The 69,373-nt window shown below is 41.8% G+C and overlaps 2 protein-coding genes across 4 annotated transcripts; one reads left to right on the forward strand and one right to left on the reverse strand.

The window, feature by feature from the left end:
- Positions 1-28,518: 28,518 nt before the first annotated feature.
- Positions 28,519-52,183, reverse strand: LOC309969923 (uncharacterized protein C2orf42 homolog). Of its 3 annotated transcripts, XM_082851996.1 has the most exons (9): positions 52,074-52,183; positions 50,456-51,290; positions 49,633-49,743; positions 47,568-47,672; positions 44,835-44,939; positions 41,783-41,890; positions 38,101-38,201; positions 36,605-36,767; positions 28,519-28,871 (listed from the first exon to the last, which is right to left on the reverse strand). In XM_082851996.1, exons 2-9 carry the CDS (start codon positions 51,276-51,278, stop codon positions 28,663-28,665), a joined length of 1,725 nt encoding a protein of 574 aa, XP_082708122.1. In that variant the 5' UTR covers positions 51,279-51,290; positions 52,074-52,183; the 3' UTR covers positions 28,519-28,662. The 3 variants fall into 3 exon arrangements, with proteins under 3 accessions (XP_082708122.1, XP_082708120.1, XP_082708121.1); XM_082851994.1 differs by lacking the exon at positions 47,568-47,672; XM_082851995.1 differs by lacking the exons at positions 41,783-41,890; positions 47,568-47,672.
- Positions 52,184-54,939: 2,756 nt separating this feature from the next.
- On the forward strand, positions 54,940-55,374 carry LOC309969505 (small ubiquitin-related modifier 1-like; the record flags this gene model as incomplete). The annotated part of the gene is made up of 2 exons (XM_082851337.1): positions 54,940-55,102; positions 55,164-55,374. The coding sequence occupies 2 exons, from the start codon at positions 54,940-54,942 to the stop codon at positions 55,232-55,234; spliced, it is 234 nt and encodes a 77-aa protein (XP_082707463.1). The 3' UTR covers positions 55,235-55,374.
- Between the last annotated feature and the right edge of the window lie 13,999 nt (positions 55,375-69,373).

Here is a 69,373-nt window from a genome sequence, read left to right on the forward strand (position 1 = left end):
TGGGGGACGTTATAGAGGCTTTTAGAGAAAAACGACTAAAAGTCAGGTCTTCAAGGATGATTAGGATCTGGATATTTAGAATAAGAAGAGGGCTTTCTAGGGGCACAGTGAGAGGGAAAGGAAAGTGTGGCTGATTGCGGAAAGGACCGGCACAGGGAGTGGAAGATGGGGTGGGGATGGAGGAATGGAATGGTAATTGTAGCCTCACAGAGGCTAGAGCCAGAAAGGCCTTGGAGCTCATCTGGTGAGCAAATCAGAGATGGGGAGGAATTTGCTGAAGGCAGTAACAGGCAAGGAAAGGGCAGGGTCTCGCTTCTACCCTGGTCTCTGGTCACCCAGGCCAGTGCTCCTTCCATGCAAGAGACGTTTATCAATCTCCAGAAACTAAGGGGTCATTTCCATGGCATAGTCTTTGCGATGGATCAACGGCCCGCAGCAGGATGAGGGAACACAGCACCAGAGCTCGGGAGGAGATGGCCAGGAGGCTACTGCAGTGGCCTGGCAGGGTGACAGATGAGGTCCGAAGGAGGAGTTAGAGGAACAAAGAGGAGGGATCAGAGAAATAAATATTGCAAAGGTCACGCTGCCAGGACCCAGCACCTAATCTGGTAAGGGAGGCAATCCAGAGCAAGGGACTAGACCTGAGTTTCCAGCCCCTCAGAGAAGGAAGCTTCGGTGGTGTGAGGAGACCAGAAGCGGAGAGGGGGTGAGAAGTCAGGTGAGAAGCCAGAGAGAAGAGGTAGACTGCCAAGAAATCCTGCAGCACTGTCGAGCAGTCTGCGCCTCTGGCTACTGTTTGTGAAAGATAGATATGTTGCTATAATTCTTCTGGAAAAATACGCAAGGAAGTGGTATCACTCGGGGCCTTGGGAGAAAAATGGGTGGTTAACAGACAGGGGTCTGTAGTCTGTCCCTTTTAGATTATACCGTGGACAATGAGCCATGGGCATGTAATATCTAACAGCAAAATAAATTAGAAAAAGGTTTTCAAGTTGTGTAGAAAATGGAAGGAAAGAAGTAGGACGATAACACAAAGGAGTAACAGCTTCTTTTTTCCGAAGGAAAGGGAGACTCGAGCACCTTTGGAAGATGAAATTGAAAATGGGAGGGGGAGGGGGGGGAGGTGAACAAGGGCCCGGGAGTGGAGTGGGGGGAGAGAGCTCCGAGGCCCAGGAGGAAGTCAGTCTTGCCAGGGAGGAGAAAAGACCTTCAGGAGGAGCAGGGTGGAAGGGAGGGAAATGGAAGGAACGTTGCCGGCGGATTCCATCTCAGAAAGCAGGCGTGATGAGGTGACACTGACACCCGGCGGGCCGGCAAAACGTTCATGGGCCTGGGGAGAACGACCTCTCAGACCTCACTGGTGAAAACGGGAATTGCTCCGGCTCTGGGGGCTGGATATTCAAGACAGCACCGTTTATGGTGGTAAAACACAGGAAACAAAGGGAAGAGCATAAACAACAGAATTATTAAGCAAACCGAGGTGCTTTCATACCGTGGGTTAAAATTCAGCCATTATTAGAGTGAATCCCAACTGGGATTTGGGGTTTCCATGAGGTACTAGAAAAGCAAGACGCAGAGTAGTGTAGATTATATGAAGCCATTTTGGAAAACAAAAGGAAGTAGAGTGTGTGTGTGTGTGTGTGTGTGTGTGTGTGTGTGTGTGTGCGCGCGCGCGCGCGTGCGTGTGTCTGATTTTACGTGGTCATGGGGAAAAATCACGTAAGTATATAGGTTAAAATTGGGATAGTGGAAGATGAGGAGGGGAGAGGGGGAAAATCCTTCCAACTTACACAGTAAAAGAAGCAAGTGCAAAACAAAAGCAGAAACTACCGAGGACCCGAGATCGGCGATAAAGACCCTGAGGCCAAGGGTCGGGGCGCAGTCAGAGGAGCACCAGAGCAGTGGAAGCGCCCGGCAGCGTCGTTTCCAATTCGTGGGCGGCTGTGCCGGCTTCCTCCCTGCTCTTTGTTAAGGAGGACGTGAAGAGGGGAGGGCGTGCCGCGCCGCCAGCGCCCGGGGAAGGGCAGGGGAGGGTGCGCGGGCGGAGTCCGGGACCCTGCCGGGCCTCGCCCCGCTGTCCGTCGGCCGGGCCCTGTGCCCGGTTTAGCGTTTCCCCGCGGGCGGCGGTCCCCTGCCTGGGCCGCCCCGCGCCCTGCCGCCGCCGGGCAGCTGCCGCCTCCTGCTCAGACAAAGATGCCTGCGCCGGGCGCGGAGCCCCGGGGCCCCGCATGCACCCCCGCCGGCCCTCTGTCCCCCTCTTCCTGCCGCCGCCCGCCGCCCCGCTTCCCTCCGACCGGCCCTTTGCTCCGCACCCCCTTTTTAAAAATCTCTCCCCCCCCTTTTTTTAATCTCTCCCTTCCGCCCCTCAGCTCCCGGTAACCTCTTATCTACTCTCTCCATCTCTACAAATTTGCCCGTTCTAGGTATCTCCTGTAAGGAATCGCACAATATTTCGCCTTTTGCGTCAGATTTATTTTGCTTAGCATAATGTTTTCAAGATTCACTCATATTGTAACGTATATGAGGATTTCATTCCTTTTATTTTTATTTTTTAAAATTTATTTATTTAATGTATTTATTTTTGGCTGTGTTGGGTCTTCGTTGCTGTGCCAGGGCTTTCTCTAGTTGCAGCGAGCAGGGACTACTCTTCCATATGGTGCGCGGGTTTTTCATTGCGGTGGCTTCTCTCGTGGAGCACGCACTCTAGGCGCACAGTCTTAAATAGTTGCGGCGTGCAGGCTCAGTAGTTGTGGCACGCGGGCTTAGTTGCTCCGTGCCATGTGGGATCTTCCCAGACCAGGGCTCGAACCCGTATACCCAGCATTGGCAGGCGGTCTTAACCACTGCGCCACCAGGGAAGCCCCTCATTCCTTTTATTTTTTATTTTATTTTATTTTTTGCAGTAGAATGTACAGGACCTGAAATTTACCATTTTAACGAAATTTAAGTGTACGGTTCAGTGACACTAAGTACATTCACATGGATGCGCAACCGTCGCCACTGTCCATCTCCAGTACTCTTCCATCATCCCAAACTGAAACTATGTACCCATTAAACAGTAAGTCCTCCAACCCCTGGCAACCACCATTCTAATTAGTCTCTGTGAATTTATGGCATCCATCACCTTCGTGGGGTATCTGCAATTGCCCGTGTTCCCTCTTTGGGGGTTTGAGGGGGACAAAGCCATACACTGGAGAATATCCAGATGTGGATAACGAGGATGAAAAACCGGATGAAAAACCTGGTCATAGGAGAAAGCATATATAAGAAAGAGTAGAGGAAACTAAGAATATTCAAGAAAGTGAGGTCCTAGGATGATCTTAATTCATGTTTTAAAAATAAATAAATAAAAGGATGGCAGACATTAAAAAAAAACCCTCAAAACCCTGGAGGTTTTACATTAACAACAAATTTTTTAAAAGCCAACAACAGGCTCCCTTTCCTTCACCTGAGGACATAGCAAGAAGATGGTTCGCCATCTGCAAGCCAGGAAGAGGGTTGTCACTAGACAGTAAATTTGCTAGCACCTTGATCTTGGATTTCTCAGTCTCCAAAACTGAGAAATAAAAGTTTGTTGTTTACACCATCAAAAGAAAAAAGCCAACAGTGTGATGTGACTGGAAAAGACTCAAGGGACCACCAAGACTCTTCACCCAAGTGAAGGATGGCAGTGGAGGAAAATGGTTAGAACTGTCCTGTCAATAAAAATATAAAGTGATTCATATTTAAAATTTTCTAAAAATAAAAAAAAGAGGAAAACAATAAAATAGGGAATTCCCTGGAAGTCCAGTGGTTAGGACTCTGTGCTATCGCTGCCGAGGGCACGGATTCGATCCCTGGTCAGGGAACTAAGATCCTGCAAGCCATGTGGCGTGGCCAAAAAAAATAAATATAAAATAAAATAAAATTTTCTAGTAGCCACATCAAAAAATTTTTTTAAGCAGTAAAACATTTTACTTAGCCCAATGTATTAAAAATTATTATTTCAGCATATAATCGATTTAAAAATTAATCATGAGATCTCTCCCATTCTTTCATACTTGAGCTTCAAAATTAGGCTGGCCACATTTCAAGTGTTCAGTAGCCACATATGGCTACTGTACTGGACAGGGCACGGCTGGAACCTGGGATGGGTGTCAGACAGATATCAAGACCCATATTCCACCCCTTACTAAGGTTGTGTAATCACAAATTACTTGTTTTCTCTTAGCTGTTTCTTCATCTATAAAATGGAACTAACAACAGTACCCACCCTATAGGGTAATTATGAGGATTAATGGCACATGAAGCACTTAGTATGTGCTCAGTAAATGTTGATTATTATTAGTGGGAAATTAGGTGATTATTAATTTGAATTAATGAGATTTTGGTATTACTGTTAGTGTGACCTCATTCATTCCCATCAGATGCTGTGCTTTGGAGACAGTCCAGAGGGACAAAGTTAAAAGAAATGGACAAACTGGGAAAACTTATTTGCAACATATATGATAAGCAATATGTTATTTTCGATATGTAGGAAGTGCTTGCAAATAAAATGAGGAATATGACCGGGGAATTCAAAGAAAGGACACAGGGCTTCCCTGGTGGTACAGTGGTTGAGAGTCCGCCTGCCGATGCAGGGGACACGGGTTCGTGTCCCAGTCCGGGAAGATCCCAAATGCCGCAGAGCGGCTTGGGCCCGTGAGCCATGGCCGCTGAGCTTGCGCGTCCAGAGCCTGTGCTCCGCAGCGGGAGAGGCCCCAACAGTGAGAGGCCCGCGTACCGCAAACAAAACAAAACATACACACACAAAAAAACAAAAAAGGACACAAACATCTGAAGTTATTTTGTTTTTGTTTTTTAAAGGAAGACACATTTGAAGTTAAGTTCAACTATCCTAGGGACTGGATGAAAATAAACACATAATACCATTGTTCAGTAACAAATGGCAACAACCAGAATCTGGTGGCACCTAATATTGAAGACGGTGTGAGGAGATCAACTCTCTATTCAAATCAAGATTTTCTGAAGTTTCCATCCTCAGATCTGATCCTAGATTGCCAGGGTAAACAAGCTGAGTTCTGGCTTCAAGGGGGCGCTAGCCAGACACCCTTTTCTACCCACATTTCCCCTCTTCCAGGTGAAACTGAACAGCCGCAAACACAAGCAAGCTTGATTTATGTTTCTTTATCACATGTGCAGTCACTTCATATTTGCTTCGCTAATAGTCCTTTACCACTGTTGTTGACATTTCACGTGGCTTGAAATAGCCCCAACATTATTCCAAATTGGGGCAGGGCTAACTGACATTCCTACTTAAGCCACAAAACCCCCAGAATATTCTTAGGCTTCGGCTAACTCCTTCAGGAATGCTTTATCTGCCAGCAGGTTCAGCTACATATTTGCGGGGCCCAGTGTGAAATGAAAATGTGGGACCCCTTCTTCATAAAAGAAGGAAACAATGCTTTTCCCTTTCTTCTGCAGTCTCTCTCTCAACCTGTCATAACAGGTTTTTATTTTGCTATTTTTTGCTATTTTGTGTTTTTTATTTGCTCTTTTTTTTGTGGCACTCTCAGGCATGGGAATACTCAGGGGGCAAGTGCAGACCCTCACAGGTGCCTGGGGCCCTGCATTCTCAGTCTGGGAAAACTTGATCTTCTGGTAGGGGAAGAAACGAACTCAGACTGATCTAAGTCGGTCTTCTGCTCTCTGCATTCTGCTCTACAGCCGTACATTGAGGTGAAAGGTGCCTCATGGTGCAGTCATCTCAAAGGGAGGGAGGGTTACAGGGTAACAGGAAACAGAGAAAAAAATATGTCGGTTAGGAGGTCAAAATATTATCCCTGCACATCCATCAGTGTCTGAGAGTTGGGTTAATGAGTCAGCCCCCAGAGAGCTGATCCACTCTTCGCGTGTTAATAAATCAGGTCTTGAGCCAGGCAAGGCTGAGGGCCAGTCAGACTAAGCTCTGAGGTGAGTTGACACCACGGGGAATCTCTGTGGATGGCCGGCCAGTCTTTACAGTGGTGACCCCATTCTGCCTCCCTTCACACACTTCTAGGAAGTTCCTAGACTGTTCAGGGGCTCAAATAGGAGAGAGGACAGTTAGCTAAAATCCTGTTTTATTGCATCACAAGAGGCCTCTCTTCAGGCACTTCCAGGCCCCTACTTTGGAGGGAAAAGCCTTCTGTACATTCAGTAAAAGATAGTTATGTAGGAAGCCAGGGCGGAGGATGCCTTCAGTTACAGTTCAGTGGGACACGTTGGTCCCACTTCCTGTAAAGCCAGTTTCTACACATGTGTGTTCCCTGCCTCCCCCACTCCCTGGAAGTCCAGCATTAAAAGAAACCAATGCAGGTCTCTCACGTTAGTCAGCCAAAGGATAAGAAATGATTCTTTCCTGACTCAGAGGGATGGGCCTAACACCCCAACACTGGCAACTACATGAACCAGAGAGGAAGCCGGCGGCGGGGGGGGGGGGGGGGGGGGCGGGAAAGCACGAAGCTGACCTCATTTGGTGTCCTTTCTGACAACTCCCCCGACCCCTGCAGTGTCCTTAGGGTTCAACTCTTCCCTGGAAGAGCTCCCTCCTGTCTGGTCGTTATGGTGACCCTCTGCCCCACCTGGACCATGTTCCTGTGACCACTTGAGCTTTGAGAAAAAGAGTGAGAAAGTTGAGGGCTGCTTATTAGTCAACATCACTCTTTTCCTGTTGGCAGCATTTATATTATTAACCATCTTCTGAAAAGCCTTTTTCCTCTTTTTCAGGGGGTGAGGATATATTATCTGTATTCTGGTTCATTCATTTGTTTATTCACTCAATCGTGCCTGTTGTATGCCAGGCATAGTAATGGATATGGGGACAAAAGGTAAGACTCCTGGTGTCTGTCTTCAGGTTCATCACTCACAAAGGATCTCCCCTTTCCCTGGCTACTTTTCCACCTCCCCACTTCCTCCTCTTCCTCCTCTCAGTGCTTAAAGATGACATCTCCTGAGGCTTTTTCCTTTGGTCCTCTTCTTTTCTCCTGCGTGCCTTCCTTCACTCCCATAAGTCCAATGCCACCACAGTGCAAAAGTCTCTGAAATCCTACCCCCAGTTTAAAACTCTCTCCTGGCTTACATAATTGATTTTCCAACAACTGACCAGTTATCCTGGATGTCCCACAGTAACTCAATTAATATGGTCCAAGAAAACAATTCTCTAACTTTCCATCACTCCCACCCCATCCTGCCTCATGCCTCCTGACCACCTTATCCTCCTGACTTGAATGCTTATGTGAGCATAAACACTCTTTCCCAGGATAAAAAGTATGGTTTGTTTGACTCATTACCCATGGCCCTGCCTTTCCATAGCCAATCAGTGGTCAGCTTCTATAGATTCTACAGCCAGGCTGTGTCCCACAGATGTCTCTTTATTTTCATTCCCACCTCCACCCTGGCTGAGTCTCTCCTGGACTGCTAAAAGGCCTTCTATCTGGTTTCCATGCTTCTGGCGTTTCCTCTTTTTAATGCAGAGCTCCCAGCACGCCTTTTTCTTATCTGTAAAGTCTTCAGGGGTTCACCACTATCACCAGAATAAAATGCAGAATCCCAAACCTGACATCCAAGGCCTCATCAAAACAGCCCTGTCCTTTCCCACATATCCTACTTTTCCTCAACACAGGCCCTGAGCTTCAGCCAAAATGAACCACTATTTTCTCTTTTTTGGCTCATACTGTTTGTTCCACTTAACATGCTTTCCTAACTCCTATTTCTCCCAGTCTAAATCAAAGCCCAACTCAGATCCTTCCTATTCCATGAAGACTTTCTTTTCTCCCAAATAGTTGAATTGTTTTTTCTTCTCTAAAGAATCACAGCCCTCAATGTGTACCTGAGCCACTCATCTTGTTTTGTCTTACCTCTCCTAATGAAGCAGAATCTTGAGGCAAGAAGAGTTGATTTCCCATGGCTGCATCTTCCAGGGCCTAGCACAGAGCCTTATATAGAGTAGCAAAAAAAATGAAGTAGAAAGAGCAGGAGCTTAGAATGAGAAGGCCTGGTTACTAACCGTTAAACTTAGGTCACGTCACCTAATCTTTCTCAGCCTGTTTCCTTATCTGCTATTTCCTACCTCATGGGGTTTACTGTATATCAAGTAGATATATATGTGAAAGGCTTTCTAGATAGCAAAAATAACCTACATGAATTTATTTAGTCAATAATATCAATATTTATTTCATTGAAAGGGAAAAGGTTAAGGGAACATGGGAAGATAATTCAGGAATAAGAAAGCACAGTGGTAAGCATTATCATAGAGGGCTTCTACTAAGTTGCCTAAAGATTCTCCCCTCCGATTGCACCTGGTCACACGGTGGAGACAAAGTCATCAGGCCCACTCCTAGCATGTGTGGGGCTTGGGACAAGCATGTAAATGGAGGCCCATATAGCATATGCCACATACCTTCATGACAACAAAGTTGCAAAATATGAGTGAAACTATGGTTTTATACAATTGAAAGTCTCACCAAAGTCGACTGAATTTAATTACTTTTACATATATTGGAGTATACTTTGATAGACTGGTAATATAAAGTAATAAACAGAAACTTAGTTCTTAAATTATCATACGTTCCATAAAATTATTTTTCTTGTACTCATTTTGGCAAAACCTCTAAAGATGTGTTATAAGTGTAAAATATACACATGGATTTTGAAGACTCATTTACAAAAAAAAAAAGCAAAATATCGCATTGATAATTTTTGTATTGTTTACATATTGAAATGATAATATTTTGGATACACTGGGTTAAATAAAATATATTATTAAAATTAATTTCACCTATATCTTTTACTTTTTAAGATGTGCTACAGAAAATTTAAAGTTATGTTTTTAGCTTGTGTTATATTTCTGTTGCATAGTGCTGACCTAAGGATTAAAAATTAAAATGTATTTGAAGTGTATAAAATTTGAATAATTCATAAAATTTTAAACTAATGTAAAATATTAAAAATTATTTTTCATGTTTTCACAAATATTTCTTCTAAGATATTGAAAAATATTAAAATTAAAAGGAAAAATATAAATTATAATTAATGAATATCAAACACTGAAGTCAAAATTATTTAAATGAATTCAAAATTTTATTTAATTTTTTAAAAGTTTAAACATAATGACATATTTCTATAAAACCAGAACTATTTATAATTCTAGGAATATATATATATTGACTTACAAAGAATTATGCATGTTACAAATACATTTATGTAAATTTAAGAGTAATATGAGTCTTTTAATATTGCAAAAGTTCATTTCCTAAGGTGTCATATGCAATGCTGTGAATATTTGGTAAGTCATGACTATGTCTGTAACCATGAACTAGAACACAAAGAAAGAAAATTGATAATCTGCACTACTGGGAAACCGTACTTTATTTTGCAAGAATCTGTTGTATCTCTGCTATGGTGTGTTGATGGTAGAGAAGGCCTTATCCTAATCCCCAGAATTTGTGAAGATGTTGTCTTTTATGGCAAGAGAAACTTCACAAGTGTGGCTAAGGTAAGGATCCTGAGTGGGGGGATCATCTTTGTGGGCCCAATGTAATCACAAGGGTCCTTATGAGGGGAAGGCAGGAAGGTCAGAGAGAGAAAGATAGATTGGAAGATTATACATCACTGGCTTTGAATATGGAGGATGGGGCCATAAGCCAAGAAATACAAGTGGCCTTTAGAAGCTAGAAAAGGCAAGGAAACAGATTCTCCTCTAGAGCTTCCAGAAGGAACCGAGACCAGCTGACACCTCAGTTTTAGGACTTCTGATCTCCAGAACTGTAGGATAATAAACTTGTGTTGTTTTAAGCCATTAAATTTGCGGTAATTTGTTACAGCCGCAATAGGAAACTAATACTCCTGCTAGCTGAGAAGGATCCAACAATTAATTTGTTTTTTCTCATAATAAAGTGGTCTGTTCCTCATATCTTCCCTGAACCCCAAAGCAATCTTCCAACACAGAGGCACACAACCCACAACCTTCAGAGCATCTGGATGCAATCCCCTTTCGTGTTGAGGACACAGGTTAACAGGTGGAGAAGAGTGTTTCCAAAGGCCTGAATACAGTTAGTCATAAGAGTAGGTGTTTAGGGTTATGAGAGGGACTGGACTGGAACTGAATACAGGATCCTGAGTGACAGAGATTCCTGTGAGTTCTTTAAATAATTTATTATTTTATGTGTTTGTGATACATGGGGTCCTCTAAAGTATAGGTTACAGAGTAGGCACTTCTTGCTTTAGTCTAAGCTCTAAAAGTAACAATTTGTTACAATTCAGTAACAAAGCAGGAAAGAGTGAATTAGTTGGGTTTTGTTTGTTTGTTTGTTTAGCACTGGTCTAATTAATTTCAAATCTAGAAGCAAAGGCATTGACAGAAGACCTCTTTTTTTATGCCTGAAAGATCATAGAATTGTCTTGTAAAAGTTTGCAAACCAATAGTTTGATGATACTCAATGGAGTAATTCTAGAGTTATTCCTTTAAAGGCTAGAACAAGGAAAGAATGCTCACTATTTTAAAACACTGTTCTAGAAATTCTAGCCACTGCAGTAAGAAAAAGAAATAAGATATTTGAAAGAAGACAGAAGTGTCAATATTTTCAGATGATATGCTACTTTACCTGAAAATATTAGAAAAATTTCTGAAAAACCACTAGCATTAATAGGCAAATTCTTGATTATGTATATCCCAATTACAAAATATCTACAAAATAAACATACACAAGTGATAGATTTTCTATATGCCAATAATATAGTTAGAAAATATAATGGTAAAAAAAAACCCAAAACCCTCAGAAACATGCAGAGCCTATGTGAAGAAAACTATCAAACATTACCTAAAGACTTAAAAGAATAACTAGAGAAACATTCTGATTTGCATGGAAAAACTAAATATTATTCCAATGTGTGTGTTTCCAATACCACCAAATACTTCTCTAATTCTTAGTGGACACTGACTACAATTTAACTCAATTCTGACACTATCTTCCTGGAGGTGGTATCAGATCCCTCAGGTTAAGGGCTCAGTCCCACAAGACTGCTCCCACTTCAGACACCAGTTGCAAGTCCAGGTTGCTACCTGTGCTTCTGAGTGACCAGCTATAAATTGGGAGGCTCTCATGACCTCCTCCTTGGGTTCAATTAGTTTGCTACAGTGGGTCACAGAATGCAGGAAAACAATTCACTTACTAGATTACTAGTTTATTACGAAGGATATTAAAGGATAGGAATGAACAGTCAGATGAAGAGATGCATGGGGCAAGGTTTGGAAGGGTCCAGAACACAGAAACTTCTGTGCCCGTGGAGTTTGGCATATGCCACCCTCCTGGCAAATAGACACATTCTGATTAAGCAAATTGGAAGCTCTCTAAATCTCATCCTTTTGGACTTTTTATGGAGGTTTCATTACATAGGTATGACTGATTAAATCATTGGCCATTGGTGATTGACTTAACCTCCAGCCCCTCTCCCCTTCCTGGTGGGTGGGACTGAAAGTTCCAACCTTCTAATAACTTGGTTGGTTCCCCTGGCAACCAGCCCTCATCCTTAGATGCTTTCCAAAAGTCACCTCATTAACATAAACTCCAGGGGACTTCCCTAGTAGTCCAGTGGTTAAGACTTCTCCTTCCAATGCAGGGGGTGTGGGTTCGATCCCCTGTCGGGGAGCTAAGATCCCGCATGCCTCACAGCCAAAAAAAACAAACAAACCAACCGAAACATAAAACAGAAGCAATATTGTAACAAACTCAATAAAGACTTTAAAAATGGTCTACATCAAAAAAATCTTAAAAAAAAAAAAACAAATACACATAAACTCCAGTGTGGTTCAAAGGGGATTGTTATGAATAACAAGACACTTTTTTGCTCTTATCATTTAGAAAAAAATTCCAAGCATTTTAGAAATGGGATGAAGACAAATATATTTTTTTATTATAAATCACAATAACCCAATTACAAAGATGTCAATTTTTCTCTGTGGTAAACTGAGAAATGGTGCCCTCAAAGGATATACACGTCCTAATCTCTGGAACTTGTAAATGTTACCTTATTTGGAAAAACAGTCCTTGCAGATGTGATTAAATTAAGGATTTTGAGATGAGGGGACTGTCCTGGATTATCCAAGTGAGCCCCAAATGCCATCGCAGGTGCCCTTATGACATAGAGGCAGAGGGAGATTTGACACACACTGAGGAGGGGATGATGTGACCACGGAGATCAGGGTGATGCAGAATTTTATGTTATATGTACATCTGGTTAGAGAAATAACTTGAAAGACAGATCAAAAGTTAGCAGTAATTTTTTGCAGTGGGACGAGTATGGGCTATCTATATTTTCTTCTTTTTACTTACCTGGATTTTTTTAAAAACAATAAACATGCATTGGTTCTAAAAAAAAGTATTTAAATGTATGTGATTATTCTATTTAATTAGGAGCAATCAAAGTATCTTCAAAGTCAAGGAAGGCCAGTAGCCACCAGAAACAAGAGGCAATGAATGGGCTGATTCTCCTCTACAGCCTCCAGATGGAGTGTGGTATTGTTGACACCTTCAGTTCTACCCAGTGACACTGATTTCAGACTTCTGGCCTCCAGAACGATGAGAATTAATTTCTCATCGCTGTTGTTAAGCCATAAAGTCTGTGGTAATGGTAATTTGTTATAGCAGCCATAGGAAACAAATACATCCTCAAATGGATGTATAAATTAAATATAATGCAATTTTTCATCCAATTCCATTTTTCTGGAATCTGGAAAAATTATTCTAACATTCTGAGAGAATAAGAAAATCAAAATGGCCAATACATTCTTGAAAAAAGAACTGTAATGAAGAAGGACTTATACCAGTAGATATTTAAGCGTACGTTAATGAAATTGTGATTACTACATGAGAATAGAGAAGCCAATCCGCAGAACAGAATAAAGTCTAAAGTCAAATCCATCTATACATATATAAGGATTCAGAATATGATTAAGACAGCATTTCAAACTGGTGGGGTAAGTGTGGCTTGTTCAGTAAAGGATGTGATGTTGGGCAATTTGCTAACTACCCATTTGTAAAAAAATAATAATAATTTAGATTACTTACCTCATACCATGTATCACCATTAATTCCAGAAAGACTAAATATTTACGTGTAAAAATATCTACCCAGACAGAATTTTAAGTAAATTATTGTAAATCCAAAGGATGACATACTAGGCAGTCATTTAAAACAATGAGAAAAATATTTTATGACACGGAGCGATGATTGCAACAAAAAAGCATGTACAGTACCATTCCATTCAGAATTGTATATTATATGCACATTTGGTTAGAGGAATAACTTGAAAGACAGATCAAAAGCTAGTAGTAATTTTTTTCAGTGGTACAATTATAGGCTATCTATATTTTCTTCTTTTTACTCATCTGGATTTTTTTTAAACAATAAACGTGCATTGGTTCTGAAAAACAGTATTTAAATTTATGTGATTATTTAATTAGGAACAATCAAAGTATCTTCTTTTTCAAGATTAAATTCTAATATGCCCAGTTGTATATTTTTTCACTGAGCACCTACTATCTCTCAAGTTCTTTGTATATTATTTAATCTTTCACAATAATGTTATGGGACAGGTAATAAAAATATAAAATAATCCCCATTTTATGGATGAGGCACTGAAGGCCTAAAATCAAGCATCAGACTAGGATTTGAAGGCACATCTGTTTTTTTTGCTTTTAAAAAATTAATTAATTAATTTTTGCCTGCGTTGGGTCTTCGTTGCTGCTCACGGGCTTTCTCTAGTTGCGGTGAGCAGGGGCTACTCTTTGTTGCGGTGCGCAGCTTCTTATTGTGGTGGCTTCTCTTGTAGCGGAGCACAGGCTCTAGGTGTGCAGGCTTCAGTAGTTGTGGCACGCGAGCTCAGTAGTTGTGTCTCGTGGGCTCTAGAGCGCAGGCCCAGTAGTTGTGGCGCACGGGCTTAGTTGCTCCGCAGCATGTGGGATCTTCCCGGACTAGGGCTCAAACCCGTTTCCCCTGAATTGGCAGGCTGATTCTTAACCACTGTGCCACCAGGGAAGCCCGGTACATCTGTTTTTAAGGTCCATGCCGTCATTTGTAATACCAAAAGACTGGAAATAACCTAACTGTCCATCAGGTGAACCAGTTAAATTACAGTACATTCATACAATGTAAAACTCTGCAGCCGTAGAAATAAAAATGAGAATGCTCTCTATACACTTATAAGGAAATGTTTCCAAGACATAAGTGTTAAGTCAGGGGAAAACCCAGCAAGGTGCAGGAGGTGTGCACAGCATGGCACCATTTATGTTAGAATGGAGTAAAGAAGAGTATATGCCTGTTTTAGATTGTATATGCATAAAAACATCATTAGAGGGATCAACAAAAACCTAGTAACAGAGTTATCTATTTGGGATGGGGGAAATGGACAGATGGGGCACAGGAACAGGAGAGAGACTTTTCACTATTCACCTTTTTATACTATTTTAGTTTTGAGCCATGTATATGAATTACCAATCCAAAAAAGTAAATACATATAAGCATTTTAAAAGCAGAATAAAATTAAAAAAAACTCCTGTCCTTTCTGCTCTTCCACACGCCTTAGACATCTTTGGAAGGCAGTCTGCATCCGCTTTTCAATGGGACACGCAGGGCAGCAGGCCTCTGCACTCCTCCGGTGGCTGGAACAACAGCGTCAGCACACAGACCAGGAAGACCGCCTGGCCAGCACACTGCGCCAAGCCAAGCACAACCTCTTTCCTTATCCCTGACTTAGAAAAACAAAACCAATACACAAATCCTCTCATCAGCATTTCTGTAGCCAGCTGTTAACCAATCCTCTTCCTGCCCTTTACTCTTTCTTTTCTTCCTTTTTCCAGAAAAACCTGGAAAGCTCTGCAAAACTTTGTAAAAGGACTTACTAGCTCTGGCTGCCTTGTTGTTTTCCTTCTCTCCTTTGGCCTGTGTCATCCTCTCAGGCAAGGGCTGCAGTCTGACTTCCTGCCAGTTCGCCTGCTGGGTTCATTTCAGTGTCTTAAAAAAAAAACAAACCCCAAAAAAACCCAACTATATTTTCCTGAACCTACAAACCTCAAGTTAGAGGTCATTTTGTCCAACTTCATCCAAAGTAGAACATCCCAGTTGTAAAATTTAGCAGAGTAAATGTATTTGGTTTTAAAAACACAATCCCTTGGTTCCACTTTGTCTATCCAATCAACTCGGAGCGACAGCTCTCATAAAATATCTGCTCTTGCTAAGAATCCCACGGGGCAGGTCTATTTGTGTGTGGAGTTTAGCAGAGCAGAGGGCCCCAGTAAATTTCCATTTAGTAATTCAGTGACTGTCAATCGACACCTAATGTGTATCCATGGCTGTCCGAGGCCCTGGGCTGGGGACAAAAACAAACATGACACTCAGCTCCAGCCCTCAATCTCTAATAACCCTGTTAGGGCACCTTCAGTTCATTAATGTGTCTGGACTCGTTCGTTTTGTTCTTTAAATCCATTTGCAAGGTAACAAGTATACCACTAAGTTGTGGACATTTTCATGGTTAGCTGTGTGTCAGAAATATGATGTACAAGAATGGCTTTCTCCAGCCTCTCCCTTTTTTAAGATTTTGGGGAAACAGCTTTTACATTACAAAGATCAGAGTCAGAGTTCAAGCTCTAGGTAATGTACTCCACACAAGATTCTCTAACCTTTTAGGGTGTTAATTAGTTCTAACAGTGTCAGAGCGTTCAGCTTTCATTAGCTACAATTCCTTGGCTCATATGCAGGAAATTTGAGACATATGTCAGGTGCATTCAATGAAAGGTTCTGCTCAAATCAAATGTGAGTCTAAAAGCAAGTCATTCTCAGTGACACTGAGCTTGGCAAGGAGTCAGGTGTCTAGAACCATACCATATACTTCCCCTGAGGGTGCTGGGCCAGAACACTGCCATCGAGCGAGTGATACTAAATTTGCTGGGAACACGGGGCAGAAGGCCCTACGGAGACTGCAGGACCGCTCCCTATTACACGGTGTACAGCATCACCACGAATGCTACCATGAGATTCATTCTGTGCTGGCTTATTCTCAGAGGAAAACCCCAACCAGATTGAGAATAAGGAACGCCACAGACTGAAAGCAGCAGCCAGAAGCTACTGTACCACTGTGGCTTCCACACATACATACAAAACACACTGGCAGGAAGGAGTGTTGTGTTTCTCAGGTTTCCTGTCAGGACATCCTGGCTTGAAACACAGTTTGTCACTGAAAAATATAAGCTAATCGACAGATGGGAAACTGCCAGATTGTGTCCTTGAGAATCTCAGAAATCTGTCAGCTTGCAAAAGACAGCTCAAAAGCGCGTATGAAAATCACCCATTTCCATTAATAACAGGTAGATTTTCTTCCAGGTAAAGAAGAACGTGGGAACATGGGGCTATGAATCGATTCAAGGAATATGGCTTGGGGAAGGCTCCATGTATGGATCCTGAGCAGCAGGGCCCTGTCGGTTTTTTTTTTTTTGGCTGTGCCTCAAGGCTTCTGGGATCTTAGTTCCCCGACCAGGGATCGAACCTGCGTCCCCTGCAGTGGAAGCACAGAGTCCCAACTACTGAACCACCAGGGAATTCCCAGGGCCCTGACTTAAACAGCCTTGGACCAAAATTACAATAATATTTGACAAACTCAGGGACTTCCCTGGTGGTCCAGTGGTAAAGAATCCGCCTTCCAATGCAGGGGACGTGGGTTTGATCCTTGGTTGGGGAAATAAGATCCCACATGCTGCGGGGAAACCAAGCCCAAGCGCCACAACTACTGAGCCCACACGTCCTGAAGCCCACATGCCACAACTAGAGAGAAGCCTGTGTACCACAACAAAAGATCCCACACGCCTCAACAAAGATCCTGTGTGCTGCAACTAAGACCGGACGCAGTCAAAAAGGTAAAAAGAAAAAAAGAAAAGAAATTGTTAAAAAATAAAAAAGATTTGACAAACTCAGGGTACAAGCATTACAGCATAAGGTGGTAGGCCCCATTTTGCTTGTGATTCTGAAGATCACCTGTGAATTCCCCATTGCCCCATGGACTTTGCTACCCGCATAACAGTTCAGCATAACAGTATAAGGCTATATACTGAACACTATAAGCCATCTCCCTGGAAGAACTGCAAGATAAAAAAGGATCCATTAAAAGGAGAGCGTAGGCCAGGGCCCTGTACTCCAGGTTTGTCAAGCTCCGGATTACACAGGGCACTCATACGTTAATTAATTTATTCAGTTACTCATTCAACAAACATTTATAGAACACCTCTGAGGTTGCAAGCACTATGCTAGGTACTGGGAATGCAAAGGTGCATAAGACCCAGATCCCTGTCTTTGAGAAGTTTACGGTTAAATGGTGGAGAGCCAAGAACACCAACACTTAACAGTAAGGCAGTATGTGGATGTTTGCACAGAGTGTGCCTGCCCTGTTCCAAACGTGGTGGCACAAAGAGAGTTAGGAAAGAGTGATCAGAGACTGTGATGCTCGAGCAGAAAACCTGAAGAGTAAATACGAGCCAGCCATGGGAAGCAAGGGAAGGAAAGAATGTTCAGGCAGTGAGACCAACATGTGCAAAGGTAGAAGAGAGAGAGTAGACATGGCTGTGTGCATGGAGAATAGAGGGTGGGGTGGAAGAGACGAGGGTGGATGAGGAAATTAGAACCAGGTGACCAAGGCTCTTGCTGTCATGCTTAGGCAGAGGCTGGGTCTCACGTTTGTTTTGTCCCCCATATGGGGCTCAGAGACACTGGTAGATACATATTAGTTGCCAATAAATATCTGAAGACAATGAGGGGCCGCTGATGGGTTTTAAGCAGGGGAGTAACATGACCAGGTCTGCATAGGAGACAGGCATCTCCGGGGAAGACCTGAAGAGGCTTACAGTGGAGGCAGGAAGACCATGGACGCACCTGCAGTGACTGAGGTAAGAGACGAAAATGGGCTGAACTAAGGTAGTACCAGTGGGAGTGGAAAGAAATGGGTGGACACAGGATGGGTACATCATACAGGAGAAAGGGGGCTGCCGTTTTTAGATCAAAGAGTATGGATATATGTATCATGTCTCATGGGCACTGCCAGACCACATGCAGAAATCATTGGTCAACCTGAAGATTCTTCAAAACCAGAGACTGAGACTATAAAGTTGGTGGTGTCCACTGCCCATTATTGTGTCTGGGTGAGATGCCACTTCTCAGGTCCCCACAGAACTTCTCTTGTGCTTATACCCACTGCCTCTTCTGTGCAGAGGAAGCAAAAAGGGAAAACACTGTTCAGAAAAGAAGGACACCTAATTATCTTTAAGTGACCAACCTCTGTCCACATGAAGAGGTTGGGTTATAAATGAAGAGGCCTCCATCTCTTTACAGAATGTCTAAGGGAACAACAGGGATCAATTCAAGTCCTTCTCGCACAGAAGAGGAAGCCAGAACTCCAAGAGGGAGAGAGACTTGCCCAAGGCCAGAGCTAGAGAGGAACAGAGATAGCCAAGAACACAAGTGTCATCCCCATTCCCCCCCCCCCCAACAGAGGAAGTCCTTTAACTTTCCCCCAACCTTATCATTAACAGAGGGGGGAAGAGGAGGGGAGAGGTGAAGCCAGGAACGTAAGCTGAGCCAAGTTCAGTTACGGGCCACACCCACTTCCCCAGCTTCAAAGAGAACAGAGATGACTACGGACTTTGACACTTGCAGGTCGGTGCAGACTTTTGAGGCCCTGTTGTACATCCCTCAGCCTTGTTCCAGTGGGTACTGTCTGTTAACACTCGTAGTCACACTATCCACCTTTGAGCTCTCCCTCCTCAACCACAAGCTTCTACTGCCTTGACTATTCTGTCTTATCATGCTCATCAAAACATTTTCAGAATGCCAATATTTTCGTCCCAATTTCACATGTGGCACCAGGAAGGAGGATGATAAACTTTATAGCTCTGAAAGCCTTGGTCGGAAAACAGTGCTGTGACACACAAGGTGGGCAGGCTGAGATCCCTCCTCAACTTCGTATCTCCAGCCTCACAGCCCCATCTGTGAACAAGGAACCTCCTGAGGAAACACACGTGGTCTCTGCAGATTCCACCGCCACCCTGTCTCAAGACCTGACTTCCCCCCCTCCCCTCCCCCAACCCCCAAGCAGGAAAAAGAGCAGAGAAGGTGCCTCTTTAGCTCTTTCCTCTTCCCCGCTTAGCTCTATCACATCTCACGAGGTCAACACCTATTTTCTTAGAACCATATTTAGAGGTTCAGGGTACAATTCTGTTTTCCTCTATCATTGCATCTGGTTTTTCTGCCTTTCAGAAGAAGTGTTCCATTCACAGATCGTGGCTTATTTTTCTGCAGGCGGTGGGTCATATTCACAGACAAATTTTATCTCCTCGGTCACAACTTGGTCAGCTCCCCCAACTCACAGAAAATGATCAAAGACTATGTGTACTTTTACTTTTATATTAGCTTGCACATAATTCATTAAAAATTTAGAAGAAAAACACCTCAGCACATCCTCCAACCTCCCCACCCCTTGCTTTAATTTTCTCCACAGCACATCTGACATACTGTATAGCCCTTCATCTAACCCTCCTTCTTTCCCTCCCTCCTTCCTTCTCTTCTTTCCTTCCTTCCTTTCATAGTCTTTCTTTCTCCTCACTAGAATGTAAACTTTTTGAAGGTAGGGCTTTTGTCTGTTTTGTTCATTTCTATATCCCTAGGACACAGCTCAGCGCCTGGCACGTAGTAGAAACTCGATGAATGTTAAACGAACAAACTGTTGAATGAACAGTTGATTTTCCTTCCTTTTCTCTGGAGCCTACCACTCCCTCTTCTGCCACAACAGTGTTTTTTATCTAACAGCTAAGAGATCAGATGACCATGTATTTTATATCAGCTCTAGAGGGGAACTTCACTGAAACGGCAGTGGGTATTTCTTCTCCACCTCCAACATCTCCACCTATTGAAATCGTATCCATTTGTCAAGTCCTACCGAACTCTTCTGTAGCACCATCCTTTCACCTCCTACAGTAATCTCCCCTACCTCTGAAACCACAGCACTCAATGCCTGCATCATTCATCTAGAATTTAGCACCTTCTGCCTTATGCTGATAATATAATTTTCCTGAATGTGACTGCAACAGGAAGGTCAACAATAAGACAAGGGTAGTATTTCCTTGGCAAAGCTGGCTTCCTGTCCCTGCTCCCCTTCCTTCTACCCTCTTTCCCACAGATCCCCACTTAGCAGTGCTTATCTTGCTGAATTGAACAAGGACCCAGATCTGGGCCTTACACTTTCAGGCTGTCCCATGTGAAGGGACCACCTCTCAAATACCTATTAACCAAGTTCACACAGAGGTCGCAGGGCATATAAACCAAATGCCAGTGTACTGATGCATACCAAGGAACAGTGGACATTCTATGGACTAGAATGCTTGAATTAGCCTGACTAGCTGATCTTTTCCTCATGGGCTAAAGAGTGCTTGGTTAACAGGGACTCAGAACAAAAGTAACCGACCTAAAGTCACCTCTCTCCTTTACGGCAGGGCCCCCCTTCCCTGCTACAGGAGCAGTCTGACCAAGGCAATCACAGCGCTCAAGTCCCCTTAGTCAAGACCTGCCCTTCCTCAGGCAGTACCAGGCCCACTTCTTTACTTCAGAGGATGGCCAAGTCCTTTCTGCTCAGTTCTCCAAACTGCTTTATAACTTAACCTAAATTACAACCACTTTCCAGCCCTTCTTTCCTGAGATTGCTCCCAGACACCTGATTAGTGTTCAGAGTGTCCTCAAACATTTGGGCAACAAATTTACAGACACGTTCTAGGTTTACTTTCATGGAGAGCTAATCATCCATTGCATGTGGGTTTTACTGGTCTGAAAGCAGACTTATTTCCTTTCACTTAGGTATACAAGCTACATTGACAAAATAGAAGACACTTCTCCAAATAAGCACCTGAGGGCCCATGCCTTATAGATTTCAGTAAGTTCCTGTGACAGTATAGAAAGGACTGCTTTGGCAGCAAAGAGGAAGAAAAAAAACACCCTCCATTTAAAGTGGCCCAGGGTGAACTAACAAGGCGCATCTGCTTTTTTTTTACAATTAATTAATTAATTAATTAATTAATGGCTATGTTGGGTCTTCGTTTCTGTACAAGGGCTTTCTCTAGTTGTGGCAAGCGGGGACCACCCTTCATCACTGTGCACGGGCCTCTCACTATCGCGGCCTCTGTTGTTGCGGAGCACAGGCTCCAGCCGCGCAGGCTCAGTAATTGTGGCTCACGGGCCCAGTTGCTCCGCAGCATGTGGGATCTTCCCAGACCAGGGCTCGAACCCGTGTCCGCTGCATTGGCAGGCAGATTCTCAGCCACTGCGCCACCAGGGAAGCCCCCATCTGCTCTCTTGATCTAAAACACAAAAGCTATCTGCCTTGCTCAAAACCAAAGAGTATTTACCTACAAAGCGCTGGGTTTTGAGGAATGACTCCAAAATACCTGGGCCCTTATTAGTTTACCTTATCTTGGGAATTTCTCTATCTTTTGCTCTAGCCAAGTTCAAGAATTTACAAAAAGAAAGAAAAGAAAAGAAAATGGAAAGGGGACTTCCGCGTTTGTTGTCTTTCTTTTGTCTCTTGCAGTTCCACATACAACTTAGCAGTGAGTATGGGCTGCCATTCTCAGGACATAACACAGAGAACACAGACCCCCCTGGAGGTAACAGTGAATCTAACTTACACAGGCACCACATTTCTGCCTTTCGCACCATCGACTGGCAAATGAGCAATGGTTTGTAGATAGAGCAGGTGCAGGAGAGGTGGCTCCTGCCAGATGGTGCTAAAAAAAGGCCCAAGTCTGATACACAAGAGTCCTTCCATTAACCCATCCATGACCAAGGCAAAGTGTGTGGGTGGGGTTGGTCTTTCTCTGACTTTTGGGGCTTCTAGAGTCTCAAAGGGTACCTTAAGTGTGCCATCGCTTTACCTGGTTTTGCCTTGATACAAATGGCAGGGGTGGCCAAGAGACAGGGGATAGAGAGGGGAAGCCTTTAGTGTAATATGCCTTCACTCATACCTTCTAGATGGTCCTGAGCTTCTCATACCCCAGAAAAAGGCTGACTAGGTACTGCCGCTTTCCTGCCGGAGTCCTGCAGTGGAACTTTAGTATGGCCTCTGAGAGCACTTCGTCTACCATATTCTTGCTGTAAGATGTGATGCACGCCATTTACCCTGCTGAACCTCCTCTATATAAAGGGATAATTCCACCTAGCTCACACGACCAGCTGTGGGAATCTAATGAGATAACTTGTGTGAAAAGGCAAATACAGTCTCCGATACATGCTAAATAAGCACTCCAGGATACATTAGTTTTCTTCTTTCCAGGAGATAGTCTTGCGTTCTGTTCACTCAGACCAACTTCCTATCAACTACTGGAGGCTAGCTTGTCCCCAGGGCTCGGGCCATTCCAGGAAAGATGTCTTGACCATAGCAGTGTAACACGAGATGAAAAATTCCAGGAAGGGGCAGCTAGAGGAGAAAGACAACTGAAGGGTGCCACAAGGCAGAGTGTGCCCTAGACAGGGCTCCCAGCAGGAAATCCTGCGGCTTCTCACTTCAGCAGTATCACAGATGCTTGGGCCCAGAGAAAATCCCCCCAACCACCCTTCCCTAAATTCTGACCAGACCCCAGGTTCAACTCATCAGATCATGGATGAACCCTCTGCCTTTTCCTCCAAACGCACTGGGCAGGCTGTGGAGCTCATGCTAGGAAAAGGGAAGCTTCTCTCCATTAAAAATCAGTACAGGGAACCACACAAAGCCTTTTGTTTTAAGGACTACCCTGGGATTAATGCCCCTGAAAAGTGGCTCTAAGGACCCGGTGAGAAAAAGTGGAAAAGCAATTTTTATATTTTGACTGACCGACTACCACGTGCTGGACCAGACTAGTGAGTCTGTGGAGTGGATATTTTGCAAAGGAGAAAATCGACAGAGATATGAACGACTCGCTCAGGGCAAACAGGCTGGCTAGAGCCCACGCTCCCTCTCGTTCCCCACCTGGCAAGACAGCCAGGGTGAGGCTCGGCCAATACCGGGAAAACGGGAGGGGCCCGGGTCCCCGGGCGCAGCTGCTCGTTCCCCGCAGAGCCGCGCGGTCTGCAGCTCAGGGTGCGGCCCGGCCCCACGTGCCCCGCCGCCCCGGCGGACCCGTGGGCAGGAGTCCAGGATCGGCCCCGCCCGCGCGAGGGTGCCAGGAAGTCGGTGCCCGACCTCAGAGCTGATCTGAAGGCACCTGGGGCACGCCTGGGGGCCCGGCCGCCTAACGACCTCGGGAAGGCCTCGCGCCGGACCGCCGGCACCCCTCCCCTCCCAGCTCGCCTCGTCAGCACCTTTCCCGCAGCCCGGCCCACCCCAGCCCCACAGTGGGTCACGAGGCAGCGCCTGAGCTTCGTCGCCGGGTGCGGCCCGGTCAGTCCCGGCCGGGCCAGCGCTCGGCGCCAACCCCCGCCCCCGCCGCCGCCCGGCGCGCGCCACGTCCCCGGCCCCGCCCCCGCGAGCCACGCGGGGAACCCCGGTGACGTCACCGTCCTCCAGCTCTCGCCTTCCCGCGCTCTCCAGAAAAGACGCGAAGGTGGTGACGTGTCCTGGGGTTTAATGCGGCTGCGCAAGAGACGTCCGCAACAGAACGTCCTGCGGCGCCGCCTGGTGGAAGAAAAGCACCAAACCCGCCGGAAAAGGCGGAGCGGGCGAGAGGAGAACGTGACTGACATCAGCTCGCGGAGCCGAGGGGGCGGCTGCCGCGTGACCAGCCCCCGCCCTCGGCGCCGGGAGCCTTTCTCTTCCTCTTTTTTTTTAGTACAGTGTGGAAGCTTGATTATTATGCCCCTTCTTTTAAGGTTAAAACCTCGCCTTTTCTCAAACTTATCAACATAAGTTATATTGCTATAGAAAATTTGGGGGGGAAAAATAAAGGAAAAGATATGAAGATAAGGAATAGCAGTACCCCTTTTCATATTTACTTCCAGACTTTCTTTTACTTTAATCTTGCTGTATGTCAGTGTAAGTACAAAAGCTCTTAAGGAGGGACAAAAAGCAGCAAAGCCAAGTTAGAAAAACACGGTAGAGACTTCCCTGGTGGGGGCAGTGGTTAAGAATCCACCTGCCAATGCAGGGGACACGGGTTCGAGCCCTGATCCGGGAAGATCCCACATGCTGCGGAGCAACTAAGCCTGTGCGCCACAACTAAGCCTGCCAGCCAGAACTACTGAGCCTGCCTTACCTACAGTCTGTGCTTTGCAACAAGAGAAGCTACTGCAGTGAGAAGCCCGCGCACGGCTACAGAGTAGCGCCCGCTCACCACAGCTAGAAAAAACCTGCGCACAGCAATGGAGACCCAACGCAGCCAAAAGTAAATAAATAAGAAAACACGGTAGAAGAGAGAAGTGCAGAACAGGTGAGACGAAAGGGTAATAGTATTTAATAAGCGTTTAACAGACTATCTTATTTACTCTGCACATCATCCAGACGAGGAAACTGGGGCTCAGAGAGTTAAATAATTTGCCCAAGCTTGCACTGTTAATAAGCGGGTAGCAGAGTGGGAGTTTGAACCCAGGGGTTAAAATCTGAACCTTAAGATGGTGGTCTAGGGAGAAGGGCGAAAAACGGCAGGGAACATATATGGTAGCAGACTGGCTTTGTACTTCTGTAACTGTCGATGGGAACTAGTTCCTAGGAACATGGCTACTGCCTCCATCAGTTGGATCAGGTTTGCAGGAGTGTGCCATAAAGCAGCCCAGACTAATATGCTGCCTTGAAACACCTGGTTATATGCAAGGGCCACTAGTTGCAGAGTGTCACCGACCTCCAGCACTGCCAATGAAAGGTGGGGGTCAGCACCTGCTCAGGTATTAGGTCCTGCAACTCAAAGTGAGGCTTGCAGTCCAGCAGTGTTTCTTCAGTCCATCAACTTTCTTTATTCAGCTTGATGTTACACATGCGGAGTCTTGGACCCTACCCTGGAACTTCTGAATGAGAATATGCTTTCTAACTAGATCCCTGGGTGATTCCTATGCACACTAAAGAACTGTTGTTATCATGTCACCCTGCTCCCTTGGTGATACAGGTGGGATGGTAGAAAGATGTGAAGGGAGCTTGTGGCGCTGGATGGTGGGAGGGCTGGGATAGGGAGGAGGTTTTGGTTTTCTGTTTTGGCTGTGCCACGTGCCCTGTGGGATCTCAGTTCCCCGACCAGGGATTGAACCCAAGGCACGGCAGTGAAAACCTGGAATCCTAACCACCAGGGAACTCCCTGTAAGGAGGTCTAAAAAGAGGATCAAATACGGAGTATCAGCAAATATCACAAGATGTGAAGGAAGAAAACTAGGAAATCAGAATCTGGGAGATTAAAAAACAAAAAAGAGTATGTTGAGGGGGGGAAGCAGGTCCATCTTGGGAAAATTCACCAAAAAAATAGACACAAGGGCTGTTCTCTGTGACTGACTTTTCTGTGTTGTCTGTGACTTTTGCCTGAGAGGGTCCATTCACTCGAAGGGCTGGAGGAGGGCAGTCCCTGCCCATTCCCTCACCTTCAGCACATAGAGTGGGATTTCTCTGAATTCTAGTGGAGGGCAAATTTTGGCCTGTTTCTGACATGGGACACCAGGCAGTGACAGCAGAGTGCTTCTTGGATGACATATACAGGTTGCACTCTGTAAGTGGCCAGGCCTGGGGGCTGGTGTGGGTGCATGTGTATGCACATGTGGGCTGGAGGGAAGGGAAGTAATTGGCAGATCAGACATGACAAGAATCAGTGAAAGATGGGGTGGACATATGCGACTGGAAATTGCTAGGGCCAGAAAGTCACAGAGCTGATGACATCTGGTACCTTGAGAGAGCCAGGTGGCAGGCCTACAGAACTCCACTTGGGTGCTTCTTGGAGTCAGATTTTCTGGAGGCCTCTGAGTGGCCTATCGCTCCTCTAAATAGTAAGTAGCAAGCTGTTGAGATGATAGCAGTTCTGGTAGAGGCAGGTGTGAACCAAAGTGTTCTGGGTGTAGGAATAGCAAGCTGTTCTCATGACGCCCATCATGTTAGGGCCCCCCGCCATGTTGCCTGGAGGAGGAGTTAAGATGCCATCCATCTCAGACCCATCAATACACTCAGTCTGAGGATGGTCCGTCTGTCTGTGCAGTAGACAGGAGGCTGTGTGGACCTGGAGGGTCTTGCGCTGCTCACTCCAGAACACAAATAGTGGCTGCAGCATGGGAAAGCAGCAGGCGGGCAGCCCTCAGAGCTGGGAGATTCCAACGCCTAATGGAGGTGTGCAGTGGATGGTACAGATGGGAGTAGGTATGGGTGGGTGCAGGGTTTGAAGAACACTGGACTGTTGGGAGTAGCTAGGACCACTCTACTCTTCTGGCATGGGGCAAGTCTGAAATGAGGTCAATACTGATGGTGTCCCAAAGGTGTCTGGATGCTGGGAGTGGGTGTAGCGACCCTACTGGTACTCCTAGGACCATGCTTGACCTGGTAGAGAGGGTATCAATGTAGAAAAGGTCAATGTAACTCTGAACCCCGTTTCAGATTTTGATGAACTGTGTTGGTGGGCTGGGGTGGTCCTGGGTGGAAGATCTTGGCGCTCGAGCGGGGGCCTCTTTTGGTGAATTATTTGCCCCAGGCATGTGTCTTATGGCTCCTGTGGTTCTTCTGGCCCCTGTGGTTGGAGTCAAGTACTGCTAGACCCGGCCAGGATTTGCCTGTCACTCACAGGTTTGGCTTGATCAAAAAGCTGTAACTGATGTCCTCAAAGTACTGAGGTTGAAAGACTTCTCAGAATAGGCCAACCACTGTGTTTCCTCGGGTGTTTTTGCTTTTAAAGCACTCTGCCGCACCTAGTTTTAATTTCTCCTCTTCTCTATACCTATCCAAGCCCTTCCTCTCCTTTATTTTATTTTATTTTGTCCGTGTGGCACGGTTTGTGGGATCTTAGTTCCCCGACCAGGGATCAAACCCATGCCCCCTGCAATGGAAGCGTGGAGTCCTAACCACTGGACTGCCAGAGAATCCCCACCTTGCTCTCCTTTAAAGCCCAGCACAGGTCTAATTCTCCATGGACCTCTGGACTCTCCTCAAGGATTTTCCCCATTGTCAGAAGCACTTGGGAGCTCTCCACACAAGCTAGCTCCTCAATCGTAGATAGACAACCCTTAATTTGCCTACCCATCCCCCTCTTGTAGGGGCACAGCTCCCCTTTCACCAAAAATGATCACAGACTCCCCCACCCCCACCCCAGTTAGGCCCAGCAGAGCCTTTCTTTTGGGGATTTTGGACTTTGGATCAGGGAGAGTAGAGCAGTCAGTCCTGCTCTAGTGTGGAAGTGAAAGCCATACTTTCAGGTGCATTAGGAGCCAGAATTCCTACCAGAAGGAGATGCTCTGTGCTGAGAGTGAAGCCTCAGGAGAGGTGGAGATGGGTCAGATGGACCCTGGCTGCAGGGGTTCTGAGGCCTAGCCACACCCCAGCTCCACCCCAGGATGGTTGTCCAGCCCTATTTTAATGTCCATGAACCAGTCATTCGTTCGCATTTTGCCTGAGCTGGTTAGAGTTGGGTTTTTGTTATGTGCAATCAAAACAAAAAGCCTACCTAAGGACTTTTCTTGTCTTCCCAAGGACAGTGAATTATAAGGAATTTATATTATAAGGCAACATGACACAGTGGAAAGAACATGCACTTTGGAATAAAATGAAACATTTTTAATGCTGTTTCCAGCAAGATACTTAATCTCAAAGAGACTGTTTAAATTTATAAAAGAAGGGGTGATGGCTAAACTCAAAGAATGATGAGGACTAAATGAGAAAAATGATCAAATGAGAATCTAAATGAAAATGCCTGGGATGTAGTAGGCAAACAGGAAATGTTCATTCCCTTCTTTTCTCCTTAAAGGCAGGCTTTCATTCTGTGTCTTTCAGTTTATCTCCATTCTGTGATCAATGAATTAAAAAATAGGAATTGAATTTTACCACCTGTTAAACTTTTTGGAGAGTAAAGAAGGAAAGAAATATCAAGAAAACAAGCAATTACAAGCATTAGTTTGAAATGTCAAATACTGCCTTGACACCTGGATCTCTTTTTCCTGTTTTACTATCACCTGAATCTCCCGAAAGGTTTATAATTTTATAATTAGGCCAACATGAGATATAATTTGGAAAAACTAGTGACACTGTGCTTTGAGAAGAGAATAAAAGGGCATGACTGGAATTCTGCCAGGATGATCATCAACATTCTGCCCTAACCAGGGTATTATTAACTTTCCAACACTGTTGGTGTAAGGCAAGTGCTGCTAACTTCTTAGAGAATTAGGAAAAGGTTGAAACAAACTCTAAAGGTGAGTCCTTCGAGAAGGTATGTGGGCTGGTTTTCTTTTTGTTCCTTCAAAAACTAGCCAGGAATACCACCCAATTTATAATGAAGACTCTACACAGCAGCACCAAAAGGGCTATATGTACAAGAAGAGTTTTTCTTCAACAGAATCCACTTGAATGTGTTGAGAAACTGCATCTTAGCTAAGAGTAGTTCACTAAGGAACAGAGCCATCTAAGTGCCTAACTAGTATTTAAAGTTGTCAAAGGGTGGGGATGTGCAAATTTAGCAGCGAAAGACTCTTTTGTTTTGCCTCAAGGGAAAGTGATGGTGGTCAGAGGGGCCAGTTCCAAGGGCTGGTCCAGGGGGGGCCGCTGTTCTTGGTACTCCGCCACATGCCCATTGCGGTGGTGACCATACTCAAACTTGATCCGCAGCTCGCCAATCTTGGATTGGGGAAGAATATCTGGAATCCACTCAATGATGAAAGGTGTTGGCTCCTTTTGATCTGGGGAAGTGTTACCTGAAGAAAAAAAAGAAAAGAAAAGAAAAAAGACTGATTAGTACAATTCCAAAATAAATTTGAGTCTGGACAGGACTTCCCTGGTGGCACAATGGTTAAGAATCTGCCTGCCAATGCAGGGGACATGGGTTTGAGCCCTGGTCCGGGAAGGTCCCACATGCCGTGGAGCAACTAAGCCCGTGTGCCACAACTACTTAAGCCCACGTGCCACAACTACTGAAGCCCGTGTGCCTAGAGCCCGTGTTCCGCCACAAGAGAAGCCACCACAACGAGAAGCCCGCGCACTGCAACGAAGAGTAGCCCCCGCTCGCCGCAACTACAGAAAGCCCGCGCGCAGCAACAAAGACCCAATGCAGCCAAAAATAAATAAATAAAATTTTAAAAAAAATTGAGTCTGGACAGATCTTACCCTGTTCACAAATTTTAAAAGGAAATGAAAAAGAAGTTAAAAAAAAAAAAAACTATATGAGGAAAAAAAAGGCGCGGGGGGCCAACAAGAAGACTCAAGGGAAGGGAAAAGTGACTTCTGCTGTACCTATCCAAAACAAAGTTTCAGGGAACTGTCTGGCATCCTCAAATAAAATAAGACCCAGCTTTTATGAAAATAGGGCCAAAAGAATCACAAGGAGAGCCCAGCCAGACTAAGAGGAAAAGACAGCTGGATGAGGTTAAAAAGGGAGACTATCAAGAAAAGGTCAAAAAACTAACACACCATTGTAAAGCAATTATACCTCAATAAAGATGTTAAAAAAAAAAAAAAAAGAAAAGGTCAAGGTTTCAAGGAAACTAGAAAGAAACAGACTTAAAATCTACATGGTTCTAAAACATATTACAAATCCATAGTAACAAAAGAGTGTGGGGCTTTCCTGGTGGCGCAGTGGTTGCGAGTCCGCCTGCCGATGCAGGGGACACGGGTTCGTGCCCCGATTCGGGAAGATCCCACATGCTGCGGAGCGGCTAGGCCCGTGAGCCATGGCCGCTGAGTCTGCCCGTCTGGAGCCTGTGCTCCGCAGCGGGAGAGGCCACAACAGTGAGAGGCCCGCGTACCGCTAAAAAAAAAAAAAAAAAAAGTATGGTACTGGCATATGTCTACACAGATTAACAAAACAAAACAGAAAGATCCAAAATGGATACAAAAAGAACAGGAATTTAAAATAAGGTAAAAATGGCATTTTCAATTAGTACAAGAAATATAAGTGTTTCTTTTTTTTTTTTTTTTGCGGTACGCGGGACTCTCACTGCCGTGGCCTCTCTCGCCGCGGAGCACAGGCTCCGGACGCGCAAGCTCAGCAGCCATGGCTCAACGGGCCCAGCCGCTCCGCGGCATGTGGGATCCTCCCGGACCGGGGCATGAACCCGCGTCCCCTGCATCGGCAGGCGGACCCTCAACCACTGCGCCACCAGGGAATCCCACGAGTGTTTCTTATAACAAATGGTGTGCATCAACTACATAATTATCTGGAAGAAAATAAAAGGCAGAATCTTACCTCATAACTTACATCAAGATAAAGTCCAGAAGATCAAAGATTTAAATGTGAAAAACTCAGGTTAAAGAATGCTTTTGAAAAAATGTAAAATACTAGCAGAATTAAAAATAAGCATATGGTATCACCTTCAAAACTATGGAGACAATTAAGCATAGAAAACATAGTCCATTTAGCAAAAAACAGAAGAACAAAACAAGGAGACAGAAGACCAACTCTATCAATTATAATAAAGGGGATAAACTATTGAAATTGGAGAAAAATCAAAACCAACAATATAATATTGATAAGAGATTCAATAAGAACAAAGTGTCACAAAAAATTTAAAAGGATGGCAAACATCAGAAAAATGTAAAACAAAAGAAAGCTGGTGTCACTGTTGTAATATTGAACAAAGATGAATTTAGGGCAAATGTTAGTTAGTTTTACATTGATAAAGTATTGCTATATACTGAATCTACATTCTCCCAAAATTTCTCCCAAATTTTGTATCCTCCCAAGATTCATAAATTGAAAACCTAATCCCTGATGTGATAGTACTTGGAGGTGGGGGCTTTGAGAGGTGATTAGGTCATGAGGGCAGATGAATGAGATGAGTGCCCTTCTTTTAGACCCCAGAGACATCCTTGCCCTTTCTGTAATGTGAGGACACAAAGTGAAGACTGCTGATGGCCGTCTTTGAGCTGGGAAGCAGGCCCTCACCAGACATCGAATCTGTTGGTGCCTTGATCTTGGATTTCCCACCCCGCAGAACTGTGAGAAATAAATTTCTGTTGTTTGTAAGCCACCCAGTTTATGGTATTCTGTTATAGCAGCCCAAATGGACTAGACAATATATTTACATTGACATCCGTCAATAACTCTGATGTACCAGAAACATTGCATTACAATACTCAAAGGCTTTTTGCAATATCAGAAGACATTTAGAGAAACATAACTGTAGTAGGAAATTGTCTCACAACTCTGCTAAGTTGTATAAGTCTTAAAGCTATACAAGACTTTACATTGGAGAAATAATAACATCTTTGCTAGCACAAATTAATATCATACATTAGGTTAGTGAGAAAATATTTTTAAATCCCTAAAATAAATAGAAATTGAAAAGGCACATCTTCTGACCTCAAAATAATAAAAGTAGTAATTGATAGCTAAGAATATAAAAATCAAACCAACTCAACCAACTGGAAATTTTAAATACAAAGTGTTGAGGACACAGAGAAACTAAACTATGATTAGAGACTATTTAGATATTAATAATAAGAAGAACCTTAAATGTTATTATCAAATATGAATTTTAAAAATTAACTGATAATTTCAGAAGGTATAAAAATTTAAAAATTCCAAGAAAGTGTTAGAAAAAAATTTTAAAGAGTTAGGAGAAATTTTTACAGACAAAAGCATAAAATAGTTCAAAACAGACATTCAGATAAATACAAGAGCCAGTTCCTTGAAAAAGACAAAAAATTCTTGGAGTATGTAACTATAGACCTAGGTTTTAAAAGTTATGTGATTATCCTCTATACCAAAAATTATAAAAATGTACACAATTTAAATTTTGGATGAAAACAGGAGAATTTTGGGGGAAAAAAACAATTAAAATTGACTAAAGAAGAGGTGGAGACCGTGAGTACAAATATAAATCAGAAGAAATTAAACAAGTTTTTAGAGAACTGCCTGCAAGTAAAGTTTAGGTCCAAGAGAATAAATTCTTTCAAACATTCAAGGAACAGATATTTCCTAAGCTATTTTTTTAAATTAATTTTTATTGGAGTATAGTTGATTTACAATGTTGTGTTAGTTTCTGCTGTACGGCAAAGTGAATCAGTTATACATATACACATATCCACTCTTTTTTAGGTTCTTTTCCCATATAGGTCATTACAGAGAATTGAGTAGAGTTCCCCGTGCTATACAGTAGGTTCTTATTCGTTATCTATTTTATATATAGTAGTGTGTATATGTCAATCCCCAAATCCCAATTTACCCTTCCCCCCAAGATATTTAATTTGGTCCAAAGCTTTCTAAAATCATTTTCTATATAACTATTACAAAACCCCAAAAAAGATAGCCTCCAAAAAAGAAACTGTAGGCAGTTAATACTTATGAATCAATAATAAAAAATCCTAAATAAAGTATTAGCAAATAGACTCTACATAATACATATCAAAATAAAAAAGACCACACAGGATTTATTCCAGAAAGGCAAGATTACTTCAATATTAGACATTTATTCATAAAACTCACATTGTAAATCAATTATACTTAAATAAAATAAATAAATTTCATTGCACTTGGGTCAAAACAGTTCATCTTTTGAGGTTTCTCAAAAGACGGTAAAAAGGTATTTCAAGGGACTTCCCTGGTGGTCCAGTGGTTAAGACTCCCCCTTCCAATGCAGGGATACAGGTTTGATCCCTGGTCGGGGAACTAAGTTCCCACGTGCTGTGGGGTGTGGCCAAAAATTTAAAAAAAAAAAAGGTATTTCAAAAAATTAAATTCTAGGGAGTTCCCTGGTGGTCTAGTGGTTAGGATTCGGTGCTTTCACTGCTGTGGCCCAGGTTTAATCTCTGGTTGGGGAACTCCCGCAAGCCATGTGGTGAGGCCAAAAAATAATACATAAATAAATAAAAATAATTTAAAAAACAACTACATTAAAAAAAATCAATTCTATTTCCTAATAAAAATACTTAATAAACCAAGAATATGATATGCTGTTATAATAAAAAATTTTATCTGAAATCAATAACCAATAGTTCATTATTTAATAGTGAAACACAGAGCAGCTTTTCCCAGAAAAATTCTATGAAATGCTAATGGTATTCCCCTGAAAAGTGTTGACCGGTCAAATAAACCGGGGAAAACTTAAGTTAAATAAAGTTCAACAGGTATTTTAATTTCAGGATCTTTTTAATATGCAAATTTATAGGATGAGTTACTAAGAGGGATACATTATATTCTAAGACACTACTCCCTACTGCCTCCCTACTCCAGTTGTAACATTATCTGCGATCTGAGTATATCATACAACCAGGGAAGTTCTCATGTGGCAAAGTTTCTTTTCCCAGCAAAAAAGTTATTACAAAATTGACTGAACAAGCGTTCAGGGAGTCTTAGAATCAAGGGTCTTAGAAGCAAAGAAATACAGTATGTAGCATTTCTCAAACTTATCAGATCATGGAACACTTTTTTCACAGCATACTTATCACTATCTCTTCTTCAAGACAGAGTTGGAAAATGCTATGCTGGAGGAGTTTTTACTATAGTAAAAATGATAGTTTTACTATAGTAAAATGAAAATCTCAGCTGCTAGCTTTACTATTATTCATTGTTGCTCTTGAAGTTGTAGCTAATTTAACAAGAAAAAAACAATGAGATATAAACATTTGATAGGAAACAAAATTATCATTATTTTTCAAGTGATATAATTGATTTCCCAGAAACAACAGGTAAACAACTATCATCGCTACTAGGAACTCATTAAGGAGGGCAATTTGATAGTAATTATATCAAAATCAAGAGCTTTCCATACATTGGCAGTAACAAGTTAAACACATGATAAATATCTTATTCCCAAGAGCAGCCAAAAATATATTTCACAAGAATTTGACAAAATAATTTTAAATTCTAAATTTCTTGGTGACACAGTTCACTGCCCTGACAGTGCTTATAGCCTAGTCAGTGGAAAGACAGGTAAAGAACTAAAAATAACAGCTGGCACAGAGTAGGTGCTCATTAAGTGCTACTTGTTATAGTTGTCATTATTAAATTATTATACCCAAGTTAAAAATAGACAAAAGCAATTCATCAAATACAAATGACTAATATGAAAATTTACTCTCATTAACATTTGAGGGTAATGCAAATTAAAAGAATGATAGAACATTTTTTGGCTATCAAATCAATAAAGATTAAAAAAAGAAACTCTTGGGGACTTCCCTGGTGATGCAGTGGTTAAGAATCCGCCTGCCGATGCAAGGGACATGGGTTCGATCCCTGGTCCGGGAAGATCCCACATGCCACGGAGCAACCAAGCCCGTGCACCACAACTACTGAGCCCACATGCCACAACTACTGAAGCCCGCGCACCTAGAGCCCATGCTCCACAACAAGAGAAGTCACCGCAATGATAAGCCCATGCACCGCAATGAAGGGTAGCCCCCTGCAATGAAGAATAGCCCCCTGCTTGCCACAACTAGAGAAAGCACATGGGCAGCAATGAAGACCCAACACAGACAAAAGTAGAAAATAAAAAAATAAAAAAGAGAAACTCTTTCATGCATGGCTAGCAGGAGTAAACTGCAGAAATATTACAATCTTTCTGGAGGGCAGTGTGACAAAAACAATCAAAAGTCCTAAAAATGTACATAATCTTTGACCCTCCAGTTTAACTTTTAAGAATTTACCCCAAAGAATATCCTAAATAAATTAGGAAATAATTAAGGCTATAAAGGTTTGTCTAAAAGGAAGTTAATTATAAAAGGAAGCATTGTTCATAATAGCAGAAAGTTTGAAACAACTTAAATTCAGGATTGACTAGAGTGAGATAACTTAATGAATGAATTTTATGAAGCTGTTTAAAAATGTTGTATTCACAATAGCCAAAAGGTTGAAGCAATCCAAGTATCCAAACAGATGAATGGATACACAAAATGTAGTAGATACATATAATGAAATATTGTTCAGCCTTAGAAAGGAAAGAAAATTTGTCACATGCTACAACGTGGATGAACCTTGAAGAGATTATGCTAAGTGAAATAAGCCAGTCACAAAAGGACAAAGATTGTATGATTCTAATTTGAGTCGTCAAATTCATACAGACAGAAAGTAGAATGGCAACCAGGTCTGGGGGGAGGCAGGAATGCAGAGTTAGTATTTGATGGGTAGTTTCAGTTGAGAAAGATGAAAAAGTTCTGGAGATGGATGGTGGTGATGGTTGCACAACAATGCAAAAGTACTTAATGCCAGAAAACCTTATGCTTAAAAATGGTTAAAATGTTAAGTTTTATATTACATGTTTTATAATAATAAATAAGTTTAAAAAATAATGTTGAAGACAGACATGGAAAGCTGTTCATGATATATTTTTAAGTGAAAAAAGCTGCTAAGATATGATCCCATGTTTTAGAAACTCTTTTTCTTTTCTTTTCTTTTTTAAATGTATTTATTTGTTTGTTTTTAGTTTTGGCTGCGTTGGGTCTTTGTTGCTGTGCGCAGGCTTTCTCTAGTTGCGGTGAGTGGGGGCTACTCTTCGTTGCGGTGCGCAGGCTTCTCATTGCAGTAGCTTCTCTTGTTGCAGAGCACGGGCTCTAGGCACGCAGGCTTCAGCAGTTGTGGCACGCGGGCTCAGCAGTTGTGGCTTGCGGGCTCTAGAGTGCAGGCTCAGTAGTTGTGGTGCAGGGGCTCAGTTGCTCTGCGGCATGTGGGATCTTCCCGGGCCAGGGCTCAATCCCGTGTCCCTTGCATTGGCAGGCAGATTCTTAATCACTGTGCCACCAGGACAGCCCCTAGAAACCCTTTTCATGCACAGAAAAAAAAGTCTGAAAGGGTATACACCAAAATCTTAATGATGATGTCATCTATAGTGGGTGGGATTACAGGTGGTTTTTATTTTTCTTCTCCTTTATGCTCTATAATGAAATCTATGATTTCTGTATAATGAACAGGTATTACTTCTCTAATTTTATTTTTTTAAAAATAAATTTATTTATTTTTGGCTGTGTTGGGTCTTCGTTGCTGTGCACGGGCTTTCTCTAGTTGCGGCGAGCGGGGGCTACTCTTCATTGCTGCGCGTGGGCTTCCTCTAGTTGCGGCGAGCTGGGGCTACTCTTCGTTGCGGTGCGTGGGCTTCTCATAGCGGTGGCTTCTCTTGTTGCGGAGCACGGGCTCTAGGTGTGCAGGCTTCAGTAGTTGTGGCACATGGCCTCAATAGTTGTGGTTTGCGGGTTCTAGAGCTCAGGCTCAGTAGTTGTGGTGCATGGGCTTAGCTGCTCTGTGGCATGTGGCATCTTCCAGGCCAGGGCTTGAACCCATGTCCCTTGCATTGGCAGGCAGATTCTTAACCACTGTGCCACCAGGGAAGCCCTCTAATTTTATTTTTAAAGTACTGGCTCAGATGAAACATGACTGCCTTTACAAAATGTGTGAATGTGTCTTCTTTGTTCAAGGTCAAGCCCCAAAGTTGAGGACAGCGTAATACACACAGGTGACCCTCAAAGGAAGGTGTGCTATTGAAACCACCAATTTACTTACCAACTTTTAGAAAAGTTTTTAGTTCCAAGGGTCGCAGCACTGGTTGCTTTTCTATACGACCATAGGTTTCTGCTATGCTCTCTACTTCTACTTTAGGGCATTTAAACAGCTCATAAGTCCCATCCCGGTTCTGGATAAAACTCCGGGTGATTTCCAAAGGCATCTGCATATGGAGACAATACCAAGAAAGGTGAGAAAGGAAAAACTTTCAAAGTAGACAAACATTGGATGACAACAGATTTTATTCATTCTTTTCTAAGTACACTCAAATTAACTAAAATTTCCCCTTGTATTTTCAAGTAAATTTTTTCAACAGTTCTGCCTTTCCTTTTCTCTCTGTAACTTTCATTTGAACCCTTACCAAACCATACTGAACTGAACGCCTAATACCTTCATGGCTACCTGACTGCTACTGGCACAGACCTGCTCTAAAATCAGTTTTATTCCCTCCCCTACTGCTCTGCTAGCAGCAATCTTCTCCTAAAAACCCTACCAACAGCACCTGTAGCTGACCTCACACCCTGTGTGCTTCCACCATCCTTGAGACTAAGCCAGAGCTTGAACTGAATTTTGCCTTTGCCACTAAACAGCAGGCTGAGCTTCTCATAGCCTGTTTCTCATCTGCAAAATACTGTTAATACCAGTGCATGGTTGTAAGATTGAATGGGGTGATACAGGTAAGTAACGTGCAACACAGAAGCTCCACGACTTGACTTTGCTCTGGGGCTGCTGCAGTGCCTCCCTGAACCCTGCCCTTTTCAGGCTAGAAGCTGTTTCTGCGACATCCTCCATTTAAAGAAGTTCCTCAGGTGTCTTTAGTGCGAACATAGGCCTTTCCTAAAGTTCCCATGTAAGTTCTATAGTTACCAAACAATTTATTTTTCTGAACATAACAGTGCCTTGCAATTCAGCTAATCTTAATGCATTAAATCACATGATGCTGAGTTTTCCACACTATTCCGTTATCATAGGAAGGGAAAATTCTCACATTTTTAGGATCTGCTTGAAAAAAATGTCTAATATTGCCCCTGTGAGAAAGGACACAAACTACTTAAGAATCATTTCTCTAGTGAGAGCTAAATTGCAGTTTGGAGAGGAACACTGAATTGTGCTGGAACCACGGACTTCACAAACAGTATATCATCTCAAATTATATATATACTTTCTAGCTGCTTGCCAGTTAACCTAGGGCTCACCATGGCTAGTAGGGGATCATTATTTAATTTACAAGAAAGAGCATCCCTGTTTTCTGATCCCAAAGGCAAAGAAAAAAGGATACTCCAATTTAAGATACATCCTCAAGCTACAGGGAATACCTATTAAAATCAGAGTTGGAACAATAAAGCCATGAATATTTCTGAATAATCTCTTAGTATGAAAAAAAGGAATTCTCTTTGGTGTCCATGACTCAAGGAGCTGGTGCAAACATACTTCCCGCACTTGCTTCCCTCTCTTCCCCTCTCTGCCCTCCCACTATTGTAGAAATAAACTCTTACCTCTGGGGTATCTAAGATTTGCTTAACTTGCAGGATATTCGTGATATGCCAGGTATACTTGGAAAAGGTTCCCAGTGGCAAAGCATCTTTGCGAACAAAAGCTTCAAGGTAAAAAGGGGGTAAAATTAGACTATCGAAAAATAACACGCTTTTTCACTGAATTTGTTATCCAGTTTCTGGAGAGTTCAGTGAAGTGATATTCCTGCCTTATAGAATCTCAGTCCTCTAAAAAAGGTATTTTATACACACACACACACACACACACACACACACACACACACACACACACAAGTTTTGGGTTGGCCAAAAGGTTTGTTCGTTTTTTTCCATAAGATGGCTCTAGTATTGCTTAGTGGTCTTTTTTTTGCGGTACACGGGCCTCTCACTGCTGCAGCCTCTCCCTTTGTGGAGCACAGGCTCCGGACGCGCAGGCTCAGCAGCCATGGCCCACGGGCCCAGCCGCTTTGCGGCACGTGGGATCCTCCCGGACTGGGGCATGAACCCGCGTCCCCTGCATTGGCAGGCGGACTCTCAACCACTGCGCCACCAGGGAAGCCCTGCTTAGTGGTCTTTAACTTCATTTGAAACAATCTTGTTAGATTGTATTGTGACAACTGTCATATCAGTTGCATTTAAAAACAACTTATCAAAATTGGTGAATTTCTGTGTATCTATTTTAATATTGAAGATGGAAGAAAAAAAGCAACATTTTCCTTATATTATGCTTTATTATTTCAAGAAAGGTAAACATGCAACTGAAACACAAGAAAAGATTTGTGCAGTGTATGGAGAAGGTGCTGTGACTGATTGAATGTGTCAGGAGTGATTTGTGGAGTTCTGTGCCGGAGATTTCTTGCTGGACGATGCTCCACAGTTGGGTAGACCAGTTGAAGTTGATAGCAATCAAATCGAGACATTAATTGAGAACAATCAACATTATACCACGCGGGAGATAGTCGACATACTCAAAATATCTAAATGAAGCGTTGAAAATCATTTGCAACAGCTTGGTTATGTTAATCGCTTTGATGTTTGGGTTCCACATAAGTTAAGTGAAAAAAACCTTCTTGACTGTATTTCCTCATGCAATTCTCTACTGAAACGTAATGAAACTGTTCTGTTTTTAAAACAAATTGTGATGGGTGATGAGAAGTGGGTAGTGTACAATAATGTGGAACGGAAGAGATCATGGGGCAAGTGAAATGAACCACCGCCAACGACACCAAAGGCCGGTCTTCATCCAAAGAAGGTGACGTTGTGTATGTGATGGAATTGGAAGGGAGTCCTCTATTATGAACTCCTTCTGGAAAACCAGACGATTAATTCCAACAAGTACTGCTCCCAATTAGACCAACTGAAAGCAGCACTCAGTGAAAAGTGTCTGGAATTAGTCAACAGAAAACACTTCATCTTCCATCAGGATAACGCAAGACCGCATGTTTCTTTGATGACCAGGCAAAAACTGTTAGAACTTGGCTGGGAAGTTCTGACTCATCTGCCGTATTCACCAGACATTGCACCTTCGGATTTCCATTTATTTCGATCTTTACAGAATTCTCTTAATGGAAAAAATTTCAATTCCCTGGAAGACTGTAAAAGACACCTAGAACAGTTCTTTGCTCAAAAAGATAAAAAGTTTTGGGAAGATGTGGGATTATGAAGTTGCCTGAAAAATGGCAGAAGGTAGTGGAACAAAAGGGTGAATATATTGTTCAATAAAGTTCTTGGTGAAAATGAAAAATGTGTCTTTTATTTTTATTTTAAAAACGAAGGAACTTTTTGGTCAACCCAATATATATATTTTTGGGCCATGCCGCGCAGCTTGAGGGATCTTAGTTACCCCACCAGGGATCGAATCTAGCCCCGGTAGTGAAAGTGCTGAGTCCTAACCACTGGACCGCCAGGGAATTCCCTAAAAAAGGAATTCTAGAAGCAAATCTATAATAGAGTTTTGGCAGAAATGTGATGAATCAAATGATAAGGATTTCTGCTATAAAAAGTCTCTGATGCTTCTTTTGAGATACTACTGATTTTTGACATCTTGGCAACTTGTTTGTTTGGCAAGTCTACACACAGAGGACTCTATTATAAAACAGCCTCTTACAACTTTAGATAAATCAGAGGTCAAATCATAGTCCTTAAAATAACTACATAGAGTTTAAGCCTGCTCACGTGGTTGCCAATCTATTGCCCTGCCTCCCAGATTATAAAGGGGTTCCACTGAAGGACCCAAAAAGATCTAAGCAATGGGTTAAAATTAATGTATTAGGCCTAAAATGGTTTGTTTTTGTTTTTGTTTTGGCTGCACTACTTAGCATGCGGGATCTTAGTTCCCCGACCAGGGATCGAACCCATGCCCCTTCAGTGGAAGTGTGGAGTCCTAACCACTGGACTGCTAGGAAATTCCAGGCCTAAAGTTTAAACTGGAAGCATCAACACTGTCTCAAGGGACTTCCCTGGTGGCACAGTGGTTAAGAATCCACCTGCCAACGCAGGGGACATGGGTTCGAACCCTAGTCCGGGAAGATCTCACATGCTGCGGAGCAACCAAGCCCGTGCACCACAACTACTGAACCTGTGCTCTAGACCCTGTGAGCCAAAACTATTGAGCCCATGTGTCACAACTAATGAAGCCCACGCACCTAGGGCCCATGCTCGGCAACAAGAGAAGCCACCAGCCCCTGCTCGCCGCAACTAGAGAAAGCCCGTGTGCAGCAACGAAGACCCAACATAGTCAAAAAAAAAAAAAGATAAATAAATTTATTAAAAAAAAAAATTCTGTCTCAAAAGGCAGATAGATAAGATAAGGTGTAAAGACAGAGATTTTTATGGCCCTAAACAGAGGGATTCACAGCTTGTACTATTAAAAGACAGAATTAAACATCAGTCCTGGGAATTCCCTGGAGGTTCCGTGGTTAGGTCTCTGAGCTTCCACTGCAGGGGCACAGGTTCGATCCCTGGTCAAAAACTAAGATCCCGCATGCTGAATGGCTCAGCCAAAAAACAAACAAACAGAAACACTTCAGTCCCTATTACATCATCAAATAACAATTTACTGAAGAAATAGCTCTGATTTCTAGCTGTAGATACTCTTGGGCTATTTGTCCCTGAGCAATCTTTTCCTTCTCCTTTTCTCTCCCTTATTTCCTTATACTACCAAATAAGTATCTTGAGATCTCTAGTAGAAAGATATTATATAAAACCAAGAAATAAGTATCAGAATACTGTAATTATAAAATGTTCCAAGCCTGAGAATCACTCTAAAAATAAAATCTCCCTTCATCATAAATGGGGAATCATGAAAAACAAGTTTTAGTTTTTGACACATACTGTAATATGCTTCCAAGAAGCCAGCCCAAACAACAATTGGAGACTGCAATGCTTTTGTTGAAATTGGTTCATATCTAGAAAATATCCAACTTCTTGGTGGGCACCTTCATTGTGCTTCATCGGTGATCCTTTTACCAACATTTTGCTTCCGGAATCTTTCCATCAACTCTTACTAGCATAAGCATGGGGCCTTTGAAGAGTGTGATCATTATTCTAAGAGCTGATGGGCTAAGGCTTCATGCTCTGAGCATGTAATTAGAAGTCCTAATTATGAAAATTCCACACAATTTTTCCAAACATTATTCTCTAAGGTCAAGACATCTATTGCTATTCCTGAGGAAAAATCCCATACCTGTGGTAGAGTTGGGAAGCCGTTTTTTTGCACTTCCTATGGATATTCTCTGCTGCAGGGCATCAAAAAAGGACTGAGGAATGTGGAACACCAGTGGCTCTGGTTTGCCTATAGGAAATAAGAAGAAGCTCATTTAAAGAAACTCAGTGGGCTTTCTGGTGTGTAGAGGAAGGTGGAAGAAATGGAATTGATGGGTAGTAATAACTAAAAGTGCCACTGAGATTTCTTTTTTTTTTTTTTTTTTTGCGGTACGCGGGCCTCTCACTGTTGTGGCCTCTCCCGTTGCGCAGCACAGGCTCCAGACGCGCAGGCTCAGCGGCCATGGCTCACGGGCCCAGCCGCTCCGCGGCACGTGGGATCCTCCTGGACCGGGGCACGAACCCGTGTCCCCTGCATCAGCAGGCGGACTCTCAACCACTGCGCCACCAGGGAAGCCCTGAGATTTCTTTATACAGAGGCAAAAAGAAGGCTTTGATTGACCTTTATGAGTCAAGCACTGTCGCCTGCCCTGCTCTTGATCCCTTGCAATTATAACAAATACAGCAGACTCTTGTCATCTACCAAAGATAACTTTTCAAATCCCTAATTTTGTAAACACTGCCACAGCACAGACTTCTCCCTTTAAAGAGGACATGAAATGAGATGAGAACATTGAGGCTGAGATGAGAAGGTAAACTTGATTCACTGCTGCTCACTATCCCAGGCACCTGCTGTTTGCATTCATTTTCTCAGATGGTCAGGACTGCCAATGCCAGAGACTGCAAAGTTAGGACACTTTATCCAATAAGCATCAGTCTCTCTCTGATGTGAAGACAGGCAAACTGTTAGAAAATACGTAACAAACCTCTTTTAAAAAGTTGCAAGACACTAGGTCAACAGAAGGAGTGTTCAGGGGAGAGGGTGAAAGAGTTCAGAGTTTTCCTTAAAAACTCTGCCCAAGAAGCAAGCTCCAACAGAGGGAAAACATCCAGAACCACATGGCTTAACATGTAACTTCCACCTGCGTGTAGAAGGTGTAGTTCTTAAAGACAGTTCACCTGCCTTTCTGAAATAAGGATCAAGCCAAGAAAAATGAAAATGAAAGGCTTTCTAGAATTCCATATTAAGGTTTTACACTTTATCAATTGATTTTACCTACTTAATTGAATGCAGAATGCCAATGACAAAACTGTCACTGCTTTTGGGCCACTAAAATTTTTTTTTTTAATTTTTATTTATTTAATTTTGACTGCATCGGGTCTTAGTTGCGGCACGCGGGCTCTTCATTGCAGTGTGCAGGCTTCTCTCTAGTTGTGACGTGCGGGTTTTCTCTCTCTAGTTGTGGCGCATGGGTTCCAGAGCGCGTGGGATCTGTAGTTGTGGCGCCTGGGATCCAGAGCATGTGGGCTCTCTAGTTGAGGGGCTCGGGCCTTCGTTGCCTCATGGCATGTGGGCTCTTAGTTTCCCGACCAGGGATCGAACCAGCATCCCCTGCATTGGAAGGCAGATTCTTTACCACTGGACTACCAGGGAAGTCCCAAGCCACTAAAATATTAATATCGGGGCAGTTTAGAGAAGTCACTACAGAAAGGTTTTTAAAATCTTTCATCTTGAAATTAGATTATGGGTTATCTGCAGAGATCATTACAACTCTAAAACTGCTAACTTACCACAACTCAGCTGATGGGATGCTAGGGTTTAGGTAAATTAATCTTGAAAAGCCCTTGTAAAAGACACAGAATCACAGTCCAGGAGAGAGCTGATGGTGACTTTGACAAAGGTGGTGGTAATGGAGATGGTGAGAGGGGGTGTTACAAGGAATGGGATGAAAAAGGACCACAGTTTATAGCTTACATTATTGTCAATGTTCTATTTTAAGTTCTGGAAGGTGGGTTAGTAGGTATTTATTATATTATTTAAAACAATATATAAATAAATTTTGAAAAGAAAAGAAAAACATAGACTTTCTCTTTAACCTTCCCTAGCTTATTTTGTTTTTCTAAAAAGTAACTTCTGAAGTTTTATTTATTTTGAATTAATATAAATAAAACTAAGCATGTATTTCAACACCTCCATTCTTGTCCCTTTCTTCACCATGAAGCCACAACTGATCTAATCCTTCAAAACTCATGTCCTCCTACTGAGTGTCTGCTGTTGGGCTACTATTCAGTCTGGGGTGCTTTATTTTTAAAATGATATTCATAAACTTCAACATATTCAGCAAAGAACATCAAAATGATGTGAGGTTTGTAGATATGCCACGAGGAGTGTTTGAAGACCCGAGATGTATCACTTGGAAAACAGAAGACCTGTCAGGCAGAGCAAAGGGTGTGTGCAGGGGCAGGGACTGTTATTTGAAAACAGGAACAGACTTATTCCGTGTGACTAGAGCACAGAACTAGAACCAACAGGAAGTATTATCAGCAAACATTTCCACTTAGTATGAGGAAGACCTTCCTCACAGCTCTCACCGTCTAACAATGTCATGAGCTGCCTCCAAAAGCAGTGAGCTGCTCATCACTGCACAAAGCCTGGAAAACCACCCATCAGGGATGCTTTTAAGGCAATGGGCAAGGCTTGGGTGGATGGCCCACCTCTGAAACTGCTGAGGTTCTATGAGGCTATCACGATCAACCCAAAGCCAGCTTGTGTTCTCCAATCTTCCGTAGCATGCCTGTGTAATTTTATATGACTGTCTTAGTCTCACAGGCTTAGATTTTTTCTAAACTATTTCCTCCCTTGCTTTAAGTTTGAGGATTAGAATGATCTTCTAAGGCTTTGGTATCTCCCTTACCAAATACACACCCATGCATACCCCAAGACCAAGGCTCTCTACCTTTACTTATTATTTGCTGTGGTTTTTCTCTTCCATCTCTAAATTCATTTTGCTGTTCCTGCATTTTGATTATGTGATTATTCCTTTATTTCATTTAGATTTCTACTCTCTTGCGGCCCAGTGCACTCTAGACTAAAGCCCAATTACTTTTTCTATCAAAACAGAGTAGAACTATAACACAATTACTTTAATTTCTCCGACTTTCAGCAATAGCCCAGTTGGATGACCAATACTTACCATCAAACTGATAGTGCATGGTTTGATGGATGCGTTCTGTGACACTGGCCAGCCAGTCTTGGAAGGATAAGGTCACCTGTGCCTCATCTAACAGCTGACTACAGCCTAGGCAAAAACAAAACAAAACTCTTCATTAACGTTTTTCTGACAGAACTTAACAGTTAAGTGAAGTTTGAAAAAGCTAAGGAGTGTATACATAAAAGAGGAACAAGCTGAAATTCAAAGAAAGTAGATACAATAAGTGAAATGGAATATTGCAGGATTCTTTTAAAGAATCCAACTAGAAAAAAAAAAAGGAATAGAAAGCTCTGAGAGACTAATGGGTTTAAGATTATTAACCACAAAAAATTTGCAGCCTTTCAACATCAAACTGCAAATTGAAGAATGGCCTTGTATAATGGCTGTTTTAGAGCCATTAATTGGCCCTATTCCTGATGAATATGTCTATATACCCAATGACCTACCATTCTATTCTATTTCTTCTCCTGAAATGTTTTCATATGACTGAAGTATATATCCCCTTTTATTATTATTATTTTTAAAATAAATTTATTTATTTTATTTTTGGCTGTGTTGGGTCTTTGTTGTGGTGCGTGGGCTTCTCATTGCGGGGGCCTCTCTTGTTGCGGAGCACAGGCGCTAGGCGCACAGACTTTAGTAGTTGTGGCTCGCAGGCTCTAGAGCGCAGCCTCAGTAGTTGTGGCACACAAGCTTAGTTGCTCCGCGGCATGTGGGATCTTCCCAGACCAGGGCTCGAACCCGTGTCCCCTGCATTGGCAGGCGGATTCTTAACTACTGTGCCACCAGGGAAGCCCTATCCCTTTTTATAAAGAGCTAATGATGCCAAAACTACTATTCATTTAAGTTACAATTCTCATAAATAAATGCATATAGTGCTAATTTGGATTAAAAGCTATTTTCTTTTTTCTTTGCACCAAAGTGATAAAAATTTGTTTAAAATCTTCTACCAGATACTTTTTTTTTTTTTTTTTGCAGTATGCGGGCCTCTCACTGTTGTGGCCTCTCCCGCTGCGGAGCACAGGCTCCGGACGCGCAGGCTCAGCGGCCATGGCTCACGGGCCCAGCTGCTCTGCGGCATGTGGGATCCTCCCGGACCGGGGCACAAACCCGCGTCCTCTGCATCGGCAGGCGGACTCTCAACCACTGCGCCACCAGGGAAGCCCTACCAGATACTTTTGATTTGTTTACTTCCTGACCTTCCAAAAACATTTATTCTTGAACTGTGTAAGTTCTTAATTAATTAATTAATTAAGATTTGGTCTTGTATTGTTTGCTATTTATGTATCAGTCTTGTCTTCAAAACCAGAGTATGAGGGCAGGGATAATGTCTAATTTTTAATCACCCAGCCATATTATATGAAAGTTAAGAAAATGTCGACCCCCAAACATACAAGCTTAACTATTCTGAGTAGAAAATTGACATATATAAATTTATAAGTTATATTCAAATTAAGTCATTCTGTCTCTTAAATGTTACTGCTTTTTGGTGTTTTCAAAGTTCACTAACTTTGGAGAACAGACTATATTTGTCTTTCTCAACAAATATTTATCCGTATAATTGTAAGATATGTTTCTTCTTCAGTTTGGAACCCCTATACCAAATTGCATATGGGTAATCAGCAACAAAAGGAAAATATTTTACAAAATACGTGCTGCCAAAACATGTCAGTAATTTTTGTTGCATTTGTTATTTAAAGACAATTTGGGGTGGGGGGGGCTTCCCTTGTGGCACAGTGGTTAAGAATCCGCCTGCCAATGCAGGGGACACAGGTTCCAGCCCTGGTCCGGGAAGATCCCACATGCCGCGGAGCAGCTAAGCCCTTGCGCCACAACTCCTGAAGCCTGTGCGCCTAGAGCCTGTGCTCTGCAACAAGAGAAGCCACCGCAATGAGAAGCTCGTGCACCAAAATGAAGAGTAGCCCCGCTCGCCGCAACTAGGGAAAGCCTGTGTGCAGCAACGAAGACCTAATACAGCCAAAAAAATAAATAAAAAAATTAAAAAAACTGGGGGACTTCCCTGGTGGTCCAGTGGTAAAGAAATCACCTTACAATGGAGCGGACGCAGGTTTGGTCCCTGGTTGGGGAACTAAGATACCCCATGCCACGGGGCAACTAAGACCAGGTGCCACAACTACTGACTTCACGAGCGTCAGCTAGGGAGCCCGTGTGCCGCAAACTACAGAGCCCATGCATTCTGGAACCTACATGCCTCAACTACAGAGCCCACGCGCCCTGGAGCCTGTGCGCCACAGCTAGAGGGAAGCCTGCACACCACAACGAAGAGCACGCGCGCTGCCACGAAAGATCCGCACACCTCAACGAAGATCCCAGGTGCCGCAACTAAGACCCGATGCAGCCAAAAATAAATAAAATAAATAAGTAAATCTTAAAAAAAAAAAAGACAATTTGGTTTTGAGACTGATTTGAGACCAGTGGGACTGACAGCACAGATCTTAGCCTCAGTGCCTGCTAGTATTTATCTAGGGGGACAATATGCAGCATTTCTTTTGATTATATTGCTTTGGGCATCATTTTTTTTTCTTTTCTTTGCCACCCTGCTCAGCCTGTGGGATCTGACCAGGGATCCAACCCATGCCCCTTGCATTGGTAGCGCAGAGTCTTAACCACTGGACCACCAGGGAAGTCCCCTCTTTGGGCTTCTTCAGGATGATTTTCCAACTCTTTAGCCTATCCTGGGGAAGAGAAACTTACCCTGCCTTTTTAATGAAGAAGCAACCACAGGCTTTTTCAGGCCACTTTTCCTTAGATTACTGCTCACTGCATCTTGAGGCAGCAGTGAACTGTTCGTCTGTGCACCTAAACCACAAATCATTATAGTGTTTAATAAAATGTCTGCAGAATATAAATCGATTCAATATTAATTTCTGAAGTCTAAAACATACAAAAAGCCTTTGCTAATTTCTAAGTTAGCTTCAGTTTCTAGAAAGAATTAGCATTAGCCTTTATACATAACATTTTAAATGTCTCACACTCTTTACAGGAAGTTGGTGGGAGGACTAGAAGTGAAAGGAAGAAAAAACTTCACCCTTTGCTCCCACCTTTCAGACAATCACTATTAATTTTCTGGTGAACTACTGTCCATTTTCTTTTTTGTAAATAGTTTATTTTGCTGGTTTTGTGCTTTAAGTAGCTCTAAATATACTGGGATTGCCAGATTTAGCAAAAAAATTTTTTTTGAACTTCAAACAAACAAATAATTTTTTAGTATAAATATGTTGCAAAGATTGCATGGGAAGTACTTATACCAAAAAATTATTCACTGTTTACCTGAAATTCAAATTGAACTGGGCATTATGTACTCTATCTGGCTACCCGAGTGAGCTAACATTTCTCCAAACTCTTCAGAGTCATTTTTCATGGCTGCCTGGTATTCTATCAAGTGGTTTATCACGGGTCATTTAACTGTCCCCAGTGGCTGGCCCTTAGTTGTTTCTAATTTTTCAATATTATAAATAACTACACAATAGGCATCTCTGGACAAAATGTTTTTCCTGTACAAAGGATTATTTCCTTAAAAAAAGATCATTTAGAAGTGGGATTACTGAGTTAGAGGGTAAAAAAAATTTTTTTTTAATTTCAAATTTTCCTGGGAAAGACCCATAATCAAACATTTAACCACGATCTCTGCTCTTTATTGCTGCCAGAATTACCCCTCAAAAACACAGAAATAACCATGTCGCTTCGTTTCTCCATCTTTCTCCAGCTTCCCAGCACCTGAATGCCTGTGCCTGACCATCTGACCCACCTGCAGCAATACTCCCTCTATGGGTAGGAACATTTTTTAAGGTTCTTAACAGATACTACAAATGATTAAAGCAACTTACACTACACTAGCCATGCTGAAGAACACTGATTTTACCTTTGCCTGTGGTCTCATCGCTTAAATATCTTTGCTGATTTGGCATCCCGAAGTATCTTGTTTTAACTCTGCATTTATAAAATGCCTGCATTTCTCTCTTCGCTAGTATATTTGGAGTTTGGTCCTCAGGTGCGGACTGGTAATATTTTCCTTCTGTTTACAGCCTAGGTCGTTTTTTTAAAATTATTTTTAAAAAGATTTATTTATTTGGTTGCGCTGGGTCTTAGTTGTGGCATGTGGGATCTTCGTTGCCACGTGTGGGATCTTTAGCTGTGGCATGCTAATTCTTAGTTGAGGCATGTGGGATCTAGTTCCCTGATCAGGGATCGAACTCAGGGCCCCTGCATTGAGAGCGTGGAGCCTTAGCCACTGGACCACCAGGGAAGTCCCTAGAGCCTAGGTCTTTTAACACTTACCGACTAGGACACGTCAGCATTTTCATACTGATTTATATGAGTCTTTAACTGACACGGATATATTTGAATTTAAAAAGAAAAAAGATACATATATGGAGCCACCTGCTGAAGATGCAGATAACAAACTATATTGCTAAACTATCGTGGAAAATAGAATTAACCATTGTCACAAATTTAAAAACATATATCTATTGATGAAAATTTCATAACACTGTCCTAAGGCAGAGTAAGGTGTAAGACTAGACTGATTGATTAAGGGATGAGCAAACTAAAAGTGGAGTTTGGTCAGATCTTATACTTGGCCAGTAGAACCGACTCTTAGCTTCACTTGAGAAAGAATCATCAAGGGAGAGTAAAACTTTTTTCAGGAAACAACAACATTATTTCTTATACTTGCTGAGATTCAGTGAAACACATAAAACACAGTAAAACCACCTCTAAAGGTAACACCACCGAACAAACACACCAAACAGCTTCTCACCAGATACTTCCTCCTTCTTCCTCTTCTTTGGCTTAGAGGCAGTAGACTCACAAGCTGATACTGTTGGTTCTGAGTGGCAACCTAGCTGGGGCACAATAACCTCCTTTAGACCTAAAATATAAGAAAATATCTGAATTATTAATACTACCCAAGAGTAAGTATGGGTCCCTATCTAGAGAAAATTAATTTCTAAAAATCCAAATCCCCAAAACAAATTATAGAGTGACTGTCTGCTTTAAAATCAGTTCCTTTAAAGAACTCTCCCAAACATGTTTTTGTTCATAGACCATTAATACGATAAAAGGCTCTACAGAGAAATGTAAAACTAAAAAGTTGGGAGCCGCTGCCAACTAAAGATCGTTCAGAAATGAAAATGAAAAGCATCTACAAGATAAAAATGTTAAAAACATAAGACGATGTAGAAACATTTAAAGATCTTTTGAGCAAGGTACTAGTTTTCCCCATCTTCAAAGATAAGAAACAAGCAAGCAAGACAAAATAAAAGGGATTTTGTTTGTTTTTTCTTTGTTTTTACTAACATAGGGCATCTGTGGAGTAAAAAAATCAAAGCAAAGCTAACTTTGCTAGATTCATTGTTTCAAAGAAAATGCACAAGTAGTCTCTTGATCATTAATTTCAACTAACCAACCAACCAAACTTTATGCAAGTATGCTCACTGGGATTAAAAGAAGGAATGCTTTTCATTTGATTTATCTAGCAACTGCTTCTGAAGGTTGCTAGGACAATCTCCAAATGCCATCAGTGGGACACTTTCATAGCCATTTTAGAAAAACAGAGTAACTGTGTCAACGACACCACCTACCGCTGGAATCAAAATTTAGGAAGTCTGAGAATTCCTGAGCCAATGTCTCATCACTGGCAAAGGCACAGATGCAAGCAAAGAAATGAATGCATCTCTGGACTGCCTCATCCTTGGAGGCATTCGACTTCTGTGATTTCAGAGTCTGGCAGGAGCAGAAGAAACGGCGCTCAGGCAAGCTTTTGGCACTGATTTTCTGCACAAACGATGTATGCAAATACCCCAAACTATGCTTCTGGCTTGCCTTGCATTTCACCACCAAAATGTTTTTAGTAATCCTCTGTACAAGGGGACCTGTGGGTTCCGTGGCCAACTGCCAGATGGTTTGCTTGGTTTCTGGGGAGGCCTGCACTGCATTCAGGACCGAGCTCTTTAGCGTCAGAGGGGTGGCCTCTGCCTGGCAGTTCACGGCCAGCTTGATGTGCTGGCACTGGTTTTCCACAACACCCTGGGTGGCAGCTTTCAAGCATGCGGGGACGTAACACCGTCCAGAGCTCAGCTGAGTGATGAGCGTCCCATCCACTGTCTGGATGGTCGTCTCTGAAACACCTAGCTCCACAAAGCATCGGTAATCAGGGCCCCGGTCTCTTTGCCGCACCGAGTAGACTTGCAGATCAGAGCCTGTTATGATTTTGACAGCTTCAACACTAGGCTGCTTCCGTGCGCCATACCGGAATATGGTTCCACATGTCTTGTTCTTACAGCTCAGTCCCCGGGTCCCATTGTATGTGCCACAGCGGGGACACTTCCTGATTCCCCTCAATGTGGCCTTCCCCAAGTCAGATAAGAAAGCTGGGACCTTTGTCCTTAGAGAGTTTGGTTCCATTTTTCACAGGTCCTAGAAAAGGCAATAAGCCCATCAGCATGAGTATACATGCACACACACACACGAAGTTAAAATCACTTATGATATTTAGTATACAAAGTAAAATGTAAGAAGCTATCCACTATTCTCAAATTGTACCCTCAAAGAGAACATCCACTTCAACCCTCAAGCAAAATAAAAATGGGAGGAGGTATGGGGATATATGTATAGCTGATACACTCTGTTATAAAAGCAGAAACTAACACACCATTGTAAAGCAATTATACTCCAATAAAGTTGTTTAAAAAAAAAAAGTGGAGGAAACTTTGCCTTTCACATTTCACATCGCTCTCTCTCTCTCTCTCTCTCTCTCTCTACATATATATATATATATAATTTTTTTGGGGGGGGGCCACATCTCATGGCATGCGGAACTTGCCTGACCAGGGATTGAACTTGCGCTGCCCCTGCAGTGGAAGCACGGAGTCTTAATCACTGGACCACCAGGGAAGCCCTCTCTCTCTATTTTTTAAGTCCTAATGTAATAACTGAAGCATTTTTCTAGATTCAATCCTGTTCTATACAACAACCTAGATTAGTTAACCTACATCTTTTTTTTTTTTTTGGCCACGCCACGTGTCTTGCGGGGATCCTCAGCAGTGAAAGCACAGAGTCCTAACCACTGGACCACCAGGGAATTCCCTAGTTAACCTAATCTTTACATGCACAGATGTTTGACTTGAGCAAAGACTGGAGAATGGGAAAGATGAGTTCTTTCCCTTCCACCATTCCCCACAAAACCCGGCCCAATCCTACCTCTATCAGTTGCCCGAGCATCCAGAAAAAGTGTGAGCTGAATTCATAAGACCTAAAAGGTGTTTCATTAGTTTGTGATGATCATATAGGACAGACGAAGACATAATCATGTGCATAGTAAATGACACTGCTTAACTCAAAGTCTTCTGAAGTTTGAGCTCTGTGTTGTAACAGTGCAGACATTCTGCCTTCTCCTTCTCAACCAGCCAATGGCAAAGCTCATGTCCAATGTTCCACAGTCAAAGATTCTCACTGCCCTAAGTGGAGACCTTGGCAGTCTAGAAGTAAAACAGGAAAAAAATATTAAAGTTATACAAAGACAGGATGATTCTTTCCTCCCAGAAAAGGAATCTAAGTCTTTCACAAATACTTGAGAAATATTTGATAGAAATTGTTATAGTTGCTTTATACTTTGAATCGCAAGAAGGTGAAACAGTGTTAATGTCATTACACAGGGAGCTGTCAAGAACACCTAGAGCCATGGTATATAATTGGTTGAACACTCATCCTTCCTAATAGTAATACACTGCATTTTTAGAGTACTTTATGCTTTTCAAAGTGATTTCACATTCATTATTTCATTTGAATCTCGCCATCTTAGTATCTTATTTGAGCCAAACAATTGCTCTTCAGATGAAAATCAAAAAGTTAAGTAACTTGCCTGAGGCCACCCAGCAAAATCAGCAATGTGGTTTCTACTAACCCAGTGTCTGCTAAAGAGTGCGAATCTGTTTTTGATTTCCCCCAATATTACGAAAATTTTCAAACATATAAAAAAATTGAATTATACAGTCAACCTTATACCCACCCACTAGATTCTACAATTAACATTTTACTATATTTGCTTTATTACATACCTATCCAACCCTTTCTCCATCTATCAATCCCTTCCATATTTTAATGCCTTTCAAAGTAAGTGACAGGTATCAGATCGACATGCATATTATTAACTAAAGTTTAATAGTTTTAATGCTTTTTAGAAAGGTAAATCTGCTTGTGATTTTGAAGTAGGGAAAAGCTTTGCTTTTCCTCCCTGACCCCAAAGAATGTTTTTTTTGTTGTTTTTTTTTCCTGCTGCGTTGGGTCTTCGTTGCTGCACGCGAGCCTTCTCTAGTTGCGGAGAGTGGGGGCTACTCATCGTTGTGATGCGCGGGCTTCGCATTGCGGTGGCTTCTCTCGTTGCGGAGCATGGGCTCTAGGCGTGTGGGCTTCAGTAGTTGCAGCACGCGGGCTCAGCAGCGGTGGTGCACGGGCTTAGTTGCTCCGCGGCATGTGGGATCTTCCCGGACCCGGGCTCGAACTTGCATTGGCAGGCGGATTCCGTTCATTCATTCATTCATTCATTCATTTATCTATGGCTGCGTTGGGTCTTCGTTGCTGCGCACGGGCTTTCTCTGGTTGCGGTGAGCGTGCGCTACTCTCCGTTGCGGCGTGCGGGTTTCTCATTGTGGTGGCTTCTCTTATTGGGGACACGGGTTCGTGCCCCAGTCCGTGAGGATCCCAAGTGCCGCGGAGCGGCTGGGCCCGTGAGCCATGGCCGCTGAGCCTGCGCGTCCGGAGCCTGTGCTCCGCAACGGGAAAGGCCACAACACTGAGGCCGCGTACCGCAAAAAAAACCACAACAAAACCCTTGTCCCCTGCATTGGCAGGCAGATTCTTAACCACTGCGCCACCAGGGAAGTCCCAAGAATGGTCTTGATAAAAGACTCTCCCTTCACGTCTTCTATAGTCCACTGATTAACAAACTGGAAAGTACAAATAAAAAAGCCTAAGAAGGCCCACCTTCTCATTGGCTATGAACTAATCCCCCAACTGTAATATCTGCTGAGTGAATAATGCTTTGTGAAATATGATTTACAGCATGGTTCTGCACCGTGGCACTACAGACATGTAGGGCTGGGTAACTCTTCGTTGCAGGGGGCTATCCTATGCATCACAGGATGTTTAGTAGCATCCCGGGTCTCCACCACCAGATGCCAGTAGCAGTCAACACACTTTCTCCAAGTTGTAAAAAAACAAAAATGTCTCCAGATATTGCTAAATGTCCTCCTGGGGGCAAAATCACCTGTTAAAAACCACTGACCTAGAGACATTAGCCTGTTTACACAGCATTTCCTTCTTAAGTCAATAAACTTCTTTGATAGGTATTGTCACTCAGCCAAACATGAGTTCTTAGGAGAAAATGTTGTTCCAAAGTCAATTATCTCTGTGACCAAGTCTTTTAACTTCTGAGCTTCAGATTGTTTTATATATAAATCAATTTTTTAAAAACCTTTTTATTTTTAATATTTATTTTATTTTATTTTGGTCGAGTCGGGTCTTTGTCATGGCACATGGGATCTTCGTTGTGGCATGTGGGATCTTTTGTTGCGGCGCACGGGCTTCTCTCTCGTTATGGCGTTTTCTCTTTTCAAGTTGTGGCGCGGGCTCCAGAGTGCACGGGCTCTGTAGTTTGCGGCACAGCAGGCTCTCTAGTTGAGGCACACGAGTTCAGTAGTTGTGGCACGTGGGCTTAGTTGCCCTGTGGCATGTGGGATCTTAGTTCACCGACCAGGGATTGAAGCCACCTCCCCTGCATTGTAAGGCAAATTCTTTACCACTGGACCATGAGGGATGTCCATATAATTCAATTTTAAAATTACACTGATGATGATGATGTCATATTATCATTAAAGTGTAAAAACAGAACAACTTTGCTCATTAAGGGAGGACTTATTTGCCAGTTATAGTTTATTTTGTAAATAAATCATGTACAGCTGCTGTGTTGTACTGTGGGGAAGGGAGATGGATTTGTAGACCCCAGAGCGAGGTTCTGCCTACCCGAGGCCGCTGCTGTGCGGAGACCCCAGGGGAAACCACAGTCACCATGTCTGACCAGGAGGCAAAACCTTCAACTGAGGACTTGGGGGATAAGAAGGAAGGAGAATATATTAAACTCAAAGTCATCAGACAGGATAGCAGTGAGATTCACTTCAAAGTGAAAATGACAACACATCTCAAGAAACTCAAAGAATCATACTGTCAAGACAGGGAGTTCCCATGAATTCACTCAGGTTTCTCTTTGAATTGCTGATAATAACACTCCAAAAGAACTGGGAATGGAGGAAGAAGATGTGATTGAAGTTGATCAGGAACAAGCAGGGGGTCGTTCAACGATTTAGATATTTTTATTTTTTCTTTTCCCTTAATCCTTTTTATTTTTAAAAATAGTTCGTTTGTAATGTGGTGTTCAAAACAGAATTGAAAACTGGCACCCCATCTCTTTAGAACATCTGGTAATTTGAATTCTAGTGCCCATTATTCGTTATTGTTTGTTTTCATTGTGCTGATTTTTGGTGATCAAACCTCAGCCCAGTTCATATCACCCTCTCCTTTTTAAAAATTACATGTGTGCACAGAGAGCCCGCCTTTTCCAGGACTGTGCATTTACAGGCTTGTGATAAATAAGATTGACGAATGCGAGTGCTCATAATGACTGTCCAATTGGCCCTGAAGTTCTAGCATGTGATCGCTTCACTCCTGGACTGTGACTTTCCGTGGGAGATGGAAGTTTTTCAGAGAACTGAACTGTGGAAAAATGACCTTTCCTTAACTTGAAGCTACTTTTAAAATCTGAGGGTCTGGACCAAAAGAAGAGGAATAGCAGGTTGGAGTCAAGGTGACAGAGGTGGTGAAAATAATGACTAACTCCAAAGATGGCTTCACTGAAGAGAAAGCATTTTAAGATGAAAGAAAAATCTTGTCAGAAGATCCCAGAAAAGTTCTAATTTTCATTAGGAGTTGAAGTTATTCATGCAGAAGTGTATACAGCAGAGCGCTGCTCTTTTTGACTTTATTTATACTTTTTGGCCTGGGATATGGGTTTTAAATGGACATTGTCTGTACCAGCTTCATTAAAATAAATAAAATATTTGTAAAAAAAAAAACCAAAAAAATAAATCATGTAAATCTATGATCTTTTCAAAAATGCAAATTGAAAAAAATGTTAAAAGACAAGTCATCTTACAAAATAATGGTGCAAAAGCAAACTAAAAAGCTAAAGACCCTTTTATGCCCCACTATTATCACTACCACTATCCCTACATGCCCCCCAAAATCCTCACTTTTCAAGAGTAAATACAGTTATTTGGCAGTAATACAGGCTGCCATATATCCATCAGATTATTTTCTTTATAAATAAATAAATACATATATGTATGGATGTGGGTTTTTGTTTTTATAAAAATTGAATTATATTATACTCAGTGTTCTGAAGTTTGCCTTCTTAACATTTTTCCATAGATTTCTTCCCATGTCAGCACAAACGGCCTTAACACCATCTTTAGCTGCTGAACAGTAATCTGTAGTGTGAATAGACCATAGTTGAACCAGCTCTACCAGTGTGTTTTTAGTTCTAGACAATGCTGCAATGAACATCCTAAACATTGACCTCAGAACATAGATGCAAATATTTCAGTAGAAAAGATTCTGAACATTGTTTTTAGTTTTCTTAATTTATTGGGTACAGAATAAGATTTTATTGGGAGAAAAAAGTTCTACTTCTAAAAATATTATCATCATTAAATATATCTTCTTCATCCTATCTCACTTTCTATACTCAAATACATTCCAGGCAGATAAAACATTCAACTACAAAAGATGGAACTGCTAACGCAGTAGAACAAAAAAAGGAGAGAATTTTTTTCTTAAACTATTTTTTAAGGATATCAGATTGAGGATGGCCTAAATGACACAAAACCCAGAATCCAGAAAATATTAAATCCAGAAATGATTAATTGTTTCCTATTTATTTCAGTGGTTTTATTTTAAACTTCTTTTTTGAGGTATATTTTACATACAATAAAATTCACCCATTTTAAGTGTATAATTCAATAATATTTATAAAATTTATAGAGTTAGGTATCCATCCCTACAATTAAGTTTTAGAACACTTCCATCACCCCAGAAAGATCCCTCTTGCCTTCTGGAGTCAATCACCATGCCCACCCTTAGGCAATCACTAATCTACTTTCTGTCGCTATAGATTTACCTTTTCTGGACACTTCATATAGATGGAATCATACGATATGTGGCCTTTTATGTCTGCCTTCTTTCATTCAACATGATGTTTTCAAGGTGCGACCACATTGTAGCATATATCAGTACTGCATTCCTTTATATTGCTGAACAGTATTCCACTGTATGGTTATATCATTTTGTTTATCCATTTACCACCTTATAGATACTTGGATTGTTTCCACTTCAGGGCTATCACGAACACTGTTGAGAACATTAACATGCAAGTCTTTGTGTAGACAAATGTCTTCATTTCTCTTGGGTAGATACCTAGAATTAGAATTACTGGGTGGTAGGGTAAGTTTACGTACAAGGTTTTAAGAAACCGCCAAACTGTTTTCCAAAGTGACTGTGCCATTATACATTTGCACCAGCAACACATGAGGGTTCCTTTCTCCATTTCCTGGCCAACACGTGTTACTGTCTCCTTGGTTATAGCCATTTGCCTATAGTGGGTGTGAAGTGGTATCTCACTTGGTTTTTATTGCATTTCCCTAATGAATAATGATGTTGGCAAAATTTCACGTGCTTACTTAGCCATATGTCTATCTCTTTGGGGAAATAACTATTCAAATATTTGTCCCATTTAAAAATTATGACTCATTATATTTGATTACATAAAAATGAAATTTTTTTGCATGGAAAAAGGTACCTTAAACTAAGTCCGAAGATGAAAACAAACTAAGCAACAAAAGCAGTGCAAGACTTGTATGATGAAACTACAAACCATAATTGAAAGAAATTAAAGACCTAAAAAATGGAAAGACATCTTTTCATGTTCATGAACCAGAAGACTTGATATTGTTAAGAGCCACTATTCCTCAAACTGATCTACAGATACAATGTAATGTATCCCTATCAAAAGCCCAGATACCTTTTTTTGCAGAAATTGACAAGATGATTCTAAAATTCATAGGGAAATGCAAGGGACCTGGAAGAGCCAGAACAATCTTGAGAAAGAACAAAGTAGAAGGAGTTACACTTCCTGATTTCAAAATTTACTACAAAGCAAATTAAGACAATGTGGACAGAGAAGGACAAATACTGTATTACATCACTTATATGTAGGACCTAAAAAAGCCAAACTCATAGAAGCAGAATAGAATGGTAGTTGCCAGGGGACTAGGGGATTGGAGAAATGGGGAGATGTTAGTGAAAGGGTACAAACTCTTCTAGTTATAAGATGAATAAGTTCTGGGGATCTAATATACAGCATAGTTATTATAGTTAGCAATACTGCATTTATACTTGAAAGTTGCTAAGAGTAGATCTTACATGTTCTTACCACAAACAAGAAATGGTAATTATGTGATGTGATGGAAGTGTTAGTTAATGCTATGGTGGTAATCATTTTGCAATATAAGTATATCACACTTTAAACTTTACACAATGTTATATGTCAATTACATCTCAAAAAAGCTGGAGGAAAAAAAGACAATGTGACTTAGACATACAGATATACAAATCAGTGAAAGAGAACTGAGAGTTCAAAGTGAACCCTCACATTTATGGTCAATTGATGTTCAACAAGGACACCAAGATCATTTAATGGGAAAATAACAGTCCTGTCAACAAATGGTGCTGGAACAACTGAATAGCCACCTGCAAAAAAATGAAGTTGGACCCCTGCCTCACACTGTATATAAAAATTAACAAAGTGGATCATAGACATCAATGTAAGAGCTAAAACTCTTAGGGAGAAACACAGGCATAAATCTTCGTGACTGGGACTTCCTTGGTGATCCAGTGGGGAGGACTCCACGCTCCCAATGTGGGGGGCCCGAGTTCAATCCCTGGTTGGGGAACTAGATCCTGCACGCATGCCACAACTGGGAGTTCGCATGCCACAACTAAAAACAGTGCCGCAACTAAAGGATCCCGCATGCTGCACCTGACACCCAGCGCAGCCAAAATGTATAAACAAATTTAAAAAAAAAATTTTAAATAAATAAATAAACAAATAAACCTCGAGACCTTGGATTAGGCAATGGTTTCTTAGATATAACACCAAAAGCATAAGTGACAAAAGAAAAAAAATAGAAAAATTGGTCTTCATCAAAATTAAAAACATTTGTGCTTCAAAGTACACATCAAGAAAGTGAAAAGATAGGGACTTCCCTGGTGGCACCGTGGTTAAGAATCTGCCTGCCAATGCAGGGGACATGGGTTTGATCCCTGGTCTGGGAAGATCCCACATGCCGTGGAGCAACTAATCCCATAAGCCGCAACTACTGAGCACAAGCACCACAACTACTGAAGCCCGCACACTCTAGGGCCCACATGCCACAACTACTGAGCCTGCGTGCTGCAACTACTGGAGCCTGCGTGCCTAGAGCCTATGCTCCGAAACAAGAGAAGCCTCCGCAATGAGAATCCTGTGCATTGCAACAAAGAGTAGCCCCCGCTTGCCACAACTAGAGAAAGCCCGCACACAGTAATGAAGACCTAATGCAACCAAAAAATAAATAAAATTTAAAAAAAAGAAAAGAAACTGAAAAGATAACCTACAGAATGGGAGAAAATATTTGCAAGTCATATATATGATAAGGGACTTATAAGTTAACAATAAAAAGACAAAGAACCCAATTTAAAAATGGGCCAATGAGACTCCCCTTCGTGAGAGCACCAGATTCACAACTAACTGCTGAACAATCATCGAAAGGAAGACACTGGAACTCACCATAAAAGATACCCCACACCCAAAGACAAAGGAGAAGCCACAGTGAGACAGTAGGAGGGGCGCAATCACAATAAAATCAAATCCTGTAACTGCTGGGGTGGTGACTTACAAACTAGAGAACACTTATACCACAGAAGTCCACCAACTGGAGTGAAGGTTCTCAGCCCCACGTCAGGGTTCCCAACCAGGGGGTCTGGCAATGGGAGGAAGAATTCCTAGAGGATCAGACTTTGAAGGCTAATGGGATTCAATTGCAGGACTTTGACAGGATTGCAGGAAACAGAAACTCCACTCTTGGAGGGCACACACAAAGTAGTGTGAGCTTCAGGACCCAGGGGAAGGAACAGTGACCCCATAAGAGACTGAACCAGACCTACCTGCTAGTGTTGGAGGGTCTCCTGCTGAGGCGGGAGGTGGCTGTGGCTCACCGTGAGGACAAGGACACTGGCCTGGGAAGTACTCCTTGGCGTGAGCCCTCCCAGAGTCCGCCATTAGCCCCACCAAAGAGCCCGGGTAGGCTCCAGTGTTGGGTCACCTCAGGCCAAACCAACCAACTGGGAGGGAACCCAGACCCACCTATTAGCAGACAAGCAGATTAAAGTTTTACTGAGCTCTGTCCACCAGAGCAACACCCAGATCTACCACCACCAGTCCCTCCCATCAGGAAACTTGCACAAGCCTCTTAGCTTCATCCAACATAGGGCAGACAGTAGAAGCAAGAAGAGCTACAATCCTGCCGCCTGTGGAACAAAACCCACATTCACAGAAAGACAGACAAGATGAAAAGGCAGAGGGCTATGTACCAGATGAAGGAACAAGATAAAACCCCAGAAAAACAACTAATTGAAGTGGAGATAGGCAATCTTCCAGAAAAAGAATTCAGAATGATAGTGAAGATGATCCAGGACCTCGGAAAAAGAATGGACGCAAAGATCAAGAAGATGCAAGAAATGTTTAACAAAGACCTAGAAGAATTAAAGAACAGATACCAGAAGAATTAAAGAACAAACAGAGATGAAAAATACAATAACTGAAATGAAAAATACACTAGAAGGAATCAATAGCAGAATAACTGAGGCAGAAGAACGGATAAGTGACCTGGAAGACAGAATGATGGAATTCACTGCCACGGAACAGAATAAAGAAAAAAGAATGAGAAGAAATGAAGACAGCCTAAGAGATCTCTGGGACAACATTAAACGCAACAACATTCGCATTATAGGGGTCCCAGAAGGAGAAGAGAGAGAGAAAGGACCCGAGAAAATATTTGAAGAGATTATAGTCGAAAACTTCCCTAACATGGGAAAGGAAACAGCCACCCAAGTCCAGGAAGTGCAGAGAGTACCAGGCAGGATAAATCCAAGGAGAAACACGCCGAGACACATAGTAATCAAATTGACAAAAATTAAAGACAAAGAAAAATGATTGAAAGCAACAAGGGAAAAACAACAAATAACATACAAGGGAACTCCCATATGTTAACAGCTTATCTCTCAGCAGAAACTCTACAAGCCAGAAAGGAGTGGCATGATACATTTAAAGTGATGAAAGGGAAGAACCTACAACCAAGATTACTCTACCTGGCAAAGATCTCATTCAGATTTGACGGAAAAGCTAAGAGAATTCAGCACCACCAAACTAGCTCTACAACAAATGCTAAAGGAACTTCTCTAAGTGGGAAACACAAGAGAAGAAAAGGACCTACAAAAACAAACCCATAACAATTAAGAAAATGGTAATAGGAACATACATATCGATAATTACCTTAAATGTGAATGGATTAAATGCTCCAACCAAAAGACACAGGCTCGCTGAATGGATACAAAATCAAGACCCATATATATGCTGTCTACAAGAGACCCACCTCAGACATAGGGACACATATAGACTGAAAGTGAGGCGATGGAAAAAGATATTCCATGCAAATGGAAATCAAAAAAAAGCTGGAGTAGCAATACTCATATCAGATAAAATAGACTTTAAAATAAAGAATATTACAAGATGGGCTTCCCTGGTGGCACAGTGGTTGAGAGTCTGCCTGCTAATGCAGGGGACATGGGTTCGAGCCCTGGTCTGGGAGGATCCCACATGCCGCGGAGCAACTAGGCCCGTGAGGCACAACTACTGAGCCTGTGCGTCTGGAGCCTGTGCTCCGCAACAAGAGAGGCCGCGAGAGGCCTGTGCACTGCAATGAAGAGTGGTCCCCGCTTGCCACAACTAGAGAAAGCCCTCGCACAGAAACGAAGACCCCACAGCAAAAATTAATTAATTAATTAATTAATAAACTCCTACCCCCAACATCTTCTTTAAAAAACAAAAAAGAATGTTACAAAAGACAAGGAAGGACACTACATAATGAATGATCAAGGGATCAATCCAAGAAGAAGATATAACAATTATAAATATATATGCACCCAACATAGGAGCACCTCAATACATAAGGCAACGGCTAACAGCTATAAAAGAGGAAATCGACAGTAACATAATAATAGTGGGTAACTTTAACAGCTCACTTACACCAATGGACAGATCATCCAAACAGAAAATTAATAAGGAAACACAATCTTTAAATGACACAATAGACCAGATAGATTTATTTGATATCTATAGGACATTCCATCCAAAAACAGCAGATTACAATTTCTTCTCAAGCGTGCATGGAACATTCGCCAGGATAGATCACATCTTGGGCCACAAATCAAGCCTCAGTAAATTTAAGAAAATTGAAATCATATCAAGCATCTTTTCTCACCACAACGCTATGAGACTAGAAATCAATTACAGGGAGAAAAACATAAAAAACATAAATACATGTAGGCTAAACAGTACATTCTAAATAACCAACAGATCACTGAAGAAAACAAAGAGGAAATAAAAAAATACCTAGAGACAAATTACAACGAAAACACAAAGATCCAAAACCTATGGGATGCAGCAAAAGCAGTTCTAAGAGTGAAGTTTATAGCAATACAAGCCTACCTCAAGAAACAAGAAAAATCTCAAATAAACAATCTAACCTTACACCTAAAGGAACTAGAGAAAGAAGAACAAACAAAACCCAAAGTTAGTGGAAGGAAAGAAATCATAATGATCAGAGCAGAAATAAATGAAACAGAAACAAAGAAAACAATAGCAAGGATCAATAAAACTAAAAGTTGGTTTTTTGAGAAGATAAACAAAATTAATAAACCATTAACCAGACTCATCAAGAAAAAGAGGGAGAGGACTCAAATCAATAAAATTAGAATGAAAAAAAGAAAAGTTACAACAGACACTGCAGAAATACAAAGCATCCTAAGAGACTACTACAAGCAACTCTATGCCAATAAAATGGACAACCTGGAAGAAATGGACAAATTCTCAGAAAGGCAAAATCTTCCAAGACTGAACCAGGAAGAAATAGAAAATATGAACAGACCAATCACAAGTAATGAAATTAAAACTGTGATTAAAAATATTCCAACAAACAAAAGTCCAGGACAAGATGCCTTCGCAGGTGAATTTTAACAAACATTTGGAGAAGAGCTAACACCCATCCTTCTCAAACTCTTCCAAAAAACTGCAGAGGAAGGAACACTCCCAGACTCATTCTATGAGGCCACCATCACCCTGATACCAAAACCAGACAAAGATACTACAAAAAAAGAAAATTACAGACCAATATCACTGATGAACATAGATGCAAAAATCCTCAACAAAATACTAGCAAACAGAATCCAACAGCACATTAAAAAGATCATACACCATGATCAAGTGGGATTTACCCCAGGGATTCAAGGATTCTTCAATATACACAAATCAATCAATGTGATACACCATATTAACAAATTGAAGAATAAAAACCATATGATGATCTCAATAGATGCAGAAAAAGCTTTTGACAAAATTCAACACCCATTTATGATAAAATCTCTCCAGAAAGTGGGCATAGAGGGAACCTACCTCAACATTATAAAGGCCAGATATGACAAACCCACAGCAAACATCATTCTCAATGGTGAAAAACTGAAACCATTTCCTCTAAGATGAGGAAAAAGACAAGGATGTCCACTCTCACCACTGTTACTCAACACAGTTTTGGAAGTCCTAGCCACAGCAATCAGAGAAGAAAAAGAAATAAAAGGAATACAAATTGGAAAAGAAGAAGTAAAACTGTCACTGTTTGCAGATGACATGATACTATACATAGAGAATCCTAAAGATGCTACCAGAAAACTACTAGAGCTAATCAATGAATTTGGTAAAGTTGCAGGATACAAAATTAATGCACAGAAATCTCTTGCATTCCTTTACACTAATGATGAAAAATCTGAAAGAGAAATTAAGGAAACACTCCCATTTACCATTGCAACAAAAAGAATAAAATACCTAGGAATAAACCTACCTAGGGAGACAAAAGACCTGTATGCAGAAAAGTATAAGACACTGATGAAAGAAATTAAAGATGATACAAACAGGTGGAGAGATATACCATGTTCTTGGATTGGAAGAATCAATATTGTGAAAATGACTATACTACCCAAATCAATCAACAGATTCAATGCAATCCCTATCAAATTACCAATGGTGTTTTATTTACAGAACTAGAACAAAATATCTTTTTTTTAACATCTTTATTGGAGTATAATTGCTTTACAGTGGTGTGTTAGTTTCTGCTTTGTAACAAAGTGAATCAGCTATGCATATACATATGTCCCCATATCTCTTCCATCTTGCGTCTCCCTCCCTCCCACCCTCCCTATCCCACCCCTCTAGGTCATCACAAAGCACTGAGCTGATCTGCCTGTGCTATGCAGCTGCTTCCCACTAGCTATTTATTTTACGTTTGGTAATATATATATGTCCATGCTATTCTCTCACTTTGTCCCAGTTTACCCTTCCTCCTCCCCATATCCTCAAGTCCATTCTCTAGTAGGTCTGTGTCTTAAAAAAATCTTAAAATTTATATGGAGACACAAAAGACCCCGAATAGTCAAAGCAGTCTTGAGGGAAAAAAATGGAGCTGGAAGAATCAGACTCCCTGACTTTAGACTATACTACAAAGCTACACTAATCAAGACAATATGGACTTCCCCCGTGGCACAGTGGTTAAGAATCCCCCTGCCAATGCAGGGGACATGGGTTTGAGCCCTGGTCCGGGAAGATCCCAGATGCCTCGGAGCAATTAAGCCCGTGAGCCACAACTACTGAGCCTGTGCTCTAGAGCCCGTGCTCCACAACGAGAAGCCACCGCAATGAGAAAGAGTAGCCCCCGCTCGCCACTACTAGAGAAAGCTGGTGCGCAGCAATGAAGATCCAACACAGTCAAAAATAAATAAACAAATGAATAAATTTTTTAAAACAAGACAACAAGGTACTGGCACAAAAAAAAGAAATATAGATCAATGGAACAGGATAAAAAGCCCAGAGATAAAACCATGCACCTATGGTCAACTAATCTATAACAAAAGAGGCAAGGATATACAATGGAGAAAAGACAGCCTCTTCAATAAGTGGTGCTGGGAAAACTGGACAGCTACATGTTAAAGAATGAAATTAGAACACTCCCTAACACCATACACAAAAGTAAACTCAAAATGGATTAGAGACCTAAATGTAAAACTGGACACTATAAAAAAAAAAAAAAGAGGAAAACATAGGAAGAACACTCTTTGACATAAATCACAGCAAGATCTTTTTTCATCCACCTCCTAGAGTAATGGAAATAAAAACAAAAGTAAACAAATGGGGCCTAATGAAAATTAAAAGCTTTTGCAAAGCAAAGGAAACTACAAACAAGATGAAAAGACAACCCTCAGAATGGGAGAAAATATTTGCAAGTGAATCAACAAAGGACTAATCTCCAAAATATATAAACAGCTCATGCAGCTCAATATTAAAAAAACAAACAACCCAATCAAAAAATGGGCAGAAGACCTAAATAGACATTTCTCCAAAAAAGACATACAGATGGCCAAGAAGCACATGAAAAGCTGCTCAACATCACTAATTATTAGAGAAATGCAAATCAAAACTGCAATGAGGTATCACCTCACACCAGTTAGAATGGCCATCATCAGAAAATCTACACACAACAAATGTTGGAGAGGGTGTGGAGAAAAGGGAACCCTCTTGCACTGTTGGTGGGAATGTAAATTGATACAGCCACTATGGAGAACAGTATGGAGGTTCCTTAAAAAACTAAAAATAGAATTACCATATGACCCAGCAGTCTCACTACTGGGCATATACCCAGAGAAAACCATAATTCAAAAAGACACATGCACTCCAGTGTTCATTGCAGCACTATTTACAATAGCCAGGTCATGGAAGCAACCTAAATGCCCAACGACAGATGAATGGATAAAGAAGATGTGGTACATATATACAATGGAATATTACTCACCCATAGAAAGGAATGAAATTAGGTCATTTGTAGAGACGCGGATGGATCTAGAGACTGTCATACAGAGTGAAGTAAGTCAGAAAGAGAAAAGCAAATATCGTATATTAATGTATATATGTGGAACCTACAAAAATGGTACGGATGAACCGGTTTGCAGGACAGAAATAGAGACACAGATGCAGAGAACAAACGTATGGACACCAAGGGGGGAAAGTGGTGGTGGTGGTGGTGGTGGTGGTGTGATGAATTGGGCGACTGGGATTTACATGTATACAGTAATATGTACAAAATGGATAACTAACAAGAACCTGCTGTATAAAAAAATAAAATAAAATTCAAAGAAATAAAAATGGGCCAATGATCTGAATGGATACGTCTCCAAAGAAGATATACAGATAGCCAATAAACACACGAAAAGATATTCAATATCACGTCACTAAGGAAATGCAAATCAAAATGTCAGTGAGATGCCATTTCACAGCCACTAAGATGACTAAAAAAAGATAGACAATAACAAGGGTATAGAAAAACTGGAACCTTCATACATTGTTGATGGTATTACAAAATGGTGCAGCCACTTTGGAAAATTGATCGTTCTTCAAAATGTCAGAGTTACCATATGACTCCCAAGAGAATCTTTATGTATATCTATCTATATCTATATTTATATCTATATATGCCCAATGGAATTGAAAACATACAAAAATTTGTACTGGTGTTCACTGTGGTAGTGTAGTAGTGTAGTAGTATAAAAGTCAGAAAGTAGAATCAATCCAAATGTCCAACAACTGATGAATGGGTAAACAAAATATGATATATCCATACAATGAAATATTATTTGGCCATAAAAGGGAATGAAGTTCTGATACATGCTACAGCATGGATGAATGAGCCTTGATATATTAGGCTAAGTGAAAGAAGCCAGACATAAAAAGCCTTACCTTCCATTTAAATGAAACATCTAGGATAAGCAAATGCACAGAGACAGAAAGAAGAGTGGTTGCTAGGGTTGAAAGGCGGGACTGGGAGTGACTGCCATTGAGTGTGATGTTTCTTTCTGGGGTAATGAAAGGTTGCACTACTCTGTGAATATACTAAAAATCACTAAATTGTAACATTTTAAAAGGGTGAATTTTATGTTATGTGATTTATGTTTCAATAAATCTGTCATTAAAAATAAAGGGAAAATATTTGGAACACAAATAACAAAGGGTTAATTTCCTAATATAAGAATTTTTACAATAAGAAAAAAGCAAACCCACTAGAAAAAATGAGCAAAGTGCATAAAAAGACAGCTTATGAAAAAGAAAAAAAATGATTTTTTTGGCGATGTGGCTTGTGACATATTTCCCCAACCAGGGATCAAACCCAGGCCCCCAGCAATGGAAGAACGGAGTCCTAACCACTGGACTCCCAGGGAATTCCCGAAAAATGATTTTAAACGTCCATAATTCAATCTTACAATAAGCAAGAGGCAAATGAAAACAAGACTTCAGCAAAGTGACACAAAAGATAAATGTTATCACATGAGGATGTGGAGAAATAGGCACTGTACATTATTGTGAGCGTGTAAACTGCAATATCATCTTTAAAAGGATGTAAATAAAATAAACTTAAAACACACTTTGACTTAGCAATTCCACTTTTAAGATTTCATGAGTTCTAGTCTCACATGAACACAAAATATGTACAGGGGTACTCCATGCAAGGCTGTCCATAACTGCACAAGAACAGAAGCAGCCTAAGAGCTAACTAAATAAATCATGGTGTAACCATACAATATGCTACTATAGAGCCCCTAAAACGAATCAGATTTATATGTATTGATAAGGAACAAATATCAAGATATACTGTGGAGTAAAAAAAGGTATAATACTTCGTGTATAATGTGATACTCCTGGTTTAAAAAAGAAAAAAGACAGGGGAGATACACACATACAGAATATGTTGCCTCAGAAGAAGGGACTGGGGACTTGAGAAATAGAAAGTGGGAAGGAGATATACATTTCACTGTTCCATACGATTTGAATTTTAAACTTGTACTAGTATCACTTATTACAGATTCTATATTGAAAGCATACATAAACAAGTAACACAATTTGTAAATGACAGGGATAGAGTAGGATTAGTTAGTTTAGAAATCCCACTAGGGGATTAAAGAGAGAAAGGGAATTTTAAGGGAGTTTGGGAGACTGATGTAAGCTAATGACCACTCAAGAAAAGAATCCAGTAACCTAGCAACAATCCACACTATCTTGAAGGAAGACCAGGTGCATCCAAGTACCAGACACACTCAAGCCACAAATCCTGGTAGTTACAACACAAGACAATAGATATGGGGTCTGAATCTTGTTACATTAAGTCAGGGAGTTAATGATCCTTGAAGAGTAGCATTTCTGCATGTAGCCAAGACAGGAATATAGATGAAAGGGGAAAGAAACTAGGTGAGAGGGGACATTATACAAAAACTTGAGATGAATTACCATATCTTAGTATAATTTACCACCCTTTTGCTAATATACATATGATTTAAATAGCGCCAAGGCAGTCCGGGTTAGACCAGATAGGGTCAAAGGAGGAACCGATGATGTAAGCCTTGACGTCTGCCCAAGGCTGAGGAAGAAGGTGGTGTTCTCCTCTCCCCACTTTCTCTTTGATTATAAAAATATAGCCCTCTTTGTTCTCCGGGCTGTGCTCCCCTGCTGTCCAGCTCGTATCTCTCACAAGCCTCCTATGCTAATAAACTCACTCTTCACCTGCCACTTTGCCTCACGCTGAATTCTCTGAGCTTCAGTAAGTCCTGACACCAGGTGAGCAGTTTCAACTAAAAGACAGTGGGTTCGAGTCCCCTCCTAAGTCAGGGATTGTGGGCTCAATTCCCAATGTGAGGTGCAGGGGGGTTGGAGTCCCGGTCTGAGTTTTGGTTGGGTCCCACCCAAGAAGGAGTGCAGTTTCATAAAGAACCTGTATTTTTGAATCTTGCCTAGGAAAGCGTCTCCTCTCCCTGGCAAGTTTACTCAACAGCCTCCTCAGATGGTGTAAACGGACTGGTGCTGGAAGAGCTACCCCACGAACACTCCCTGTAGTGCTGGGTTTTCAGCCCCGTACTATTCGGCTGTAGAGCTATATACAGTTTGGTGAATGCTGTTTAAGGCTTGTGAAGCACAGTAAGTGAAGAGA

This window comes from Leucopleurus acutus (genome assembly GCF_964270905.1).
Source record: "Leucopleurus acutus genome assembly, chromosome: 12".
Taxonomy (NCBI): Eukaryota; Metazoa; Chordata; class Mammalia; order Artiodactyla; family Delphinidae; genus Leucopleurus; species Leucopleurus acutus.

What these genes read in the sequence shown, in the direction of transcription:
- LOC309969923 (XM_082851996.1), bottom strand. Translation starts at nt 51,278, where the DNA reads ATGGAACCAAACTCTCTAAGGACAAAGGTCCCAGCTTTCTTATCTGAC. An exon ending in CCTAAATTTTGATTCCAGCG is followed by an intron (nt 49,744 to 50,455) that starts GTAGGTGGTGTC and finishes CTTATATTTTAG; the next exon opens with GTCTAAAGGAGGTTATTGTG. An exon ending in TTCTTCATTAAAAAGGCAGG is followed by an intron (nt 44,940 to 47,567) that starts GTAAGTTTCTCT and finishes GTTTTTGCCTAG; the next exon opens with GCTGTAGTCAGCTGTTAGAT.